We start from the raw sequence: 72,089 nt of genomic DNA, 5'->3' as shown, positions 1-72,089 counted from the left end.
TAATTCAGGGAAGTTTTCCTTGGGTGCATTTGGGAGTTGTAGGCATCTCTGAATGTGACCTTATCAGTTAAGAACCTCCTGGGCCCATTCTCTCCAGTCACGGATTCAAACAGCACCGAGCATGACCATGAATGAAAATTATGAAGAAGCAATGCTTTTGTGGTTTCTATCTATCAATCAGCCAAATAAGTTGGTCTTCAAAGCATTCTAACTCACTTTACTTATAAGGCAGTTTCTGCAGCTCAGCTAGGCTTGATGCTATCTACGTGCAGACCCTCACAGAGCCCAGGGGCAGCCATGGCCACTTCCGTCTTTTGAGGCCCGTACCCATAATAAACCCCTTCATGGATCACTGCCTTGCCGTGGCGAAGGGGTTTGAATAACTCAGAGAAGCTATGAGCTATGCTGTGAAGGGCCACCCAAGATGGACAGGTCATAGTGGAGAGTTTTGACCAAACGTGATCCACCTGGAGCAGGAACCGGCAAGCCACTCCAGTATCCCTGCCAAGAAAACTCCATGGACAAAGACAACAGGCATATAAAAGTTATGACGCTGGAAGATGAGCCCCTCAGGTCGGAAGGCGTCCAACATGCTACTGCTGACCAAACTGCGGGAGGCAGTGGAAGACAGAAGTGCCTGGCGTGCTCTGGTCCATGGGGTCACGAAGAGTCGGACACGACTAAACGACTAAACAACAACCCATAATAAATGCTGCCACGGAAAAATGATGCCACACAGAAAAAAAATAGGGCTCGAAGAAAGAACAAGAGTGAAACATAATTTGAATTTTTAAAAATTAATGAATGCTTTCCTAGCCTTTTTCTGTGCAAATGCACTCATTCTTAAGGGGGAAAATATACATTGCTTTCATGCAATGCCACAACTGATGTCAAGCATATGACAAAATCCACATCAGTTAACAAAAAAGTCATCCCAGAATAATGATGATGATGATGATGTCCCTATTTCCCCCACCAGCACTGCCACTGCTGAGCTCGGGGAGCAGGGTGAGTCAACACTTGCTCTGAGTGGTAGAGGCAGTGGCGGCTGCAAGGGATCATGTTGTTCCCCTCCATGACCGCCACTGCTGGCCTCCCCCCTTAGACAGCTCATAGCAGTTGCTGGAGAGCAGCTGTGGAGAACAGGAGGCTGCCGCCACCAAGGTCCGGTGCCACAGGATCCGCCAGCTCTGAGGGGCAGGCAGAGAGCAGGGCCACCCTGGGGGGGGGGGGGGGAGAGAAAGCCAGAGTGGAATGGAGTGCAAGCAGCCTTGATTTTTATTTTATTTTTGGGCATCCATGTCTAATCTTGCCCCTTTCTAAAATTTATTTGTCAGTGTGTGTTTTTCTCTTTGCAAATCTACCAAAGAATAGAATAGAATAGAATAGAATAGAATAGAATAGAATAGAATAGAATAGAATAGAATAGAATAGAATAGAATAGAATAGAAGAATAGAATAGAACAGAACAGAACAGAACAGAATAGAATAGAATAGAATAGAATAGAATAGAATAGAATAGAATAGAATAATAAAATAAGGATTAAGATTAATTCCTGGGAAAGTGGAGGGTGTGTGTGCTGTCCCCCGTTGGTGTAATGGTGGTGGCACTTAATAATAGTAATAATAATTTATTATTTATACCCTGCCCATCTGGCTGGATTTTCCCAGCCACTTGCCCTTCATCTGATTGGAAAAGCTCTGTGTGTGGGGTGGGGGAAAGCAAAAATGGGGGGGGGGCAGAGAAGGGTCAATGGGGGGGTGAGAAATCTCCCTATTTTCATCTGAGGAATGTTGGAGGGTATGATTCGGATGTGGGGTTGTGTTAGTTTTCCTGATTATAATGCTTGGGCTTCTGTCCTGATTTCTAATGCTCCTTTTACATGGCCGTACCTGTTCCATTATGGAACAGTGACTACTTAAAATCAATATACCAGTATGACATGCTAAATTTTAAATGGCAGGAAATAAATGCATGCTATTATACAGCCCAAAATTCTGTCAGGGCAAAACTCTCATGATTTCCTTCAGTTAATGGAGTTGCAAAAGGATTTTGTTTTCTCGGAAACAATTAACATGGAAATGAGTGCTAAACTTCCACTAGGTTCCAGTAGATTTCTAGAAGTGGCTTTTATGTCATATGAAAGATCACATTAAATGTGAAGGAAACGTTGTGACGATAGAATAAAGTACCATTTGAACGCCGTCTCATATTTCAAGCCTGGAAGGATAAACACCCACCATCTATTGTGCAGAGGCCTGAGGTCCTTGTTGCCCTTGCTACATTTGAACACATTTATTATACTTTTGTATGGACATTTGGATGGCTTATATCGATTTATACATCAAGATTATGATGGATGTATTGATGGTTATTGTATTCTTAATGTGAGAGGCTGGTTTTTTCTTTTTTCTTTCTCTGTTTTTCTCCATTCCTTTGTTAAATTTGCTATAAAAATAATAATTAAAAGAGCTGATTTTAAAAACTCACAATTGGGACACAAATGCAATAGTTCTCCCTTGCTGCTGTCTATATCTTGGATCCAGGCCAGGGGCATATAGCCTCTGAACATGAATGTTCCATGTAGCTATTGATAAGATTTACCCTCAGCGCATTCTTCCTATCCTTTCCTTGAAACCATGACATCTCACCAAACCTCCTGGCAGTGTTTTCCATACTTTAATTCTCCTTGTGAAGAAGAATTTTTGATTGTCTGTCCTGAATCTACTATCATTCAAATTCATCAGATGATGAGAGGACAGGAATGCTCTGTATCCATTCTCTCCCTATCTCCACACAGCTCAAGCAAATGGAGAGCTTTTCTTTTTTAAAAATAACAATGACTGGATTTTTTTTTTTAATGTATTCTTAGAAGAGGCCAGTAAAAATTCTGGTAGGCTACAATGCATATAAGAACATAAGGAGTGTCTTGCTGGATCAGACCAAAGGACTATCTAGTCCCAGCATCCTGTTTTCCATAGTAGGCAACTAAATGTTTCTGGGAAGCCCAAAAGCAGCTAATCTTCAGAGTCCTGTTGCCTATGATTATAGGAGCCAACTCCTAGGGGCTGGGGTCCCTTCACCCACCCAATAAAAAATTTGAGGCCCCATCCCCTCAGGGGCAGAGGAAGGGGTGTGTGGTGGGGGCGGAGCGCCTCGGGTGTCTTCGCTGAGGGGGGTGACATTTGGTGCACCGCCTGCCTGCGACTCCCAAGCCTACCCTGAGCCGTCGGGGGAAGGGGGGAGCTGCACTGCTTTGCCAGTGGCATTCCACCCTTCCCCTTTCGTTTTGACAGCTGGGGGAGTCTTGGGAGTCACGGACGGACAGCATGCTGAATGTCCGCCATAGGCGGCTCACTCCGCCCCTGGCTGCAGGGTGCATGCGCAGCTCCATGCAGCCGAGGGCACCCTCTGCGCCCCTCGGCAGCATGCCCACCTTGGGCAGCATGGGCATATGCTCCCCTGATGCCTTCCCCCCCCAATAAATTAATGGGCATTGCCATTCAAATGGTGTTCATGCACGTGTCTTCTGATCAATTATGTGGAGAAGGGACTTTCCTGGGCTCCCCAATATTTTATTCAGGTTGGCATCCCTGCCTTTGATCCTGCAGGTTCGATAGCCACCATGACTAATAGCCATGGCAAGCATTTATCTCAAGGAATCATGTTTCCTATTTTGAAGCCACCTAATTTTCCATCTCCATATCTTGGGGCTGAAAATTCTATCGTTTGGTTATGCAATGTCTTTCCTTCTGTCCGTCTCGAATCTCCCACTGGTCCTCTTTATTTGATGAACCTGGGTGTCTAGGATTATGAGGCAAGCAGTTCTTTCTAGTCATTTTCTGTCCACCATGCATAATTTTACACACCTCAGTCATGTCCCATCTTCCTTGAATTTTCCCCGCTAAACTAGAAAGCCCCAAATTTTGTAGCCTGTATACATTATAAGTAGCATTCTCTGCAAAGCTAATTCTGGATTCTTCAGGAGGTGAAAAGCTGATGGCAAGAAGAGTGAGCTATGACAAATCTGCATATAAAAAGTAGTGAGAGAAAGGAACCTTTAGTTTCTGATCATTACTTTTTTCTGTAGAGCTGTAAAATGCAGCTTGCCTCTATTGCAACACACACACAGAGTCATTGATAGTTCTTGTTAGTTTTATGGGCTAAGCACAAGGGCCATTTGATCTTATCTTTGCACTCATTTCCTTAAGACAGTTATTTTCTTAAAGGCAGCTTAGACTTTGTTTTTTTTTGGGGGGGGGGGGGTTTGCCAGCGACCACAAACATAAACACAAATTTAATTGATTATTTTAATTATTCCCCAAGTACTTAGAAGTGAGGACTGGTAACCATTCCATTAAGTTCCATTTTAATTAAGGCAGTGATTTACATGTTAATGACCAGGTGGAGTTCTGCAGACTTTTGGAATTGCTCTATTTTGCATTATTTCAGAGATAGGATACATTTTCAGCGTCAACCAAATACGAGACATTAACATGTGAGCATGGGTGTATGTATGTTTTCTTTTCAGTTGTAGCACAGCAAAAAGACCATTAAATTTTCTGCCTTTGGAAAATAGTTAACAACAATAGTAATTCTACAACTCTATGAGAGAGGCCTTTCGTAAATGATCATTATATTTCCTGGAGAATGCAGTTCATGCCTATGGAATGTTTTCAGTACCACACATTGATATTTCTTGGGCTTGGTTTCTGACAAGAATGCGATCTTTTCAGATCAGTTCAGTGATCTGTCTAACCCAGTATTCTGTTTCCAGCAAAAATGATAAAGATTGAATGCTCCACAGCAGAGGCAGTCAACTGTAGGTATGTTGTTCAGAATGTGATTTCCTAGAGCAGCTTTACATGGCCCCCTGTGGCCCAAGGAATATTGAAGGCATTCATGTGAAGCTCTCCATCTTTTTACCAGATTGTTATATTGTGCATATTCCAAAATGGGACTATCAAATGCAGATATCACCAACTCAGTCCCCAGGGGCACCAGGGCAACAATTTAGTGGTCCAATTTCTTATTTTTTATTTTAAACTGGCAGGCATCTTTTTAATCCATGAAGAGGCAGTTCTAAATATGTATGTGGGGTGCTCAAGTCTTCTGTAGATGGGTGTGGTATGTGTTTGCATATTCTTCTTGTTGCTGGGGAATGCTCCCTCATTAAGACAGCAGCAGTTTTGTTATGTGTGCAAAATCAATATTGTGCGCTCTCCACACAAATCAGGAACAGCACAACATAGGTAACTTCCCAAGGCAAGCATGCATGAGGTTGTCTGGAATGTGGTGTAAGGCTGATTGTATTGTGTTATGTCAAGCAACCCATGGCTGCCATTTTGTCACAGCATTTCCTCAAAATTTGAAATGTGCCCACCTGTTCAAAAAGTCTGGTAAACCCCTGATCCGAAATAATCCAGAACCTGGTTGCTTCAAATATGGGAAGGGAGAAGTATTCCAGACAGCTCTCACTTGCTGTTTTTGTGCATGAGTACACCCACCTGAACTTTTAAGAATATTAAGCACTGCCAGTATGATAGATTCGACATCCTCACTCGACAGTATGCATCAGTTCTAAAGGTGTATTTCTCATCTCTAAATATTAGATATGATTACATATCTTCCCGCATTTTGATGCATTTTCAAATAGCAGTTGGCTGGGTTTTCTTCAAAGGAGAAAATATACTTTTATATTTGCTTGATTTGGGGCCTTACATTTTATGTTAGATTAGATTATTTATAGGTTTCTAGCATGAGCCAACATGATGCATTGCCAAGCCCTTATAAATAATGCAAGCAAGTACTACATGGAATGATAAAAGCGAGTGATTTATTTCATGAAACCTTTACACAAACCTCATAAAAATCACACTGTAGAACTGACAAACTCCGTGGGTATTGGCCACAGTGATACACAGCTCCGGTGTGGCACCAGACAGGCGATAGCATCGACTGTGCAACGAGAAATAAATTTACACGTAGACAAGGAAAGCTAGCCAATTTGCTCCACTCCCTGCTTGGCGTAATGAGAAAGTGCACAGTGGACATGCTGAAATTTTCAAGGTAGAGCTGAGAAACCTGTAAGAGATCCAGTTTGTATTTTTTGTATTGGGAAGTCTTGAGACTGTCTTTCTGCAAGGCATCCTTTAAACCAGGTGAATTAGAATACTGATGTTCCAGAGAACTTGGCAAAACATTGTTTGGGGTACCTTTAAAGCACCATGGTACCACTTTAAAACAACAAATAATCTTGGGAGCTGTTGTTGTTAAGGGTACTGAGAGTTGTCAGCAGATCCCCTATTCCCCAGGGTTCCCCGTGGGGAGGGATTGATTGTTAAACCACTCTGAAAACTGTAGTTCTGTGAGGCAAATAGGGGGTCTTTTAAGAACTCCTACTGTCACGGTCCAGTTTGCGGGCAGTCAAAGTCCCGGCTGAGGACATCGGGACCGGGGGCAAGATGACGGGGTGGGAGCAGGAATGAGAGTCCAGAAGCCAGGGGTCCGAGGGTCAGGAAGCAGGGAGTCATGAAGTCCAGGGTCTGAGGGTTGAGAAACAAGGAGTCAAGAAGCCGAGGTCCGAGGATCAGGAAGCAAAGAGCCAAACGCAGCAAGGCAGGAAATGTATTGCTGTGGCAAAGAGCCGAAGGGAAATGCTGACCTTATATCCCTTCCCGGCTCTTGCCACCAGGTGTAGTGAGTTACCAAGCGGCCTCACCTGTGTGGCCTCGCCTCGCCTCTCCAGAACAAACTTAGGAAGGCCCTAGTCCTGCGAAGCCCTACTGGTCACAGGGCCTGGCTCCTGCACACACTCCTGACACCTACCAGATTTAACAAACTGCACTTCCTATAATTCTTTGGGGGAAGCCATGGTGGTTTAAAGTGGTTTGATAGCGCTTTAAATGTATGGTGCCAATGTGTCCTTAGTTGGTTCCATCTGGTGTTGGCTCTGGCACTTCCTAGTGTTGGGCTCCTTGGCTTTTGCCCTACCAGCCTTAATGGGCATCAGCCACCGCTGGCTAAATCCTCAACTTCCTAAGGCCAGCCTGCATTAAATGAGCTGATCCAGATCTTCTGTGGATAACATTAGTTGGACAATATCAACTTCCATAATGTCTAAAGAAAATTAACGGCCACTCTCTCAATCCTTTCAGGGATAGGATTCTTTTTCAGCACTGAGCCCAGACTATTTTCACAGCTAATAATAAATGCAATATAAGAGATTTTAACACATACGGAATGTTACTTGAAATAACGCCGACATAGGTTCCTGAGTTAAATTATAGCTCGCTATCTGACAAATAGTTCCTAAACCCCATTCCCAGTAATTTTTGCACCATTTGGTATCTCCATCACATCTAGGCAAACCCTGCAGGAAATGTAAAGCATTTCCAACATTTAGATTGGACTGTAGAGAACATCCCATCCAATCTTATGGTGGTTTCAGTATAAGCAAAAATGAGATCTTATATTGTGATTCCTTTGAAAAGTCCTTTAAAGATATATAGATTTAACAATGCAATTTACACATGTCTACTCAAAAGTAAGTCCCATTGATTTGAGTTAGGCTTACACCTAGGTAAGTATAGTATTCAGAGAGTGGCAGACTAAATTCCGTTTCTGCTATAGGCAACAATTGCATTTCTTTTCTACTAGCAAACTTTCCCTATCGCACCATATCCTTAAATTTAGAAATATTATGTACATTGAAGTGTGAAAAGTTCCCCCCTCCCTGCTCAGCTGACTATATGGATTGAACTGATAATTTGTTCCAAAAAAAGCAAAAGGTGACAACCTTGGGTTTAATTTCTTCCTGTTAATTATTGCTAACAACTGAAATGAATGTAAATATTGAAATTTTAAAAATAGGTATTTCTGGCATGGCAATGAAAATCTCATGGTACAGTTAGATATTGTGCATTATCTTTTTGTCCTATTGTAGCTAAACAGGATTATATGAAACAGAATAATGAAAGTAACCATGCAAATATTTAAGCGGCTGAACCTCCCATGGAAGGTGGGGTCTGATCTACACATTATTAAACATCTAGCACTTTCAAGACCCAGTAAATTAATAAACATTTTCTACATGATGGGAGTGTAAGACTTGAGAATGCTGGAGCAAAGGTTTTACAGAAGCTATTATTTGATCCCTGTTTATGTGCTCAAGATATTTCAACAGTGTTTACCACTGGATTAATTCATTGACTTAAGCATTCTTATGTGCTCCTCAACACTATCATGTTTGGATAACAGAACATAGGAGACTTTTTAATGATGATGATGGTATCATTTGACTTATAAAAACAACTGAAAGCAACTTATGAACACAATAGAAATACAGTGGTACCTCAGGTTAAGTACTTAATTCGTTCCGGAGGTCCGTTCTTAACCTGAAACTGTTCTTAACCTGAAGCACCACTTTAGCTAATGGGGCCTCCTGCTGCTGCCACGCTGCTGGAGCACGATTTCTGTTCTCATCCTGAAGCAAAGTTCTTAACCTGAAGCACTATTTCTGGGTTAGTGGAGTCTGTAACCTGAAGCGTATGTAACCTGAGGTACCACTGTACTAAAACTAATTAAAGTAATCACATTCAAGCCAAATCTAAAAATACACACAAACATGAACTTCTATACAAATAAAATAATATCCTGCCCCACCCAAAGAGGCCACAAATACCCCCCAAACCCTTCAAATTAAGGACCAAAAGCCCTGGTAAAAAGGAAAGGTTTTGCCTAGCACCCAAAACTAAACCAATGGCTGAAAACAGCAATTCTTGTGTTGCCACCCTCCTATGGAAGGGGCACAAAGAGAGGAGTCTCCTATGACAATCACAGGGTCTGGGTCAGTTCACATGTTTTTATAATATTTGCTTCCTTTAGAACAATACAAGCAGAGTGCAAGTGGCGTCAAACAGCATGCACTCCTACCGGGCAGGAGAACAGCAAGTCCACATCAGTCTACTCATAGCTCCTGCTGTTGCCAAATCCGGGGGGGGGGGGGGGGAACATGCAGATGTGGTCAGAGTGCATAGACAACATGATTTGGACACAAATATTCCATGCAATGTGCAGACTAGCTTGGGAAGTGACATATACTCAGAGTCGAGAGTGGATTTCATGCTCTTTATTCAGCTCATAGTGGTGAGGAGGAAATGAAAATTTCCCCAAAGTATCTGCTTTATATACATTGTTTACACAATGGGCTGCACATGATTGGCTAATTCCGGAATTCTCCTGTAGGCCAATCAGGTTGTGGATTCACTTCCATCTGGAGCTGGATTGGGTGGCTCCTGCAGACCAATCATGCTGCTGCATTGTTCTAGGACCAATCAGACTGCTGCATTCTGAATCCTATTGTTCTAGGACCAATCAGACTGCTGCATTTTGGATCCTATTCAACTCAGTACATAACAGGAAGTTTTGTAATGACTTTCCTAAGGCTTGGAAACTGTGGGTTGCCTGTGCTTGTTCTTTCTCTCTGGTTCATGAGGAGCCACTCCGTGTGTCTCAGAGGGATCCCATGCATATTGGTAGTATTAAATATCACTAAAATAAGGCTGCACAGCAAGTGTATAACCAACATGAATTTCGACAGTAATAGGAGGCTTACAGGGGGAAAGCCATGCAGCAGATAGCTGCAGGTAATGTAGAGCAGAAACTCAAGGCACAGCGCCTGAGAGCTGACACAGGCACTTCCTGGTATGGCAAGCCAGGAAAGCCAAAACACTACAGGGGAACAGGGTGAAATCTAAGTCCCTCTGCCACCATCATGGTCAAAGTCCAGATACTCCCCACAGCGGCTACTTCTTAAACAAAAATAACCACACAACTACCATATGTTTTATTTGGCCCTCGGACTCTACTCTTACGGATGAATTGCCCATTCAGGAAACATCCACCAGCATTAAGAAATATTAGCATCCTTTTATCAGTTCCTGGCTCTAATCAGGCACCACTATAGGCAAAACTAAACCCATTTACTGGCAACCCCCCCAAGACCATTAATAAAGGATACATTTCCAGGCGGTTGCTAACCTAATACAAACTGTCCATTTCAAAGTCACATTTTGCTCCAAGACAGGAGTTTGTAAAGTTCCCAGAAATTCATATTCTCTGGGGAAATCAGTCTGTCTGGGAAGCAAAGTACCATTTCCTTCTCTGTATTATTTTTCAAGAGCTTACTATATTAGCTGGGATTTCTGTGGGATTGGTTTTAATTATCTCCAGAGGTAATGATTAGGCAAAGGTTAATGACTTGCCTTATGCAGGAAAAATAGTAATTTAGTTCTAAATAAAAGTGTTGATTCCCCCCCCCTCCTCTTCTTCCTGTAGGAAAAGTGGTGTGGGCTCACATTTGCTTATGGGACTCATAGGGGAAATGCAAATGCTAGGCAAATGGGCAAACCGTATCTCATTTGCTCTTACGGGTTAGGAAGTGCTGGGTTAAAAGCAACAACACTGCCAACTTTTCCAAAATTAAATGTAAGGCTAGATGGTTGTTTGTGCTGCAGTCAGTGGTGTGTGGTCATTGAACTAAGGCAGGGGTCAGCAAGCTTTTTCAGCAGGGGGCTGGTCCACTGTCCCTTAGACCTTGTGGGGGGGGCAGACTATATTTTGAAAAAAACAGAAGAACAAATTCCTATGCCCCACAAATAACCCAAAAAAGCATTTTAAATAAAAGGACATGTTCTACTCATGTAAAAATACGCTGAGTCCCAGACCATCCTCAGGCTGGATTTAGAAGGGGATTGGGCCTTAGTTTCCCTACCCGTGGGCTAGATGGTTGTTTGTGCTGCAGTCAGTGGTGTGTGGTCATTGGAATATGGGGACTAGGCTAGTTCCCTAAATGCTTCTCTGATGCCTCCTTCCCAAAGCCTGGGAAGCTTCTGCCTGGCTTAGGGAGGAAGGTGCGAGGCTCTGATAGGTCCAAGATCCATCCTGCTATCTTCCCAAAGCCTATTTGGCTTTTGGAAGGAGGCAGGAGGGCTCCAGCATCCTGTCAGAGCCTTGGCACCTCCTTCACAAAGTCCGGGAAGCTTATGTCCAGCTTAGGGAGGGAGGATGCTCACATGTGCAACATCAGGATGTCACAATGTCACATGCATGACATTGCCCTCCCCATCCCTCTCACACTCTGGCGCCTCTGGCCCTAACTGTTCCCCTATGAAAAATTTCACCACACATCACTGGCTGCAGTCCTTCAGCCAGTTGTGGCTAAATTGTCCCACTAATTTGAAAAAGATGTAAGCATAACTAATTTTACCTGGTTTGGAACCACAATGTAGCTCAGAGGTCAGCAACCTTATCCCAGGATGGGCTGGTCGACGCTCTGTCCATTAGAGGATGGGCAGGAGCGTGTGTGCATGCGCACTCTTCTGGGTCGGAGGAGCACCCATGCAAGTGCGCACACACTATTTCCGGCACACATCTGGGTCAGAGGAGCACCAAAAGAGCAACCTTACACATGCATAGTGTGGATATTGTGAAAGACTCTTCAGAAGCCACAAACAAAATCTCACAAATGGAAGTAGAAGTTTGTTGAAACAAGTGCATCAAAGACATTTGAACTGGCTATGGGCTATTGTTAAAAGCCACCTAGAAACGTGCTGAGCTCAATAGCAGTCGATTAGCCATTGCAGAAACATGTATTAATAATGTATTAATTCTCTGTACATTATTTATAAATGTATCCTTAATTGGAAGTGCGACCCTGAAGTCGCAAATGAGGCAAAGGGAGTAACATAACACACCAAAATGTATTGACATTTTCACAAGCAATTTCACAGGCTCTTCTTCTGTTCTTTCATTTGCTTAGTGTAAGCTGTGGACACATTACATCTTTAAAGTACATTTTAGGACCATTTCTGCCTCAAAGATTTTCAGGCACTGTCGTTTGTTGAAGCCTTCTGCGCATGGTACCTCTGTGAGGGGTAACCTACAGTACCCAGAATTCTTTGAGGGAAAGAATAGTCTTTGAATGTGCTTTAAATGCATGGTGTGTATGCAGTCTTAGTGATACATGAAATGGAGTGGGAAGTGTGGGCCATAGCGCAGTGGTAAAACCCATATTTTGCATGCACAAGGTCCCAGGTTCAATTCCTGGCATCAATTCCTGGGAAAAAACCAAGTCTGAAATCCTGGAGAGCTTGTGTGCTCGGATCCTGCTCGAATCCAGGCATCTGGTTGGCTACTGTGAGAACTGGATGCTGAGCTAGATGGGCCATTGGCCTGATCCAGCAGGCTCTTCTTATGTTCTTATGTAGAGCTGCTACCAATCAGAATAAGTAATTCTGACCTAAATGGTCCAATACTGATTTGGTATAAGGCACCTTCCTATGTTCTGAGGTAAAATTTTAAAACTCAGATACACTGCCCAATACTTCCTTGTGTACATTCCTTCCTATGTACAGAATAACAAATAGAATAGTTCCAGTTGAGGGAATTATGTGCCCTGATGCCCTCACAGAGCCTCCCTCCTTGTGAATTGCCCTCTCAGATATGGTCTCAAGTCTGATATGGTCAACTGTCAGCAGCTGGGATGGATAAAATGGTGTCTCAGTTGAGACTAGTGCCTGCTCCTCCCTCACCTTAGCACATCAGTTGGGCTGCGAGCACACAACTCAGGATATCCCCACCCCTGCTCATACAACACCCTTTTGTATAGGTAGGATGAGAGATTCATAAGCAAAAACAACAAACTGTTGCTACTTGCAGATATTTCTCAATGATTTGAGATGAATTGCTTTGCTTTAGGGTTACCATTGCCAGTTGTGCACAGGGCTCTTTCCCCTGCTATCACTGACAGTATAAGAAAAACCCTTCCCTTGGGTCAACATTATTATGAAATTGCAGCCAATATTTACATGGCCCTTTGCTCTACTGTCCAATTCTAGGAAAACAAATGCCATCTGGGAGGGGGGTGGTAAGTGCCAAAGTTTAATTAACATCTATTGACAAAAATAACCCAACTTCCTTTCATCGCTGTTAAACTTTCTCCACTCAATTATGTGACATCTGTCTCACTTTTTATTAATAGAAGCTTCCTCGTTCTCGTTAGTTTCGAGTATTGAATGAGGGTTAAATCAGCCAAGCGGCCCACTGACTCATCCTTTTCATAGTAACTGAAGCTGTGATGTTTCTGTTCTGTTTCCCTCACAACAGCTAATTTAGGCATTCATTTGACTAGGCATTCATTATACCATGCTCAAAAAGGTGGCTTCTGCCAACTTGGTGCCTCTATTAGGAGTGGCTCACCCCGTGTGGCATAGCTGCAACACTACCTTCCTGCCAGTGGGGTCACTACACTGCCCCTTACTGGGAGGGAGAAGGGCGGGGCAGAGGGGAGGTTGGTGCAGGGCAGATGCGGTGGCTGAACCAATCCAGTGTTCCTGCCAGGGCATCCACACCTCACCAACTTCCCCCACTGCTTTGTCCCTCTCCTTGCTGGTAAGCAACAGCAGCGAACTGCTGGGAAGGTAGGACTGTGCTTTCTCCACACCAGGAAAGCCACTTCTGCCATACAGATGTTTTGGACTACAATTCTCATCAGTTCCAGCCAGTACACCTGGCTTCAGCTGATGGGAGTTGTAGTCCAAAACATCTAGAAGGTACCAAGTTGTGGAAGGCTGGAATTAGGGAAATTATTGTGTATGTAGTTGTGATTCCTGCGTTGCAGGAGTTTAGACTAGATGACTTCTGTGGGGAGTTGTGGATTCTCCTTCATTGGAGGTTCTTAAGTAGAAGTTGGATGGTCATCTGTCATGGATGCTTTAGCTGAGATTCCTGCATTGCAGGGGGTTGATTCTATGACCCTTGGGGCCTCCCAACTCTATGATTCTATAATACATAAGTTTTCAATATAATTAAAATAATGATGAAAAGAAAGCTGAGCTCTCCCGGCTCTGTTACTCTGCATCTCGTGTCCCTCCACCATTGTCCTTGTTATTGATTATCTGTATACCTCTCTTGTCATTGTATCCCTATGGGGAGAAAAGGCCAGCAAGGTACGCCTGCTTTGTCCTCAGTGTTAATAGCAGTTTAACATATATTACCCTATACCAAATGCATCCAGAGGTCAAATCAGTATTTTAAAAGACATTCTAAATGGAGATGAGCTTGAAATAATTTATGCATGCTGTCCTCATTCCAGCACCCATCCTATCAATAACCAGAGTGAAGAAGGGGTGTGAAAATGAAATCTATAAATAGTGAGTTGTGCAGCCACTGGAAAGCCAGGTGGGGGGAAGGGAGACAGGCTAACTGAGGTTGTTTCTCATCTTTCTTGCGGGCTATGCAAGTCTCTCTCTTTTTGTCCATATGGAACAGATGAAGAGACCTTCTGGATCAGATCAAAGGCTGTAACCCGGCATCCTGTTCTCACAGTGGCCAAACAGATGTCTGTGAGAAACCTGCAAGTAGTAGAACCCAAGCACAAGAGCCCCCTCTGCCCCCCACCCTCCAGAAAAATATAATGTAAAAGCATGACTTGGCTCTAATCATGAAGACAGAACATAGCCATCATGGCCAATTGCCATTGATTGTATGGATTATAACTGGACTTTCCAACCATTCTGTTTCATATTTCTTGAATGACATAGGACACAATTCTGTGTGCATGGCCATGTGCTGGTGGTGCTCTCATTAAATGCCTTTCCTGTTGCAGCTCCATCCAGGCAGCAAGCCAGTCATGTGAAGCAGACTGCCAAGGAGATCAAGGGGTTTCTCCTCTATCTGCCATTATAGGAGTGTGAAGTGCTCCATCTCCATGGTGAACTACTTCCTACTAAGAGCTGGCTCCATACAGGCATGAGCCACAGACATCCATGTAAAACAGCTTCTGTGTCAGGGATGGGGAACCTCTGGTCCTCCATATGTTCACAGAATCATAGAATCATGGAATTGTAAAGTTGGAAGGGACCCCAAGTGTCATCTAGTCAAACTCCCTGCAACACAGGGGACTACAGTTCCCATTTATAGGGCTTTAGGCAAAAAAAACAGTATATAAACAAACCATATCATACCACCAACTCTTACCATTGGTCATGCTGCTTGGGACTAATGTTGGAGCTGCAGATCAAAAGCATCTGGAGAGCCACAGCATCCTCATCCCCTTTCTACATAGCTTTGTCCATCTGCTATTTACAACCGATTCAGAATTCCATATTTACTAAATATTAGGAAATCCCTTGGTTGGGAAATGTGATTAATGGGTTTTAGACCAGTGTAGGATGTGGATAATGTGGATTTAGGAATGAATTGTCCTTGCATTTAGATGGGGTGGAGATCTTAGGACAGGGATAGACAATAATAATAATAATAATAATAATAATAATAATAATAATAATAAATTATTTATACCCCGCCCATCTGGCTGAGTTTCCCCAGCCACTCTGGGCGGCTTCCAATCAGTGTTTAAAACAGTACAGCATTACATATTAAAAACTTCCCTGAACAAGGGCTGCCTTAAGATGTCTTCTGAATGTCAGGTAATTATTTATCTCTTTGACATCTGATGGGAGGGCGTTCCACAGGGCGGGTGCCACTACCGAGAAGGCCCTCTGTCTGGTTCCCTGTAGCCTCACTTCTCGCAATGAGGGAACCGCCAGAAGGCCCTCGGCGCTGGATCTCAGTGTCCGGGCTGAATGATGGGGGTGGAGACGCTCCTTCAGGTATACAGGACCGAGGCCGTTTAGGGCTTTAAAGGTCAGCACTAACACTTTGAATCGTGCTCGGAAACGTAACATTAACAACAACAACTACTCAGAAGATAATTTCTGCCATCCCAAATCAAAAGGATAGAATTATTCAGGTTTGAAACTTGATCTCTGTTCTGCCTGAAATGAGGAACATAGGGGGCTGTGTTATACCATTGATCCATCTAGTTCAGTATTCCATACAGAGGTCTTTCCCAGCCCTATATAGCAATAGAAGGGATTGAATCAGAGACCTCAGGTGGCGCAATGGGTCAGTGTGTCTGGCTTTGAACCAGAAGGTTGGTGGTTCAAGCCACCCAGGGATGGCTGTGGGCAAGATTCTTGCATTGTGGTGTGTGTGTGTGTGTGTGTGTGTGTGTGTGTGTGTGTGTGTGTGTTCGACTAAATGACCTTTGGAGTCCCTTCCAACTCTACTCTTTTGTGATTCTGCAGCCAAAGTAGAAGCTCTACTCCTGAGCTGTGATACTTCAGCATATAGACATATTGAAATCTGGATTGTCTTCTGGTGCTTAGACAGCTCTCTAGACTTTTTGCAGAGTACTCTAGGCACTAATGCTTATATACCATGAAGGTATCACCAATGCATTTAAGAGTGCTACTCAAACCCTCCTTTCCCATGTCAAGTCAGCCCCATATAAACTTGCATTTCTCAGCTTCTTCACTCCCAGCATATAAAACCGAGAGATCAATTTCTAATTTGCTTGCCAGGACTTTTCTGTTGTCAGTACACATTTCTGATGCTCTGCTCTGCTCTTCCTGCTGACAGATGTTGTGGTGACAGGCACATTAGCCTCCTTTTCCTATGTTACTGACAAATCCACTTCAGGTCAGCGATGCAAAGTGATGGTTTCCATTGAACTCCTCTCTTCTCCCATAGGGAGATTTTACAGGAAAAGATAATAGCCAACAACTCTTAATGCTAGATTTATTGAGATTTCATGGGATAAAAGCGCCATCAGCAAGCAAAGGTATATGGGGGCAAGATTAAATTAGCTGTTCTGTGACTAAGAAGCCTAAGAAAAATTAAAGATAAGATGCTTTCAGTTCTCTTTCTCCAGTCCTCTGTCGCTTAATTAGATTTCCAGGATCCACTTCATAGTGGTCTCCTAAGTTAAAATATAATGCAGCACCATATTAATATCAGTACTGTTAATCTGCGGGTCTCTCCAGATTTTTCTTTTCTTTTGCAGATGTATTCTGCAACATGCCATTGACATAATAATGGTTTATTAGTGGTGGATTCAGACTGGACCATTCACACATCATTTTGCTTTACTAGTTGTTCTGCAACACTTCTCCTATGTAATCAAAGGTTATCAAAATTCGTTTTTGAGTGTTTTGAGAAAATACATTTTGAAATGAAGACTTTAAGAGAAAATGCATTTGGATATAGTCAGCGGTCCCAATTAACTTATTACTGAGGATCCCCTATTTTTTCAAAATCCAAGCCATGGACCCCCTACTTTTAAAATTTTTGATGACTCTGTGGTAGTTACCTCTGCAAAGCAATTTTTTGAACAAAATGTGGGGTAGTCTGTAATAAGCAGCGTATTTTAGGTATACTAAAAAAAACAGCAAAAAATTGTGATTTGTTGTTGTTGTTTAGTCGTTTAGTCGTGTCTGACTCTTCGTGACTCCATGGACCAGAGCACGCCAGGCACCCCGTCTTCAAAAAATTGTGATATGACCATGTAAAAATGACAAAAATTTAGTAGGTAGGGAGGCAAGGGATTGGGCCACAGACCCCCTGAGAGCGTTTCGTGGACCCCCAAGGTCAAATTATTATTGTGTGTGGAGGGGTATAGTTAACATCTCACGTGATTGGTAATTGGGGGGGATGGACAAAAACAAACCTTAAACCAAATCAAAAACATGATGTGATTGCTGGGTCTGTTAGACACCAACTTATATCTGCCCAGTTCACTTTAATGGCCATTAATACTCATTTACTGTTAAATGTTCTCTACCCTGTATATTGCCTTTAAGCTATGCAATTTAATAACCCCACACTTCTTATTATAATATTTTTAATTATATTATATCTCATTGGAGATCCAACTTGGGTGGCTAACCCATGGTTTGGGCTGAACTTGACTTCCCAAAATGTTTTTTGTGGTCCCTAAAAAACCCAAATGTCTCATTTTACTGACTATTCCTGAAAGTCCCCTGTTGTGATACTCTGATGCCAAAATCTTTTCATGATTCCTCACTGCCCACAGAATCGCTGATGGAAAACCCTTTTGAAACAGTCCCACTTTTACACTTCGACCACAGCCACTTTTGCCTTACTATGCCCAGTTTGGTTGGAGGGTTGACCATGGGGTCAGTGCAGCCTTTGTTGGCCAACTCTTATCTAATCACAATGCACAGAGTGGATGCTCAAGTACATTTTATGTTTATGTCAGGATTTATCAGTCCTCTGATGCAATGGAGCCCCCTCCAATATACACCACCAGCTGCACCTCCCTTTTGTACTGTTTGGATTCTCCCCAGGATGCCCTTGAAAAATCATATAGCAGGTTCTGTGACTGTGGATTATTAGCACACTACATACATATACTGGAACTGGCCTAATCAGTACAAACAAACTCCCTTTATTCAACAAGCTGTTCATCTTTGTGATTCTTATCTATCTGATGATGATGATGATATGCTCAGGCTATCTAGGATTTGCAATCTTGAGGTTTACTCAGTTCAATGTCCTTTATCCAATGGGTGCTTTGCCAATTATTTTGTACACAGAGAGTTATTGACTGTCTTTTTTTTAATGTCAAATTATTATTGTGTGTGGAGGGGTATAGTTAACATCCCATGTGATTGCTAATGGGGGGAGGGACGGACAAAAACAAACCTTAAACCAAATAAAAAACCAAATACCTACCCACTGAGACTGCTAATCAGGCTACATTCTAAGAAATGGAGGTTCAGATCTAGTATTATGAAGATATCACAGATAATTTTTCTAATTCCTGTCTTAGTCATCTTCAATGTAGAGATGAAGGAGAAATTTGGTTCATTTGGTATTTTAATGTAAACCTACCTAATTCACACTTCCCAAAACAAAGACAAAACCTATCTCTCACAACACATCCAATGAAGCTGCGTATCCACAAACTAGAAAGTACTTATTTATGCAGCACATACTTAAAAATATGGAACTCGCTTCCACAGGAAGCAGCGATAGCCACCAATTTGGGCAAATTCATGGGGGATAAGGCTTTCAGTGGCTACCAGCTATGATGGCTATGCTCTGCCTCTATGAACAGAGACAGTGATGCTTCTGAATGCCAGTTGCTGGAGACTGCTGGAGGGGAGAGGGCTCTTGTGTTCGGATCTTACTTGTGGTTTTCCTACAGGCATCTGGCTGGTGACTGTGAGAACAGGATGTTGGTCTTGATGGTTCATTAGCCTGATCCAGCAGGCTCCTCTTATGTTCTTATCCTTCGCAATTTGAACTGTTCTAAAATTTTCAACCCAGTTCTCTTACCAAAAATAAAATAAAAAATAAAATAAAAAGTGTACAAAAATGTCCCAGATTGGCTCTGCCAGTGCATTTGCATCATGTCAGCCCCGCTTCTACCTCCACTCCACATTAGACTCTTTTGGACCTTCTGCTAAACGTGCAAAAGTCAGAGGTGGAGCAAATGAGCATGCCAACATCAGGTGCAGCACCAGAAGATGTGGTCTGCTCTCACTTCTGTGTGTAGTGGGAGTGAACGTGTAGTGGAACATCTTCAGGAGAAGGAAAGGCTAAGGCAGACATAGGCAAAATCAGCCCTCCAGATGTTTTGAGTCTATAATTCCCATCATCCCTGACCACTGTTAGCTAGGGATGATGGGAGTTGTAGTCCCAAAACATCTGGAAGGCCGAGTTTGCCTATGCCTGGGCTAAGGAGTAAACCCTACAGAAATCCAGAGTGGAGTCTCTAAGGCGGTTGGATGGCGTCTTGTTCTCCTCCTTTGGCAACTCCTGCAGTCAAGCTGGCGCCAAATGAATGGCTCTGCTTTCCTTTGGACCACATCAGCAAGGCTGAGAGTGGGGTCTTGTTGTCTGGAAAGCCCAGGACCTCCATCCACACACACTGCCAAGGCTTGCATCTTGAAGAGGTCACTTTGGTGCTGCCAGTGCAGCAAAAGCTACGTGGGAGACAGCAGTTACGAGCTACCAATCTCTGCAGCCACAGCAGATGCTGTGATTCTCCAGTGGTTTGACTTCACCCCCAGAAGCACACTCCAATATCTCTTGAGATAGATGGATGCCAACAAGTGGGAGTGGTGGTGGGGAAACCTCTGAAGAGGTTTTGATGATTGGCTAGCAACAAAAAGACCAAGGTGGAATCTACACACATATAAAAAACGCTGTGAAAATGCTTTTTAAAAAAACATTTTGAAAAATACAATGAAATTGCCATAGCTCACTGTTGCCATCTAGCGTCACATTTGTATATTTCACTTAAAATGTTTTATTTGCAGCTATATAGCCGAGTCCCAAAACAGTGACACTATTTTCTCCATTTATAGCTGTGTTTGTACATGAAGTTATCTGCTATATGGATCTAGTTTTATGCTATGTAACAATAAAAACAAATTCTATATACCAAGTAACTGCTGATGAATACATTTATTTCACTGTGCCTAAGGTATAATCTCCAGTGCAAGTGCTCAGCCTCTACCCAAAAGACTAAATTGCTATGTTATGACACATCATTTTTAGTTTCTTTATTCCACCCCATTGCCTGCTTACTAATTTTACCCAGTATGATCATTATCAGTAGACCATTAGTACAAATTGGCCCTCTTGTACAGGGCATATTATTTTCCCCCAGTTGTTCAAAGCTGATAAGCCCTCCCCTGCATATCAGGAAAAATGGGAACAGTACCATGTGGCAGCGGGTGCTTGAAGGCAGACTTACTACATTCATCAAACCTTGCCCAATTTATTATCATGCTTTTAGGTAATTCTACCATTCCACCTCTTGTTTGCCAGAAAAAGATACCTTTGCAAATGGGGATTGGGAAGCCGGAGGTGGAGAGATAATTTCAGAGACAGGTACCTAGCTGACTTTAGGCCGAATGCTCAGGTGTATCATTTTCAGGTTAGAGGCAGGCATCAATCTCCCAAGTCAGGGATGGGAAACCTGTGGCCTCCAGAAGTTGCGAGACTACAGTTCCCATTATCCCTGATCATTAGCCATGCTGACTGGACCTGGTGAGAGTTGGAGCCCAACATCCAGAAGGTCACACTGGCCACGGGTTTCCTTCCACTCCACTAAGCCTTCACCTCCAGCTGGCAACCGCTTCTGCCTTTGCAAAAACAAGCTTCTTTCTTTCTTTCTTTCTTTCTTTCTTTCATTCTTTCTTTCTTTCTTTCTTTCTTTCTTTCTTTCTTTCTTTCTTTCTTTCTTTCTTTCTTTCTTCGCGGGTGGATAAAACTGGCTGGGGAGGCAGGCTGCACAAAAATACCATTTGGGTTTTTGCTTCTTACTTTTCAGTCCTTGAAAAAGCCCTTACAGTTTTTGAGCAGTGCAAGTGAGCACTCAAAACCCCCAAATGATTTTTCAAGTGTGATGAAGATTCACACACCACAATCCTCCTTTTCCACTTGGACAGCAGCATAGATGGGCTAGTGTTTTCGCAAACTTCTGTTTTGGGGTTGTACATACATGGCTGCATGTGGCTACATTTGGATCAAGGCCTAGCTATTCTATTCCCTGCCTTTAAATCAGAACAAAGTGTAGTATGAAAAAACAAACAAACCCCGACAGATGGCTTGTATCTTAAAGGTCATTTCACACATTGTGAATTTCTGTTCCTGGGACTCAAGCAACAGATCTGCAGAAAAGGTTAGATATTGATGTAAAATGCAGTGTGTTTCCTCCCAAATCCCATGGCAGGAATCCTAATACAGGATGGGCTGATGTGCATATACTCATGCAGCACAACTCCAACTGGTGGAGGAAATGAGATGCACTTGCTCTACAAAAAGTGAACAAAGCCTTTGTGGTGTTGTGACAAGCCAGCGACATGATGCTCCCAAGGGATTTGTTGCCGTGGCCTGCCAATCTCATTCTGAAATATGAGTTTCAAAAAATATATATGCATTTCCCAAGATTCAGAAAGTAAATACAGGTTGACATTAACAGGTCATAAATTAGCACATTGCCTCACAACATCTCACTTTTCGGAATGTCACAATTCAGGACATGCTAGTAAAATTGTCAAATCCAGGTTTCAAGAATAGCAAACACCAATATGCCAGCTAAAATGGATAAAGGCAGCAAATAAGTCCCCTTATCTGATAAAGCTTAGTACAGTGGTGCCTCGCAAGACGAAATCAATTCGTTCCGCGAGTTTTGTCATCTTGCGATTTTTTTCGTCTTGCGAAGCACGGTGTCGGGAAAGTTTTGGAAAAGCTTCAAAAATCACCAAAGTCTTTAAAAACCTCAAAAAAAGGCTACTACACAGCGTTCTATGAGATGCTCCTCGAAGTCAAGTCGCAACTGTATTAACGGTGTTAAGAAAAAGGAAACAAACTTGCAAGACGTTTCCGTCTTGTGAAGCAAGCCCATAGGGAAAATCGTCTTGCAAAGCAGCTCAAAAAACAAAAAACCCTTTCGTCTTGCGAGTTTTCCGTCTTGCGAGGCATTCGTCTTGCGAGGTACCACTGTACATATCAACAACCTGTACACTGGGGGTGGGGAACTTGTGTCCTTCCATATAATGATGGATTCCAATGCACATCAGTGCCAGCTGGCATGGCCAGTGTTCAGGAATGGTGGGAGATGTAGTCCAATGACACTACAGGTTCCCCATCCTGCTGCACATTGTAAACAGACATTGCATTTTTGTTAAATAGTTCCAGATGAAAGGGTGGAATCCTAGACTAGTAGACACATGTATGTTTGTAAATCTGCACTAGGAAGGCATCATCCAGGTCTTAAGTCTGGCTTGGAGGTCTATAGCAGATACCGACAGTAAGGTCATTGTTGTTTCCCTTCCCTACAATTTTTACCCATATACTCTCAATCTGCCTTCTTTGCTCCAGGCCATGGATCTCTTCACAAGTGAACACATTCTTTACATATAATGCTACTCCACCTCCCTTCCTGTTTGGTCTGTTCCTTTTGAATAGGTTATATTGCTCAATAGCCACATTCCAGTCATCCTTGTTCCTCTGCCCCAGAATTGGAGTCTGAGGCAGTGGCGTAGCGTGGGGGGTGCAGGGGGGGCCGGTCGCACCAGGCGCAACACCAGGGGGTTAGGGTTAGGGGGTGCAAATCCACGGGTTAGGGGGCGCAAATCCACGGGTTAGGGGGCGCAAATCCACGGGTTAGGGGGCACAAATTACTTGCCTTGCCCCGGGTGCTGACAACCCGCGCTATGCCACTGGTCTGAGGTGAGGGCATGGAATTGATTTTGCAGCTCCATTGACACAGCATGGCTCCTGATAGTCCCACTTCTGTGTGCTATGCTCCTCTAGGGGTTCATCTCCTGCAATGGGCAGTCTTCCTTCTCCGTAGGCACACTTCCCTATGTTGTTGTTCCAGGACAGTCTAGTGAGAAATTCCTTGTCTTTCCCAATAGCTAGGCAGGCCTCAAGTTGCTGTACCTTCTCTTCCAGCAACACTTGCTGCAGGTGTAGTTTTGCACATTTTCAAGGAGGAAGACAAACATGGCGCAGGTGCTGCAAGTCACTGCAGCAGCTCCATCACCATCCATGTCTTTTGGTCCTATGCAAGGCAGCACTCTGGGCCTCTCTCTCACACACCCCTGCTAAATGCCCCTGTTTACATAAACTGGTCATGAGCTCCCAGAGACTGTGACCAGCTAAGCATAACTGCTGCTTGCTGCTAACCACTCCTGCTTGAATTAACATGTGAATCAATTGAATTTGTCCCCCATCCCAAGGCAGGTAGCATGTGCTTGAGAGCAAGAAAGTGCATTGCTACTAATGCATTAGAAAGTCTGCTCATACAGGCCTGCTCTATCACATGAGGCAATGTGAGGCAGAAAATGCTGGGGGGCAGACAGTGGGCAGAGCTGTGTGCCATGCAACCTGCCCTCTTTAAGCTAGCTTGCTGCTCTAGAGCCATGCCCTTGAGTGCAGTGGACGGCTTTGTGCCCTCGCCAGTGTTGAAATATGATGCAGGTATCAGCCCAGACAGCTTTTGTACATGGAGCGAGGGAGGCAGCATCTTTTCCTTTGCCTCAGGTAGCAAACCGCCTTGGGCCAGCCCCGTGCTAATGATAAAATGACTATCAGATGTGTGCTTCCTTTCATGTAGGTTTAAAAGTGGAAGAAACGCCTAAGTGTTTTATGTTGAAAAGGTACAGATACAGCTTCAAGAGAAACCCAGCAGAGATAAATAGCTAGTCTCCTTTGAGGGAGAAAACAGGAGGGCTGTGATGTATATACATGGTTAATGAACAGGCTGATTATGCGGAGACCTGTTTACCTCACTCTGAGAAGCCTACATTTGGGTAAGGCACAGCTTCTGAAAAACACCTCCAGATTTATATTTCTTTAGTGTGTCTTCACCCACCTGTCACCATGGAGCTGAGAATCTTGAAGTCACGATTTCAAGGGGACTTCCTAATGAGCAAATCTACCGTCGAGGTCTTCGTTTAGTTTCACAGAGCTTTGTGAGAAGTGGTGCGGTGGAAAGGCATGCAGGTTTGAGGTCTTGAACATTTAACACGAGCACTTCACAGGACTTGTTCTCAGAAGGAGCAAGAACTGCACAACTCAGGACCCATGGCACGGATCACTGTGTCTCATGTAGCATGCCAGGTACTTACAAACCCCCAGTTTCTTTCTTCTTTTCTGCAATTACAAGCAAGCCACATAAATAAGAGGCTGTCACATCTGGCTGATCATCTACAGTTGTGCAGGCCCAGCGCATATTAATATCTTGAATCACATACCTTGCTACTTTACGAGTTTAGTAACTCCAGGACCTATTACCAACCTTTGTATCATGTTGATGTGTAGATTAGCAAGGCTGGCCCATGCCAGCTCCCAGAAAACACTTGGCTGGTAGAAAATCCAACCTTTTTGAATTTCTACTACATCAAACAAGTTTGCTAATTTGCAAAACTGATACTTGCAAAACATTGTAGAAAGGAGGAAAATCTACTTCTTCAGACCACCCACTTCTTCCCCTTGGCTGGATCTAGACACATTAAAAAAAAACACTACATTTCAGGAAAACACATTGTAAGCCTCATAATGGGAAATCACATTGCTGAAAGGCTGAACTCTAAAGCACCATCTGGTGTCACAGTGTTATTATGCATTTAAAATACTCCCCCCCCCCTTTATTAATGTAGCTGAGTCCCTTGTCTCTCCTGTAAGATCCTTAAGTGCATATTATGAACCTGATATACTGGCTGGGAGAAGAGGCTGGGGAAGAAATATCCCTTTTAAAATATGTTTGCTGTTCTCTGCTGAGAGGCATGGAGAAGGCATGGTCAGTGGCAGCAGATGCCTCCAAAACAAGTCCCACCCAACCTTTCAATCCATTCCCACTGGAGCTGCCCTTGACTTTTAAGCTTCACCACCTATGGACACCTTGCCTATCAAGCAGTATGATGAAGTGGTCAAAGTGTTGGACTGAGACCTGAGATCCTGGGGTTCTGGTCCCCACTCAGACATGAAGCTCCCTTGGTAACATTGAGCCATTCACTGTCTCCCAGTCTAACCGACCTCACAGGGTTCTGAGGATGAAATAGGGAGAGGAAGAACCACACATGCCACTTTGAGCTCTTTGTAGGAAATGGGGAAAATAAACATAATAATAACAAAATAATGCTGTGGTCTAAACCACAGAGCCTAGGGCTTGCTGATCAGAAAGTCGGCGGTTCGAATCCCCGCGATGGGGTGAGCTCCCATTGTTCAGTCCCAGCTCCTGCCAACCTAGCAGTTTGAAAGCACGTCAAAGTGCAAGTAGATAAATAGGTACTACTCCGGTGGGAAGGTAAATGGTGTTTCCGTGCGCAACTCTGGTTTTGCCAGAAGCTGCTTAGTCATACTGGCCACATGACCCAGAAAAACTGTCTGCGGACAAATGTCGGCTCCCTCAGCCAGTACAACAAGATGAGCAGCACAACCCCAGAGTCGTTTGTGACTCGACTTAACGGTCAGGGGTCCCTTTACCTTTTTAGGAAATGGGGGAAATAAACATAATAAAAGCAAAATAATGGAAATAGGAGATTGAGGTGGCAATATCAAGGGAATGTCCCTGTAAACAGGTGCATTTTCAAAAGCCAGCAGAATCGTCAGGACTTTTTTCCAGCTGGAACTTGCCGGAACTCAGTTCCGGCACCTCTCAGGCGGGTACCATTGCCTTTCTAAGAAAACGAGGGAGGTGTTCAGGGTGAGTTCTGGCATCTCTTTTTCTAGAAAAATAGTACTGAGAATGGCAACACAGATTTGGCCTCTTGCACTTCAGGAGTGTTGAAAGTACAAGTCGTCCCATCTGAATTTATTCATTTATTTCTTTTCTCTCCCCCAATGAGTTTGAGGAGTTGTCTCCCAGTTTTATCCTCACAACAGTCCTGTGAGGTAAGTCAGGCTAAGAGATAGTAACTGGCCCAAGATCACCCACAGAGCTCTACTCCTTGTTGGATCTATTTAGAAGTTTTTCTGAACAAAGGGTGGGCAACTGGATGCTTTGGCCCTCAAGGTTGCTCCGTCTATCTTAGGTGGTGCAGTACTCTTGGCAAACCACTAGTTGGGGAATTAGAGGAGGTTCAGAACTCCTTCCCAAAGAAAATGCTGGCTTTTCCAGTCATATCTCACATCTCCCTATTCCTTTCATTACGTGGCCCACAGATGCACATGAAATGTATATATGGATGAACATTACCCTCTCCCGAGGCTCATTCTCAGAGGAAAAGCATAAATTGAGCCATTAGCAAGAGAAATGGCACCCAAATACGCAACAGCAACCGCTTTTTAATGAGCCTATTTGTACTGGGCCAGCGGGCAGCCCTGACATTGAGTCAAGCCCAAGACAGACCAGCTTTGGCAGCCAGCCAGCGTTCAGCCGAGCTGCAGCTAAATTATGCATCTTATTTAGTACATTTATTAAAAGATTTTCTAATGTTCTCAGGCAGATGCCCCTAAACAAATGCTAATCTTTATTAGGAGCTTTGCATCCCCACGTCCTATTTAGTGCCTTAGACAATCTCTTTGTAATAGCTTCTTCTTTCTTGGTGTTTGCTGAAGTTCAATTGTTAATGAGTGTTATATGGGTTGTGGACGGGCATTCCAAGGAGATTTATTTCCCCTTTCTTGTACGGAAAGGAATATTGTGCAAGGCTCCTCAGAGGCCTGTTTCACAAGCCTGCTGTTTTTGACTCAGGGTATCCTCAAAAGGTGCCTATGCATTTTCAGCCTAGCCTGCTTTGTTTCTAGCTTAAGGCTCCAAGACTGCAGAGATGTCTGCCATTTGGGTGCCTGTGCACAAATAGCACCACTTCTATGAACATGCTTTGGACAGTAAACATGGAGATTGTACTGAAACCTACAGGAAAACAGTATTCCTGGACAGTCCACTACGGAAAAATAATACTTAAACGAACACATATCCATCTTAGTAGCATGAGAGAGGGAACTGTGGAATGGATTCAACGGCTTTGTTCTCAGAGTCAACTGGTGGAATGACTCCACCTAGCACAATGGGGCTTCCACTATCTCCTGCTTCCCCTTACCTCTCTCAAATTTATTCATGAGGCTTGGGAGAACCCCCAGAAAGGTGGGCGGGGGGGAGAGGAGGAGAGGCAAGATCACAGCCCAAAGGATTATTGGTCATCCTCTCCCATCTTTGGAAGAACTGTACGGTTCCCGTTGTCTTAGGAAAGCAAACAACATCCTGCAGGATTCATCTCACCCGGGACACAGTCTGTTTGCACTACTGCCTTCTGGCAGGAGATATAGAAACATCAAGTCAAGGACAAATAGACTGAAAAACAGTTTCTATCCAAGAGCTGTGGCCTTTTTGAATGCTGTAACTCGATAGTGTGACCTGGGAGTTTGATGGGTGTTGGTGTGGGTGTGGCTGGAATGTGGTTTGTTTGGTTGTTGTTGTTGTTTTGCTTTTGTTGTTTTTAAGGGATGGCATCCAATTTCGTTGCACTTGTGCAATGTTGCACTTGTGTAATGACAATAAAGAATCTATTCTATTCTATTCTATTCTATTCTATTCATCGGGCTATCAGGAATATTGTGCTGACAGGACAATCTCCTTGCAATTGTAGGTGTTCTCTAAAAATGTCTTAGGTGTTTAGCTAAAAATGAAATGTGGGAATTGGCTCTCCCAGAGGCAAAAGAAAGTATTTCTTTGCAAAACACATATTTAATTTAAGGAACATACTACTGGGGCTTCCTGTCATTGGGTTTTTAGAGATTGGGAAACACGGGCAGCTAAGAAATACATTTATTTATTATAATTTTATCCTACCTTTCCGCCAAGGAGCTCAAGGTGGCATATATGGATCTCCTTCAGCCTGTTTTATCATTATAACAACCCTGTGAGGTACGTTAGGCTGAGAAACAGTGGACAGTTCAAGCTCACCCAGTGAGTTTCATGGCTGAGTGGGGACTAGAACCTCAGTCCCCCGAGTCTTAGTCCAACACTCTAATCACTACACCCCACTAGATCCCACAGACTACATTGTATAACATGAAAGTAAGCTAAATCCCACACCTACCAAAATTTGAAAGCAATTCTAAAGAAATCCAAAAGTATATAAGGCAGAGAAACAGATGCCTCTTTCGTGGCAGAAGACAACTTTCAAAAAAGTGGAGGACAGGTTTCAGCACAGCACTAATCTGCATGGAAAAATTCATGACACACTGAAAGCTTCTTGCAGCTGTTCCCATTTGGTTCAGACCCCCAGACTGAAAACATAAGTTGGGGAGGGGAAACCCCCAAACACACTCATGCCCAAGAACTGACGAATGGGATACAAACTGTGTGGATGGATCTCTTCTGCACAGTCCTCAGAAGCGCGACCTGTATCTAAGAGCTCTTGACAAGCTGTGCCATCCTTAGGGAGCGATTCTCAGGCAATCTTACACGGAAATCAAAGTAATCTTTGAATCTTTCCTGTTGGAAATCATAATGATATCTTTAAGCCCCAGCTGTGAACTTAGCAACATACAAGCTGCGGAACATAATCCCCTGCTTGAAAGATGCTGCATTTTCATTTCACACAAGGAACCCCAGAGACACAGGTAAAGGTAATACTAGTTTATATAGTTTTCATTGTCTTTTTGTGTGTCTCCCCCTACCCCAGTCAAGGAATCATTTATGTTGCTCTCTTTCAGTCAGTATAGATTAGACTCTACTTCAAGTTCTAGCTGTTCTGCAAAGGAAAAATGGGGCATATGGCATCATGGTGACATCAGGAGGTTGACAGGTGGGCCTGCCCACCTGTCAAAGTGGTCCAATGGAGGTGGAGGACTATAGGATGCAGCCCGCTGGGCTGAAAAGATTCCCCATCCCTGCAGTAGAGATAGCCCTCCTGGTGGCCCGGGGCCCTGTTCTAGTTGCCAAATCTTAGGCAGTACCAATGGGAAAGAAAAGGAGCAGTAACCCTCACTCTTAACAAGCAGGAGTAAGTTCATACTGGATGATCTCCCCCCACCCCCCGTTCCATGCCAACCCAATTTATTTTTCTTGGTGGCACTGTTGTGCCAGAGGGTGCCTGTCAGCCCTGCAGCATGCCTCCTGATCTAATAACTCTTGTCCTTACTATTAGGCATGTTAGACCCATTTCTCCTAAGCTAAGGGGCAAACGAGATGTGATGCTAAATGCCTACCGTATTGGCCCGAAAATAAGATGCAGCAGCAAATAAGCCACACATTTAAAACTCAAGGCTTATTTGCAGGTGTGGCCTGCCTCCCGGCATTACTGCTCTGAACGGGGGGCAGTCGGCGCTCGGTGCCCCACTCCCCAAGCAGGTGCCGGTGGCCGGTTTTGAGCGTTTTGTGCGCCCTCCTCCTCGCACTAACACCTCCAGGCAATCCCAGCACTCCCTCCCCAAGGCGGCACCAGGAGAGGCTTGGAAATGGCAGGCAGACCCCTGGGCTGCTTCCTGGGGGGGGGGGGGAGAAATCGTAAGGTCACGAATGTAAGCCGCACTTTAACTTTTCATGGCCCAATTTTTTTTTTTTTGGAAAAGTGTGGCTTATATTCAGGCCAATACGGTAATTAGGGTGTGCATTGGCTTTTAAAAATAATTATTAGCAAGTGATAAGGTGCTGGATTTTCATCAGAACTGCAGCTTGCAGGGAGGGGCTGTTAACCTATCATTTCCCAGCTACAGTCCCAGTGAGAATACCTCTTTCATTGTGCTCCGTGGTCCTGATGAGAATCTTGTCCCCAATGCTTGCTAATAATTGTTAACCACTGAAATTGATCAGGTTTCCGGTCGGTGCCAGCGCTTAATGGCGGTCCTACCTCCGAGCTCCGGAGAAGGACTGCTCCGCAAGTTCGGGTCTTACCCGCTACGGCGAGTGGGGGACCCCTAAAATCCCAGGCGCGGAAGCCTGAGAGCAAGGAGACTCGGTGGGCACCTTTGCGCCCCCCGGTACTGCGAAAGAGCCTTTTTAAAGGCTTCGGAGCGGCATCGGGAGTGAGCGCGGTGCTGAGAGTCGCTACCCAGCCTGCGGAGTGAAGCCGCGTCGCCATTAGCGGAGAGCGCCGATTCCTTCCTGAAAAGAAAATCTGGACTGGATTCCCGTGAGTAAGAAGGGAAAAAAATTAGGAACCTTTAAAATTAGAAAATTTGGCTGAAAACGGGAGGGCAAAAAATAAGGAAGTCTGCCCCCCCCCGGACTGCAGGAATTTAAAGCAACGAAAGACCTCGCTGCAGTTATAAGAAACTTAGTTGCGAACTGTCAACCCTGAGCTGTCAAAAGTATCTCTTCCCTCCAGATCGGTAGGAGAAGGGGGAAAAAAAGACAGTCTTGTGAAGATACTTTTAATTTAAAGGGAAACAAAGTTTTTCACTGCTCTGATCCCCGGAGACGATCTGCCAGGACTTAACACCGGGAAAACTGTTCTTTAAAATAACTTTGAAGTGGATATAAACTATACCCTAAATGGTGGAAAAGTTTTAAGACTCTTAAGATTTGAATGGGACTTTGTTACTGATATTGGACTATCTAAATTTAAACTGGAGAAAAAGTTTTACAACTTTAATGGCGGACTTGAGATTTCTTACATCCGGCTTTCTGTCTCTTTGTTGTCTCTAACTTGGAAACTCTTAACTGCTCCCTCTTGAGGGCTAAGAGGGAAAAAATTGCAAAGTAACTGACTATAGTGGGATTTTCCATTGCAAGTTTTTCCTGTGAGAACGGCCTTGGGATATGAGTGGCACGGCAGAGGAGATAAGAACCAGATCTAAAGCTAAACTAACACAAAAGAAAAGAGGTTCAATCTCTGGCAACACAGTGCCTGCACCGGATAGTGTGACAGCAGCATCAATGGAATCTATGACACAGGCACTGCTTAAAATAAATCAATCCCTAGAGGCCTTAACAAAGCAATCTACAGAAAACTCAAAGAAATTGACAGAACTTACAGCAAGATTGGATTTAAACACTACATCAGTGGCAACAAATACAGAATCTATAAATAGACTGATCCAGGAATCTTCAGAAACAAGGAAAATTGCAGAGAGTGCGAAATCTGTTGCAGGTGAGACACAGGAAAGACTTGTGCCGATTGAGAAAAAGGTGAATGAGCATGAAGCGGCCCTCTCCTTACTGGAATTACAACGGAAAGAACGGAATCTGAAATTTAGACAGGTTCCAGAGAAAGAAGAGGACAATCTGGCGGAATTTCTCACAGAGGCAATTCTGGAAAATTGGCAAGGAGATCTGGAGGAAGACGAAGTGGAGATAACAACTGCTTTCAGACTTGGTAGAAAGCAAAGCAAGAAGTCAAGGGATTGTCTGATTACCTTTAGAACCAAAGAGGAAAGAGACAAGATACTGAACCTTCACTATCAAAAAGCTTTGGTGATTGGAAACATTCAAGTCCAAATCTTTAAGGACATCCCTAAATACATCTTGGAAGTGAGGACTTTTTACAGAGACCTTGCCAATTTGTTGAGGAAGAACTTTATACCCTTCAGGTGGGAATTTCCACAGGGGCTGTCCTTTAACTACAAAGGGAAGAAAGTAAGAATAAGAACAGTACAGGAGAAAGAGTACTTTTTGGAGAGAAACCTAGAGGACCTACAGAAAGGTACGGTGGACCCGGCAAAAGAAGGACAAGGATTAACACCAGAAGGAGGAGGGCTAACGGACATTGCAAATCTATCATTTGGACTACCACAACCGCCAACTGAAGAGGAAGAAAAGCTTGGAGCAGTCGGAGGATCAAACATCTAACAAACAAAATGTCTCTGCAACTTCTAAGCTGGAATTGCAATGGTTTGAACCATCCCAGAAAAAAACGACAAGTTTTTCACATTTTGAAAAGGGAACAACTGGATCTGATATGTCTACAGGAAACTCATATAACCAGAGCACACAGGAAACTGTTGGTGAACAAAAGATTAGGACAAGAATTTATATCTTCCGATAAAGTAAAAAAGAGAGGAGTAGTGATTTATGCAAAAGAAAAATTGGACCCAAAATTAAAATTTAAGGATGAAGAAGGAAGATATCTGGCAATTGAAGTACAGATCCAGGGGGAAAAATATTTGATAATTGGAATATATGCACCAAATGATGGGAAGGCAGAATTTTTTAAGAAGCTGCATGAGACTTTATTAGACTATCTCGACTGCAAAATAATAATGATGGGGGACATGAACGGAGTGGTTTCTACAAATATGGATAAGGCACAAAGACAGACAATATCTAAAGAAGGAAGACTACCAAAGACTTTTTTCGAGATGACGGAAAATATGGACCTGATTGACATTTGGAGAACAAAGAATCCTCTCGAGAGAGAGGGAACTTTTTTCTCGGAATCTAAAATGACATGGACAAGAATTGATCAAATCTGGGTATCTAGTGTGATGGCTACAAAGATTAAAAAAGTAGAAATCTGCCCAAAAACCTGCTCCGACCATAATGCTGTAAAGATGGAAATGAAAATGACAACGACTGGATCCTTTAGATGGAGAATGAATGACTCCTTATTTAGAGATGAACAATTCTGTAAAAAGGCCCTAAAGACATTGAAAGATTACTTTGAGATAAATTTGAGAACAGATGTTGAAAAAAGAACAATTTGGGACGCGAGTAAAGCCGTGATGAGAGGCTTCCTGATACAACAGAATTCAATCAAGAGGAAAAAGCAAAATGAAAGGAAAGAAAGAATTTTAGAAAAAATGAAGGAAGGAGAAAAGAAACTGAGGTCAAAACCAAAGTCTCAAGAAATTTTGAGAGAGATAAAGTATTACCAGACGCAATACATGGAATTGACAAATCAAGAGATAGAATGGAAAATTAAACAAATGAGACAAAGGACTTTCGAGTCAGCAGACAAATGTGGGAAGCTCCTTGCATGGCAACTGAAAAAGAGGCAAAAACTGAATACAGTTACCTGTTTGGAGATAGAGGGAAAAAATATTCATAAGCCAAATGAGATAAGTAATTGTTTCCAAAGCTTTTTTAGGAAATTATACACACAAGGGCCAGTGAACGAACAAGAAATAGATGAATTTCTTAAAAATTATGGACTACCTAAAATTTCAGAACAGAGCAAGTTGACTTTGAATGAGAAAATAACAGAACAAGAAATAGAGGAGGCCATTCAGAAGGCACAACTGGGAAAGTCTCCAGGACCAGATGGCTTGACGGCCAGATATTATAAAGCTTTGAAAGAATGTTTAGTGCAACCATTGAAAGAAGTTTGCAATGAAATACTGGAGGGGAAAAAGGCACCTGAAACGTGGAAAGAGGCTTTTATCTCACTTATACCAAAGACTGAGACTGAAAAGAACCAGGTTAAGAACTACCGCCCGATATCATTACTAAATGTGGATTACAAAATTTTTGCAGAAATTTTAGCAAAAAGATTGAAGAAAATATTGATAGGTGAGATTCATAAGGACCAAACTGGCTTTCTCCCGGGAAGACACATGTCTGACAATGTGAGGAATATAATAGACATTGTGGAACTGCTGGAAATGAACATTAACAGAAAAGCGGTTTTGATTTTTGTGGACGCGGAGAAAGCCTTTGACAACATTTGCTGGAGTTTTATGAAGAAGAATCTCCAAGGGATGGGGGTAGGCCAAGGTTTTGAAAATGGTATAGGTGCAATATACTCTGAGCAGAAGGCAAAGCTAATTGTGAATAATGTGGTAACGGAAGAGATAGCTATAGAGAAAGGAACACGACAGGGATGCCCTATTTCCCCTCTACTTTTCATACTGGTCCTGGAGGTTTTGTTAAATATGATTAGAAAGGACCAGTTGGTCAAAGGAATTCAGGTCGGAGTGAGAGAGTATAAACTAAGGGCATTTGCAGATGACCTAGTTCTGACTTTGCAGCAGCCAAACACTAGCACAAAAAGAGTTTTAGAACTGATTGAGATATTTGGTCAAGTTGCAGGATTTAAATTGAACAAACAAAAAACTAAAGTCTTAGAGAAAAATCTAACAAATGAAGAAAAAGAGACATTCCAGAATGAAACAGGTTTGGAGATAGCAAAAAAAGTGAAGTACTTGGGGGTGAATTTGACAGCGAAAAATGTGAATTTATTTAAAGACAATTATGATAAATGTTGGACAGAAGTTAAGAAAGATTTAGACATATGGTCAAGGCTGAAACTTTCCTTGTTAGGCAGAATTGCTGTTATCAAAATGAATGTATTGCCTAGAATGTTATTTTTGTTTCAGACATTACAAATAATAGACAAGATGGACTGTTTCAAGAGGTGGCAGAAAGACATATCGAAATTTGTCTGGCAGGGCAAAAAGCCAAGAATAAAATTTAAGACATTAACAGATGCAAAAGATAGAGGGGGTTTTGCCCTGCCGGACTTAAGGCTTTACTATGAATCAGCAGCGTTTTGCTGGTTGAAAGATTGGCTGCTCCTCGAGAATACAGACATTTTGGATCTTGAAGGATTTGATAACAGATTTGGTTGGCATGCATATATATGGTATGACAAGGTAAAATTGCACAAAGGTTTTAAGAACCATATGGTGAGGAAAGCCCTGTATAATGTTTGGATAAGGTATAAAGATCTGTTTGAAAGTAGAACCCCCAGGTGGCTGTCACCAATGGAAGCAAAAGAGGTGAAAAAATTGAATATGGGTTCTAATTGGCCTAAATATTTTGAAATTATAGAACAAGATGGTGAAAATGTAAAATTGCAGAGTTTTGAGAAACTGAAATTTAAGGTGAGAGATTGGTTACATTATCGACAGATAAATGAAGTATTCAAACAGGACAGAAAGAAAGGCTTCCAAGTGGAGAAGTCAAAACTAGAAACAGAACTGTTAGAACCCAATACTAAAAACTTGTCAAGAATGTACAACTTGCTGTTGAAATGGAATACTCAAGATGAAATGGTGAAATCTAGTATGATCAAATGGGCACAGGATATTGGGCATGACATTGAGCTTGCCGACTGGGAGCAGTTATGGACCACTGGTGTTAAATTTACGGCATGTAATGCCTTAAGAGAAAACATTATGAAAATGATCTACAGGTGGTACATGACTCCTGCTAAGTTAGCAAAGATCTATCATTTGCCCAATAACAAGTGTTGGAAGTGTAATGAAACGGAGGGAACTTTCTATCACCTTTGGTGGACCTGCCCGAAGATTAAGGCTTTCTGGGAAATGATCTATAATGAAATAAAAAAAGTTCTGAAGAGAACCTTTGTTAAAAAACCAGAGGCCTTTCTCTTGGGCATGGTGGGCCAAATGGTGCTAAAGAAGGATAGGACATTTTTTATGTATGCCACGACAGCAGCAAGAATTCTTCTAGCAAAGTATTGGAAGACGCAAGATCTACCCACGTTGGAAGAATGGCAGACGAAGGTGATTGATTATATGGGACTGGCAGAGATGACTGGCAGAATTCGAGATCGGGGGAAAGAGGCGGTGGATGAAGATTGGAACAAATTTAAAGTTTATCTTAAAAACTGTTGTAATTTGGAAAATTAGGGGCTCAGAGTTATAAGAGACAAAGAACTACAGTTGTATTAATAATTAACAGAAGTTAAATGTATGAAATATAATCAAGTTTATTATCAGAGGGTTGCTGAAAAATCTTGAAACAAGAATGCAGAAAAGGGGTGGTATGGGGAAGTCGATTTTGTGTTTGTCTATGTTTATGTTTTTGCTTTGTTTTTTCTTTATTTACGGAAAACTAATAAAAATTTATTACAGAAACGCCAAAAAAAAAAAAAAAAAAAAGAAATTGATCAGGTTTCCTTTAGTGCCACATCTAACTCAAGAGTTCTTTGAACTTGCATATACTAGTGTGAGCAGAACAAAGGATTTCTGTTGGTTTTCAAATGCACATCTCATGCTCACTCCCATGAATGAGCAAAGGCACAAAATGGGAGTAAACAGCTGGTGTTCAAGGAGAGGGGGGAAGGAGGAGCATGAAAGCCTGACCATGGTTTATGAAGCCAGGAAAGATAATCCAAACTGACTCAATGTGTAGCGTCATCCTCTAATTCAGTTGCGGGTGATTTGTGCAGATTAACATTTCATCACAATAGGTTTGTAGCTCTCCCTGCAAGTAGATCTACTGATTATTGGCATCTATGTTCCTGCTCTCTTAAGGCCTCATAATCCTCCTTGAAAGATAAGTAAAAATAAAATTTTGGGTGCCCTGTTTTTGACCATTAGTGATCCACTAGCGGAGCTGCAAAAATAATGCTGGACTCCAACTTACATAGGTTGACATGATTAGTATTCATTCCACTTTGCACTCAGAATGATGAGGATTTTCCTAAGCCTTAGTCCATGACCTCTATTTAATTCTGTCTGAGAAAGCATCATGCTTCTTCTGTAGAAGACAGCTAAAGCCCTGCCTCCAACCCAAGAAGGCAGGTGAGGTATCCTGGCATTCAGGAGAGGATAAAAAAACAAAAGCCTGCAAGACAGTCCCCCCCCCCGCTAAAGCCTTGACCCAAGCAAGCCAAAGAATGTATTGTGCATTTAAATGAAATTCATTTTGCTGTCACATTAGTTCCACTCGAGGATTTTATATTCAGCAGAGAGGACTGGGAGGCATACAGTTTCCACAACAAGTCTTCACGTGAACCCAGGGACGATGTTTAACTCACATGGGGCAGGAGTGGATTGAAAAAAATCACCTCTGGTTGAAGTGAGGGCAGAAACAGAATCTTCTTGCTAAAATCAGAAAGGTGAAACTGACTTCATTTGGTCTAGCTTGGTGATGAATGACTATTAACTGATTCACATGTTATGTAAATGTGTGGAGGCTTGAAATGGAATCATTCCAGTTGTCCCTGATCATGTTTATATGGATTCTAATTATACAGACAGTTCTTACTTCTCTGAGTTTTGTCCTTTAAGACTAGACTTAAGGTTTGTTCACACATTACAATGAACGCAGGCAGAAGCCATTCTACACATGTACAAATGTGAGAGAGTGCACACTTGTTGACTTATGGCACTCAACTATTTGTATACACAACTACACAGACTGTGTAGCCATTGAGCATTGCATGTGAGCACACATTAGTGGCCTTTTCAAAATTATATTCGCTGTTTGGGAGCTGCTTTTCTGTGAGTGGCACCCCAAATCATTTTTACTGATTTTCCAAATCATTACTAAATCAGCCACGTTAAAACAAATTTAATACATTTCCCCCCCAAAATTGGTTTCCCGCACTCCGTTCTTGATGAGTCCAAATGTTTTTCTTGTGGCCACATTATTTCCCTGGTTATTTCTAATTCACATTCCATTCCTTATAATTAACCTTATACTAAACCACTGAGCCTCATGGGCTTGCTGATCAGAAGGGCGGCGGTTTGAATCCCCGCAATGGGGTGAGCTCCCATTGCTCTGTCCCAGCTCCTCCCAACCTAGCAGTTCGAAAGCACACCAGTGCAAGGAGATAAATAGGTACCGCTGCAGTGGGAAGGTAAACGTAAATGGCGTTTCCGTGTGCTCTGCCTTCCATCATGGTGTTCCGTTGTGCCAGTAGCAGTTTAGTCATGCTAGCCACATGACCCAAAAAGCTGTCTGTAGACAAACGCCCGCTCCCGTGGCCTGAAAGCGAGATGAGCACCACAACCCCATAGTCACCTTTGACTGGACTTAACCATTCAGGGGTCCTTTACTTTTTTACCTTTACCTTATATTACAATAGCTTTTTGTTGTTTTTAAACCATCAGCCATACACTTGCCAATTTGTGTGTGAGTGGGGTAACTTTTAACTTGCCCAACCACATGAATGAGGGCCAATAGTTTGGGTCTTTCCCAGGGAAATCACACTAAAGAGGAATGACAATTTCAGGATAGGTATTAAGAACACAGAAAAAAAGTCTTGTTCAACTCCATCCTTCCCAGCGTGAACACTAGTGGAAGTTTTTGCTTTTGCCCAACTTCTCTTCTCTTCTCTCCTTTCCCCCAACCCCCACCCCTGTGCCCATGCAGCAAAGCAAACACTGGAATGTGTTGCTTCTGCTTAGAACAGCTAATTTTTCAATTTACATACATAAACATACATAAATAACCTGCCAAAACTAATTACCTCTCTTCAAACCCTAAATATATTCTTCCACCCTTCCCCACTCAACTCTGTCTTGGTTTAATTATTTTTGCATCAGTTGTCATTATAGAAGCTAGTTTGGACTAAAAGAGGATAATCAGAAGTGTCTTGCTGATTTAATTTGATTAATTAAGATGGTTGCTTTTGTCTAGGTATACCCATGCAGAAATGGAGGGTCTGTTCATATTTTCATATTGGTGGTTTCTGAACAATGAAGAGGTGGCTGAGATCGAATATCAATCAGGCAATCAAGAAAGTGCCATATAAAGGATTTCCAAAATTACCAACTGGAATTACAAATTATTCTTTGAAATAGTAGGTACTGGCTTGGGTCTGTTCATACCTCAGATGCAGAACCTGTGGCTCTCCAAGTGCTGTTCACCTGTACTCCTCCCTATGCTTGAAAGCAGGTTATTGTTAGGCACATAAGCAAATCTTTAATTGTCAGAACTTGGGCGGAAATGGCACTGGGCAGCATCTAATCATGAGTGGACTGCCCAGGGGACTTGAGGAGGAGCACCAGCTCCTGTTACAAACTTGCGGTGTCCCAAAACCAGGACACACACCTGCCCGTCCATTCTCCCACGTGAGCCATGAGGGATCATAGAACCCAAAAGATGGGCATGTGTTCTCATGGCACTCCAAAATTTGTGTTTTGGGGCACCGTGCAAGATCATGCTCCCCCCAAGTGTTTATGTGCTGGTCCCGGGGGGAAGGTTACTGTTACCGTAGTCAAAGTTCAGTCCTGAGTCACTAGCCTGGAAATAGTCCACAAGGTGCGAGGCGAGGTCCGAAGCAGGGAGCCGGGCGGGGACAGGAACACTCGAAGATCAGAAGCAGGAAGCCGGGCGGGGAACAGGAACACTGGAGGAACAGGACTGGATGCTGGCCGAAACAGCTCTTCAATGACGACGTTGCTCCCGCAACCTGGGACCGGGCTGACTGGCCTTTATCTTCTCTGAGGCCAGGGGCGGTCCCGGCCCCCAGGAGCCCCGCCTCTCCTGGCCTTAAGGCGAGCGCTCCTCCTGGGAGAAACCAGTTCCCTTCGCCTCTCTGCCCTTCGCCTCTGCAGTTCAGGAGAGGCTGAAGGGTTACTGGGCCCAGGGGGAGACTCACCTGCAGGCACTGAGTCCTCAACCACCTCTGGGGCCAGAATGGATTCACCTGGTGCCTGCTCCTGAGGATCCGGCACAGGTGCAGGCTCCTCAGAATCAAGGCCCTGCCCCAGTTCAGCCGGCCCTGGAGGCGGGGACTCTTGTGCTGGCTGGGATTCCTCCGGTTCACTCTCAGAATCGGAATCCCAGGCCATCACAGTTTATTTCGGGGTGAGATCACGGCACAAAATCATGTAAGATCACAGCACCCAAAATGGCCACCGTACTCCTGGTTCCTGATTATGCTTGTTAACTCCCCTGGGATTCCCCAGTGGATTATCAGGGGTGGTATATTTAGCTTCAGATGGAAAGTCCTATTGGCCAACAGATTCTTACCCCAACACCACGCGAACCCTGCTTACTTCACCTTGGTCAACAAAGATGTGGCCTGTTTCAACCCACATTCTTATTTCATCCACCCCGGCCCGAGGGTGCTGCCTACTGTACCAGACTTGCAATCAGTGCTTTCTTTTGAGGCGGTGTGTGCTAGTATGCCGTACCACCGCATCTCCGCCCGCCTCCCCCAGCATTACAAATTCACGTGACCCTTTTACGATTGGCAAAGTGCCTTCAGGAATGTGCCTGACATAGCAGCCCACTCCTAGGGGCCATGGGGGCTTTGGCCCCCACAATTAAATATTTGAGGGGGCTGGTGTTCCCCCAAAGTTGATGGACATTCCCATTCAAAGTGTGTGTGTGCACTGCACCATGTGTGGCAGGGCTTACCTGGGCCTCCACAATATTTTATTTAAGTTGGCACCCTGGTGCCTGACGATCGTAAAAAGGTTGCGCCAGAACAGAGGAGCTTTGGTGCGACCCTTTTACAATCATCTGGCAAGTTACTGGAAGGCATGTTGCCAGTTGTAAAAGTGTCTTGCTAAAGAGTGTCCGGGAGGCCGTGGCTGCTGCTGCGGGAAGCAGCAGAGGTGCAGATGATAGGGAAGGGTGTGAGGGGGTGGGAGCGAGTGGGTGTGCAGGCAAGCGGTGGCCGTATGGTAGTGGGGAAGGGGTGTGAGCAGGCAAATGACAGTGGGGTGGTGGTGGTTGGATGCAGGGGGCATGGTGCATGGTGTGTACTGGCTTCTTTATTCCTAGAAATAAAGCACTGCTTACAATCCACTTTTGCTCAGAAGTCTACATGGGAGATTTCCAATAAAGTGCTGTACATGATTTTGCAGCTTTATACAATTGCTTTGAAAGGTCTCCATGCAGGAGCTCAAGGCCATTACGTTCAAAATGATGAAGCATATATTTAGTTACCTGCAGTCTAATGTGGAGAAATTCCTAGTATTTGCCCTCTGTAAGATCTGCCTATCCGTAAAAAGGAACTTATCTTACACATTTGTTTTCAGACTGAAAGAAAGCTGTGGTGTATATTAACAGTGCCCTCTAAATGATTATTTATCTATTGGAAGTATAAATTCATTATGTGTGCACTGAGCCTGGGTTTAACTCTTTAATTTATCATAGGACTGTTTTATTTGCTATGTAACCTCAAAAACTCCATCAACTGGAGCTCTCATCACCTTTAACTTGTATTCCACACACTTCCTCTGGTACTTCTTGATATTTATTCTTTATGTGGTTTGTATTTGAACAGTGCTGATTTTATGTGTGTTTGAGGGCTTTTTGTTTTTGAAGAAAAACAACAAGCTTGTCAGCTTGCCTCCTTTTTTTACAATGCAGATTTATTTTGACTCTCCTGTGTACATGAACCATAACTAACTTATTCTTCATCTATACAAGGCAAGTCAACACATCAATAACCCTTCTTGGATCTTCTGGTATCTCGCAGAGACAGAACTGATCAATTCCGATTGCACACATAAACAATAATGATCTTAAAGTCATAAATATTTAAAGTAGACATTTCTTTATCTAATACTCTTCTAGTAAAAAGATGGGGGAGCATTAAACATTTAATGTGTTCTTCAGTGACGTATAACTTTCACTGTGGCGACATGTTTATATTGTTATTAAAGCCTCACAACTTCCCTGAGCAAAAAGAAAGGTTCCGAAGCAATGTTTCTGGATTTGGCTTCCTTTGGAGGAAGAGTTACTAGAGATGTAAGGTGTTTCTGTAATATTTGGGTTTATCTAAAGTAGGAATATCGATTCATTTTCAGCCAGCCGCCGGGGCCTGACTACAGATAGGTGGGTGGGGCTACTCACCAGCCAATCACCTGAAGTCACTATGACACCAGGTGACCCATATTTCCTTTGTAGCATGACTTTTGTTCAAGCCACACTGCAAAGGAAGATCCAAGTGGGGGTCTGGAGTCACTTCAAGTAGTTGACTGTGCTATGGAGATCCCTAGGATTTAGAATCCTGATCTTTAATTAGTAGAGAAATATCCCTCTGCAGAAGGTCCCTTCCCAACACAAAGGGACAGGGACACAACAGGGCAAGGCCAGCAGCATGATCCTGAAATACCTGAGGAGGATTTACACATTCTCAGATCCCAGTTGTGCTGAGCATATCTGAGTGGGGCAGTGGGAAGAAGAGCAATACATCACCTACATGGTGCCGTTCAGATGCTGTGGGAATAGAACTCTTACAATCTCTGAGCACTGCAGCTGGTTGCAGCTGAGGCAAGTGTTAGGGTTGTCCTACTCACGTGTAGGACCCTGGCAGAGACACATGCCCGACTGGCATGCTCTCTCCCTCCTGGTAAGTCAGTCGGGAGCTTTAAAAGCTTTCTCCAGCCTGAACATCACAGCGACTGATACCAAAAGGCATTAGCATGCTTAAGGATCCTGCATAACAAGCTCAGCAGCACAGCATTTTGGCTAATCTACTTTTATTTACATATAATACACTCTGAGCATTCTGACTCAGCTCCTTCCTCTTTCTCATCAGACAGCAAAGAGTAAGAACAAAGGACAATAGTCCCACTTCACGGAACACAGTAATACCAAAACATCCTGTCTCTGTCACTTCCCACTCTGTGGAATGAAAACATACACCGTCATGTGATAGAAAATAATCCCATAATTGCAAACATGGAGCAGGAATCATATCTGAGTGGGACAGTGGGAAGAAGAGCAATACATTACCAACATGGTGCTGTTCAGATGCTGTGGGAATAGAACTCTTACAATCTCTGACCATTGGCCATGCTGGTTGCAGCTGAAGCAAGTAGCAGCCCAAAAGTTTCTGGAGAGGGGTACCAGATTGGCTATCCGTGGTCTACATCACTGTTCTTCCATTTGGGGTCCACATATGTTGTTGGACTACAAAACCCATCATCCTCTGCCAACTTCGACATCTAAGGTCAGGGAGGATGGGAGTTGTAGTCCAACAATATCTGAAGACCCAAGGTCAAAGAACACTGGTCTACGTCAAAAGGGACTTGGTTCTCACTCAGACTTGGGAAGTGATGCTCAGATGTAATCCGTTTTACAGCCCTCAGTCCATCTTCCCTATTTTGAAATTGGAGAGGACACTGATATGTCCAGAGCATAGGTATGGGGCTTTAGATATTTACTAAAGGCAAAGGCAAAGCTATGGGCTGAATCTTGTGTAAATACTGTTGTTGTCTCTATGTACTATATTTACATAAATGCTGTTAAAATGCCCGCATTCCCATATTATATGGTTGCTGGAGACCCATGGAACAGCAGATTGCCTGTAATCATAACAATCAACTCAGATGTGAAAGCTCCTTGTTATGCATAACAGAACGGTAGTAGCTGTTGCTGGTGTCAGCAGAAGCAGGTTGACAGACGCTAGAAGTGCTGAAGGTCAATGGAAAATGGAATTGTGGACCAGAGTGCCAGAAAAGATAAAACCACAAACAAACGAGGTATATCGGAGCTGAGAGAAGTTACGGCTTCTCTTATTAAATGTGCAGAATCGTTGCTTCTCTGCATTCCAACACTAGTGATTTCTATTCAAAGCTGTGTCTGTTGCCTTTAAGTGCCTGAGTAAAGGGAGGCGATTGAGGCCTCTGAGTTTGCAATTCCAGGGCTGAAATGGTCTTTTGTCATGCATGTCCAGCGAAGAAGAATGAGATGAAGAAAGATCAATCGCCACTCACATGCACAATGTGTTGGGAGGGAGGGGAGGGATTCAGCAACAGTCGCAAAATGGCTATTTCAAGAAATTTGCCGTGGTTTCAAGGACTTTCATTATTCTAATAGACCTCATTTCTACACACAAACACAACAACAGCAAATGCAAGCTATTGTTCAGTGTTTATAGAGTGCTGAATTCTGATACGTGAAACCCCAAGTGTTTAAAGAAGGGTCACATTAACACCATGCATTTTAAGTGCTATGATGCCACTCTAAAGAGTCATGGCTCGCCTAAAAGAATACTGGGAGCTGCCGTTTGTTAAAAGTGCTGAGAGTTGTTGCAGAGCTAAAATTCTCAAAGTGGTTTAACCATCTATCCCTCTTCGCAGAGACCTCTGAGAATCGTAGCTGTGAGGGGAAAGGGGGCTTCCTGACATCTCTCAGCACCTTTAGCAAACTGCAGCTCCCAGAATTTTGGGGGGGAAGCCATGACTGTTTAAAATGGTATCATAGTGTTTTAAATATATGGTGTGAATGTATACCTTCCAACATGCTGAGGCTGAAAACTGAGACCTGTGTCTTCCCAGGTGCACGCCTGCGCAAGTTACATGAGATGCATGAGAGCATGGAACCCAAAAATGTGTGTTTTTGGCTCCCCAATCTTGCACGTTTTTTGGTGCTGTGCTGAGAGCACTGTGCCCAAACATGGGGTGTCCCTTATTAATGAGGGCAATTGAGGGTTATGGTGAATGTAGCTTTGGTGTGCCCCCTTTTAATGTGTAAATTGCATCCTGGTAAATAGTTTGTGTTTGAGGTGATGTGAGCCTCTGAGGGCTGAGCAATTACGACCTCCCAAAATGTCCAGATTAGTGGGTGGCAAAATGAGGGCAGGGACTAAGGACACACTTCAGCAAATATTCTTGGGGGAAGAGCAGTATTCCTCAATAGTGTCGCTTATCACCAACGAGCAAGCAGAGGTTTATCTCCAGCCTTAGCACTTTCTATATGACAGAAGAAACATCTTCCTCAGACAAGGCATTGTTAATTTACATACTGCATTGTGAATTTACAAGGTTCACTGCCATGGTTCACAAACGGTGGTGATGGTCACCGTCTTAGATGGCATAGAGAATTAGGCCAATTCATGGAGGAACTGGATACCTATGGTTCTGCGCACAAGCTGGCCTGTTAAGGGCTACAGGCTGGTCTATTTCTCTGGCTAAGCAAGGGCCCCCAGGTACTGCAATGGCTGCACCCACTCAGGCTGCCCACTGACTCTCCCCAAGGAAACCTACAAAAGCCAGGAAGCATCTGATGAGGTAAACAAAAAGAGCGAGAAATGTTTTTCAGAGATTGTAGCTTATTAACACATAAACCCAACACATTTAGTCTTGAATGAGCCTTCTTCAGGGTCTTGTTTCTTTACAAACTGCTCAAAAACCACCTGTATTTAAGATCTTACAGGACAGAGCTAATTTTTGAGCAGCATATAAATAAGCTGGTCAGACACACACTTGAAGAAGGCTCTTTTGAGATGACATGTATTGGAATGACATGCATAACTGTCATTCTTTCCAGAAGCATTGACTCTCTCAAATAGGAAGTTCTATAATCGCTTCCTGTTTTCCCTGGGCATCTTCCAGGCTCTGTCCTCATCTTGTTGCTCCTGCCTGACAACTTGCTGGATTGAGAAATACTGATGAGGGATAGTGAAACGTCTAGAAACCAGCCTGATGCTCCTCCACTTGTCACCTAATTAAAAGAAGAAGAATCTGCTGAACAGCTAAAGGCATGTGAATCCCTAAACTTGAGGTGGTTTTCTTGGTCTTACTTTGACTTATTGTGAAATTCCTCAGGTGTTTCTGCCCCAAGCGGCACCCACAAGCTCACTTCACACCTGGCTTTGTGTGAAATTTCACTGGCAACTCTAATCAAGCCTGGGGCCTGTGGCTGACTGCAAATGGTGCAAACGGTGAAATGCTGCAACATCAAGTGGACTGGAAGGACACATATCCCACAGCCAATTCCCTTCCCCTTTGTCAAATAAAAGTCCTCTGTCATATTATTAAACAATTCATAATTCCACAGGGCTTGTCAGACTTCCAAGGTTGGACCTCTGCAACTGCCCGAGAATTATAACAGCCCTGTGATATTCTCACTACATTTCACAAGAGGTCTGATGTGTCTGAAACCTGACAGCTGTCAGGGTCTTATTGCACCAAGCAGGACAGATCATTAATAACTGCAGCTTTATTATTCTACCTCCTTCTCTCCAGGCTCATATTGCCTTTCATCTTTTTTATTGCTCCACTCAAGAGCATCAAGAAAATAAACAAAGCCGGAACAAATGAATCCAATAGAAACACATATTAAAATACATCCATACATTATTTTATAGACATGTACGGCAGTAATTTCACTTATGCTGTCCTTGGTTAAATGTTCATGCTATCCTTACAGGCTCTCTGGTTAGATTTAAGGAGCCATAACAACACCTTCTCCATTCTCCGTCTCTGACTAGCTCATCAGGGAATATGGGTCATGTCAATTACTTTCAGTCAGTTCGCTGTGACTATCCCTGAACGAAAACTCCTGGGATTTTGCCGGTATTCATAACGAATCTGGAGAGCCTGTTCAATGTGAAGAAAATGCATGGAAACATTAAAGACTGATCTCCGTTGTACTAGTGTTAGACTCCACCTATGACCTCTAAATTACTATAATTAAACACAGTACTTTCAAAGGACAATTAGAGTGGGTTCTCGCATTGTCAAATGTATTTATTTGTATTATTAATGGTAGTATCCAACTAAATAGATCCACTAGCACAAGAATTTCCACTTGTGCAATGGAACTTCCTCTCCTGCCCCCATTTGCCCTTGTTCCTTTCTGAAATCTGCTCCAGAAGATTTTGGGGAAATCCCAGAGCAGATGTAGGGGGTGGGAGCAGGGGGGCTCACAGGGAAAGGAGAGGGAGGGACATTCCCTTGTGCAGCTAAAAGTCCTTAGTGGCTAAATAGTTGGTTAGCTAAGTTTCCATCCCATCCTTTCTCCCAAAGGAGCCCAGGGCAGCAAACACTAAAATAGTAAAGCAATGGAATTAAGAAATAAAAACATATTAAAAACATCTAAAAACATTTTAAAACACAGTGGTACCTCAGGTTACAGATGCTTCAGGTTACAGACTCTGCTAACCCAGAAATAGTACCTCAGGTTAAGAACTTTGCTTCAGGATGAGAACAGAAATTGAGCGGCAGTGAGGAGGCCATATTAGCTAAAGTGGTACCTCAGGTTAAGAACAGTTTCAGGTTAAGAACGGACCTCCAGAACCAATTAAGTTCTTAACCCGAGGTACCACTGTAGTTGTAAGGATCAGTATCTGCTAGCTACCAGATGCCTAGGTAAACGAGAATGTTATTAAGTTCATCCTGAAAGTTAACAATAAGGGAGACAGATGCACTTTACCTTTCCACAAAAGGGACACTGCCACCAAGAAGGCCCTGTCATGGGTTAGCATCAAGTAGCCAGTGCTCAGTGGTGACACTACCAATAGGGTTTCTCCTGCTGATTGTAGGGCCTGAGGTCATTAATAACACTGATTGTGGTAGCATACCTTCCAACGTTTCTCCGATGAAAATAGGAACACCACATTCCATAAAGATAATTTTACTATTTATACCCCACACATCTTACTGGGTTGCCCCAACCACTCTGGGCAGCTTCCAACATATATAAAAACATAATAAAACATTAAACATTTTAAAAATTCCTATACAGGATTGCCTTCAGATGGCATGGTGGGTCAGATAACTCCATATCCTCCAAAACTGCTCCAATGAAAATAGGGACATCCTAAGGAAAAGTGGGACATTCTGGGATCAAATCAGAAACCAGGACAGCTTCTCTAAATCAGGGATGTCCCTGGAAAATAGGGATACTTGGAGGATCTGTGGTTTCCAGGACCGAAATGTTGATAAGAATCCACTCACAGCAATGAAGAGTAATTTGATGCCATGGCCTTTGGCTACTGCAATAAAGTTTATGATGGCGATGACAAAGAGTATTTCATCTCCCATTTTGCTGTGTCTTGTTTTCATGGTGCACTTTTTAGAAAGTACAGGAAGGATCATGCTCTACATCAGAGATGGGGAACAGGCAGGAAACATCAGGGGAACAGAAGTTGGACTTAAACTCCCATTAGCCTCAGTCAGCACATGCAGTGGTCAAGGATGATGGCTTTCGTAGTGTGTAACAACATCTGGAGGGCTACAAGTTCACTATGCTTGCTTTATACAGTATATTTAGAGATATAAGCTGTAGGGAGATGAGCAGTGCACTTCTCTGGAACTGGCTTGGGCATGATCACTAATAACGAAGCTCAAATCACACTGTGGCAGCCCTCTAGGCATGGATTTCATTCAATTTATTTCTGTAAATCTGAATATGGCTGAGATTACCAAGTAGCAGCACTGGGTGGATTGCAGATAGTTTGTTCAGACCTGTTTTAAGAAGCATGCATAGAGGCAACTCTCTGTGTTAAGTCACCTTGAACACAATAAAGCCTCATTCATCTAGATCTCTTCAATATGGGTCCATTTGAGGTGGGAAAGGCACATATTTTATGTTTTTCATTGCTCTATAGCTATATGCTTTATGTGTCTATCTATTTTGGAGGCCTTTCTGTTGCATACAAATTTTGTAGCATTCCTGGTGACTGGATGTGAATGAGGCTGTGCTCGATTTGAAAGGGAAAATAGAAGGGATTGGTAAGAGAAACCATTTTTTAAAAATGCTTTACGGTTCTTGTCACATTCATCTTCACAGGTACAGGCAGGGAGAAAGCAATTTGTCCAAGGACACAGGATGATCTTCATGGATGATGGGGAGAATGGGCTTCAGGTTGCCACGTGCAATTGTCATGTTCAAATGCAACATGCTATTGCTGGTGCCCTATTGCCCGCAAGCCATAAAATAAACTTGTTTGTTGTGCCAGAAGTTGCTGCTCCCTAGAGGACTTATATGTGGTCTAAGAAGCAGTGAATAAATACCTTCATGCCAGTTCTAGAACTCAATGAATTCTTTCTGCCCGCTCTGCCAAGTGTTGATATTACGGTTTGTTTATATGCCGCCTTTTGGCTAAAAAAGGTACCTGAGGCAGCTCACAAAGAACTGATGCACAAATACAAATATATGAACAATACAAATGCTAAACAAAGAAAACAAAACATTAATATTTCAAGAGTATTAAAGCCCAAATACAAAAAAATAATAATAGATGATTCCCCTCAAAACTGTTATACGAAAGCAAAAGTGAGGCAATGGATGCACCATGGAGGAGAAATTTGATCCAGTTCACAGTTAAAGCTGAATCTATCAAACTCACACTTTCAGAAACAAAACGAGAACACAGGCATCCTCCAAAATTCACACTTATCCAATTTTGTGATGCGGTTCTCCAGTGAAGTGGAGGGGAATGTGTGCCTAAAAATCAATATATTTCTGAAATTAACACAAAAATGTGTTATAGTAGGATAAAGGGTTGCACAAATGTGTGTGCTAGTCAAAACTACATACAAAAATGAGTTTATTAGGGGAATTCATACTAAAATGCTTTAGAATTTTCCGGGAGGGAGGGATTGCAGATTGCTGCAGAAATGTGGGGAACTGAATTGAAGATTGGGAAAATGAGACCATTCCATTCCTACTCATCCCTAGTATCAGCCCCATGGATTTAAGAAAGAAAGAAAGAAAGAAAGAAAGAAAGAGAAGAAGAGAGAAAAGTCACTTCACAACAAATTGATTTCCCAGCTGCTTCTCCTCCCCCCACCTCTGGTGCTCTAATTGTGAGTTTATTCTTACAAACGTATGTTTGGAACCCCACAGCGAAGGAAAGTGGTGTCAGGGTGAGGGGACAGTCCACGGTGGAGAAACAGTAGGCTCAGCAAAGGTTCAGTCATTCGTACACCCACCGCTTCTGTGTTATAAATCAGTCCATCCCGGAGGACCTTTTCTCTGAAAAATAAGAAAAAGAAACCATCAGGGTCATGTTAAACTCACAGGCACATTTAACTAATTCCTGAAAGGTAGCATCCATTGAAAAGCAGCCTCTAAAACAGATCTGGCACAGATTTGGCTGTGCTGTTCGAAAAGAGAATGGGAGAATAAATGGGCACTGCTTTTCTGATGTGCCCTCCTTACATTTTCTGCTCAGGATTAACTTGATGTATGGAGCCTTCTGTTTTCATCAAAACAAACCACCTCCCTGCCCCTAAATCTCAGAATCCCATGAAGGGTGACTGTTTGACTTTTCTATACTCTTCACAGTTACTTCACTTTGTCAGGACAAAATGCTTCTCCGTCTCTGTGATTTCCTTTTGCATTTCTGAGGCAATACCACCGTAGCCCATCCCTTTCCCTCCTTTTCTTTCTTCTCCTCTTCCTTTCGCTCCCTGAAATCTGATCTTTGAAGAGGATTGGACAAGGTGTGTTATCTTTGTGGACTTCAAACACCCGATGCTTCTTGGGAAGATCTGAGCTGTTTGATCTCACTCTACACCTCTCCCCCTCTCCCTCTTTGTCTTGTTCATTTCCTTTTCCAATAGTGCTCACACCATCCCTTTCCCCAGACCTTTTGTTCTTCTCATAATCCTATTCTTTCATTTCTCTCATAAACTTATTTCACCTCACAGATGCCTCCCACTATGCAGCCCTCCCCCCCCTTAATAGTGATGCCTGCTACTATGATACTGAGCTGCAGTTTTTCCCATTGACTCAATTCTCTGAATTGTGTTCAAGAGCCTAGAAATGAAATTAGGAAACCTTTACCTTTCCGTTTAGCAGGTTGCGCATGATAAATTAAATTATTTGTATATATTAGCAAGCTTGTTGTTAAGTTGTGGGTGAACATATCAGACGACACAGCGATTCTACAAACAGCTCTTGTTTATTCACAGGCCAGAACAGATCTGAACTGAAGAGCTCAGTCAGCCTGCTTATATAGAGCTCCAGTACAATGTAACTGTAACAATTTTCTAAAACTATCCAATCACTGAATGCCACTTTCGATTCCTTATTTCCATAACTATCTACAGTATCCCCCTGCTGGCCCAGAGTGAGAACTTCAGTACATAACACATATATTTCAATGGATGACCTATAAAACTTCTGTAAGCAACTTGTGTGTGATGTCCTCAGGCAGGGGTGGTGTGGGGGGTTGAGAGGTGACTGTGTCAGTTATGCAGCTAAGTTCCCTGTGGGGAACTGAATCATACAGCTAAACCCTCCAGAAAGCAGGGTTGAAGTCACCGCTCATAAGCTGAATGATGTCGTAATTAAGTTCCATGAATGACAGGTGGGTTGTCCCTCTTACCCATCAGACCTGGTCCATGGGTCTGGCAACCATTGTGGGGAGCTGTTAGGCCAAAAAACTTCTCTACCCTGATCTACAGGATACCTCAACCAGACGATTCCTGTTTCCCCATCTGACTTTATGCAGCATCTACCTACAGTACTTACCCCAATACTTTTCACCACACTACTATTAATGCAGGAGCAATATTATAACTCTCCAATTGAATTATTAGGCCTTGCTTCAGGTTTCCTTTGTGTGTGATGTTCAGCTTTGTGGGGCCCATAGCAAGCAACCCAGTAATGCATGCCAGGCAACTTCCATGTAGGACTTCAGATACGGAATTAAATTCTATTTGTTCTCTCAGACTTTTTTTAATTTAAAAAGTTAAACTTTTAAATTGCCTCTTTCATTTTATTTTTTTTGTAGATCGCTACTGCCATTAGTTAAGGGACACAGGTGGCGCTTTGGGTTAAACCACAGAGCCTAGGGCTTGCCAATCAGAAGGTCGGCGGTTCGAATCCCCGCGATGGGGTGAGTTCCCGTTGCTCAGTCCCTGCTCCTGTCAACCTAGCAGTTCGAAAGCACGTCAAAGTGCAAGTAGATAAATAGGTACTGCTCTGGCGGGAAGGTAAACGGTGTTTCCGTGTGCTGCTCTGGTTTGCCAGAAGCGGCTTAGTCATGCTGGCCACATGACCCAGAAGCTGTACGCCGGCTCCCTTGGTCAATAAAGCAAGATGAGCGCTGCAACCCCAGTGTTGTCCACGATTGGCCCTAATGGTCAGGGGTCCCTTTACCTTTACTGCCATTATTTCAGCTGTCATATACTTGTGTGGAACTTTTCTGTTTCTTAATTGTACATCTCATTAAATGCCTTTTTAGGAAGCAAAGTGATACATAATTTTAAGAACGTATAATGTAGCATGCAAGTGTGGAGTACTGCCTTAGGATACTAAACCAATTCCCTACTCAGTCATGAAGTCCACTGGATGACCTTGGCCAGCCACCATCTCTCAGTCTAACCTACCTCACAGGGATGGTGTTTGAGGGAAGCGAACCATGTGCACTGCCTTGAGTCCCAGGATATTCGTGAAATAAAATGAATATATAATTGTGACATGGAACTACTATATCTTTCTATCTATCTTTCTATCTCTTCTCAGTTTTATGATTCCCTTTCCCTGAAATGTCAAGAGGTAGGAAGCATGAGCAGTCTTGCTTCTCAGATTATTTTATTGGTACTCCCTTCACCCGCACCTGCAGTAGCCATTACAGACCCTCATCCATCCATCCAGTCACCCAAACCCAACTTCAGAGAATGCTACGAATTGCAAGCCAATTGAATTTGATATACTTGCCCCCAAAGAAATGTATTTAAAGTCTGAGATTGCCTTCAACTCACAGAATTTAAAAAATAACCTTGTTTTCCCCAGCCTTCCGGTTCATTATGAAGTAGCAGGGGGCAGGCAGCTCAGTCAATCCTCAGGCCCGATGTGTCATCTTCACCTGGAACAGAATCAGTGTCCTAGCCTTCAGAGGCTCTGGGCTACAACAGTCATATGGACAGCAACAACCCTCTGGACACGGCAAACATATTTTGCTTGTGTCCATATTTCTCTTGCCCTTGTTACATGAAATGTCTTTCTCGACCGTTGACCAATCACAAAGGGGGGGGGAAAAGCCAGTTGTTTCCAAACGATGCTATTAAAAAACAAAATGACCCGTCTTGTACCAATGGCACACTCCCCAAAGTGATAAGTAAACTTGCATTTTCTTGAGCACTCTGTTTGAGCTAATAATTTACAAGAGCATGAAAATAGCTGCCCTGACAAAGTCTCTGGCTGGTCAAAATACAAACCCAGCCTAATGTCTGGGCTGTCACGCTCCAGAATAATGTACATTTCTCCTCTAACAAATCAAACTGCTCTGTTCTCTCCCTTAGGCAACCTTTTCTTTATTACCGTCTACAGCTGTCTGCTGAGCCAACTTTTCAGTTTGGTACAATGACCCAGTGGTATTCTACTGTAAATTCCCAAAGCTTATTCACTCTGTCTTCTGAGCTGCGAGTGTTGGTGGAGAAAGGGGCTTTATTTTTATTGTGACAATAAATTCTCCTTGTGAGAGAACCAAGCCCTTTGCTAGTAGCACCGTAGGACAGAATGAGGGCCCAGAAACTGTGGAAAACAAAATGTTCACAATAGAAGCAACCGACTGGTAGGGAAGACAAGAGATTTGTTATTCTGACTGGACAATATTGGCAAGGGAGATCACGAGCACCTGCTTACAATACATTCTTGGAAATCCACGATCGATGGTACAGAATGTGAGCCTCTCCCAGGAGGCAAAGTGGTAAATGCTAAATCAGAAGTGAGGGAAGTTTTCTAACCTGAGGGCCACATCTCAGGCAACCTTTCAGGGTCCACATTCTAGAAGGATGTGAATCTTACACAGCAATCCTGGAAATTTGCTAAGGCTGAAAGAGAACGTGATTGGCCCATTGGCTTAGCAGGAATTTGAACTTGGGTCTCTCCACTCTGCCCAACGTTGTAGTCCAGGTAGCTAGTTCAGGGTCCTCAAGATGTTATTGATCCCCAACACATCTCAGCCTCAATCAGCATGGTCAATAGTTGGGGTGATGTGGTTCCAAAACATCTGGAGGGCACCATTTTGGCCACGCCTGCTCTAGCCACTTTACTAAAGGTAAAGGTAAAGGGACCCTTGACCATTAGGTCCAGTCGTTACCGACTCTGGGGTTGCGGCGCTCATCTCACTTTATTGGCTGAGGGAGCCGGTGTACAGCTTCCGGGTCATGTGGCCAGCATGACTAAGCCGCTTCTGACGAACCAGAGCAGTGCATGGAAACACCGTTTACCTTCCTGCTGGAGCAGTACCTATTTATCTTTTTGCACTTGACGTGCTTTTGAACTGCTAGGTTGGCAGGAGCAGGGACCGAGCAACGGGAGTTCACCCCGTCGTGGGGATTCAAACTGCCAACCTTCTGATCGGCAAGTCCTAGGCTCTGTGGTTTAACCCACAGCGCCACCCACGTCAGGCCACTTTACTACTTAGCCACCAAAACTGAATGGGTCAAAACTTTTGGGGAATGGCTGAAAGTTGCACGGGATGAGATCAATTCCAGTTATCGCATTTGTGGATCACCGAGTCCATTCTTGTGTTCCACATGGTTTAACAGGAATGCAGATCATTCAGAAAATTCAGCTTACATGCTGGTGAGCCTGCTGCTCATAACAGTAATATTAATTCTTCTTTTTTGCAGGTCAACCAGACACCAGGCGGAGACTCTGAAGCTGCTTCTGGACTTAGGAACACCCCTTTACAACAACTGAAAATATACTTTATTGATATTCTGCTAGCAAAGCATTCTAATAATAGTGTTCTAGATGAATGTAAAGGTCTGGCTACTGAAGTGAAATAAATGTAGCATCTGTCGATGTGCTCATATTTGAATTATTTCATATCACCACGGAAAGCAGTGAGTTAAAATTGATGCATAAAGTCATGATGCTGAATATTTGATTTTGTAAAAAAATGTGGTAATGGTTGTAGTAACTAGTATAGGGAGTGTATAGGGAGGTATATAAATTCAAATAATAATAATAATAATAATAATAATAATAATAATAATAATAGTAGTAGTAGTAGTAGTAGTAGTAGTAGTAGTAGTAGTTTTTGGATCACTGTTGAGGAGGGGAAGCACATACCTTGAATGAATGCACACAGTGGGTGGTAATAGACTAGGGTCTCTCCTCATATCCCATACCCTGCTTTTTGGGGACTGAAAGGTGAGGTACAAATGCTTTTGTATGTAAAATGAATATAAAACAACATTTTCCATTCCTGTGAATTGGACATACAGTGGTACCTCGGGTTACATACGCTTCAGGTTACATACACTTCAGGTTACAAACTCCACTAACCCAGAAATCGTACCTCGGGTTAAGAACTTTGCTTCAGGATGAGAACAGAAATCGTGCTCCGGTGGCGCAGTGACAGCAGGAAACCCCATTAGCGAAAGTGGTGCTTCAGGTTAAGAACAGTTTCAGGTTAAGAACGGACCTCCAGAACGAATTAAGTACTTAGCCCGAGGTACCACTGTAAAACATGAGCTTTTAGAAGAGCATAGCCCTACAGATTTGGAGAACTGCATCTCATGCAATCCACCTTTCTCTGCTGTTACATGGAAGTATATGTAGGAAGTGACCCACAAACCTTCCGTTCCAATACTTGGCATGTTCACAAATGCATTATGCTGAGGTTCAGGAGTGGAAAGTTTCTCATTTTTTATTTGCCAGTGTAAAATAGTTTTGCCAGCCAGTTAGCTGAATATTTTTATTAAAATACCCTGCTGAAACTTCCAGCTTCATATTTGGTCATTAGCTGAGTAACCTGCCAAGGTAATACTCTGTAGTTAATGACCTTATTTTATGTCCTTTAATATTCTTTGTTCCTACAGGGTTGTTTACGGCAATGAATAAAATTATATGATCCATGCATAAGATCAAGGAATAGAAAACAGAGCAGTGAAATTAATGTATATTTATCTATACCACAGCTGAAGAAATATGGATGGACGTTTTGATGGGCAACAAAATGAATTAAGCCAAAATTAATCACATGGTAACTATGTCTGATATAATAAACAATTTTTTCAGGAGGATCTCATAGATACAGCACCATAACCACACAGTCACTTGATGCTGGGCACTCCATTCACTTTGAGGATGTTGCCAAGGTTGGCCACATGAATTATTTGGAACAATTCCAGCCAAAGAGTCCTTGAAGTTCTACCACAGTTGCTCGAATGAGTGGCTCAATGAGAAAGCCGGCTTTATTTATTTCCTTAATTTTTAAAGGCAGTTTTCACCTGCTCTTCATTAAAGTAAATACAAAATTGTAATAATAAAGCCATTTTAAAAGCAAATAAGAACAGTAAATATTAATCAAATCCCAAAACGGTTCAGCAAAGGTGAAAAAAAAATCATTTTCGGTTTTCTCCTGCTTTCCAACTCAGGCATGTGGGTGTCCACAGCAGAAATATCAGAGTGGAGGTGTGCATTCAACTTTATAGTCAATGGTTGTGCAATCTGTGTACCTGTGTACACAAACATTTAGGTTGCACACTTGCAAATAATATGCATATTGCATTCAATGGATGTACAGTCCATGCACCTATTTGCAAAACATGGGTAGTACAAATCAACAAGTGTACACTCTTTTACTCAAACACATGTTCAGTGTAATGTGTGAATAAGCCTGAACCTCTTTTTGTACATATAGTTTTATTATGGGTATATACATTCTAGATCTAGGATTCTAAGGTCCTAGCCTAGGATCCTTTCTTTTCATTTTATCAGATATTAAACTTGTGTGTGACCCACGGAAGACATCCCCGATCTTGTAGGCCAATTCTCTGAGATTGATATATTCAATGTGGAACTTGAATCTTGAGTTTTTGTTAACAAACAGTTTGAAATACCTTGGTCTCTGATAATTTTTTTCATCATCTCTAGAATATTGCATTCTCTTAAATCACAATGATCAACATGCCTACACAGAAGTCAGACCCTGTGAGTTCATTGGGGCTTACTCCCACGTTAATGGTTAGCCTTAGAATGCAAGCCAGAGTTTTTCAGGATTGGGAGGTATATATAGAAAGTGAAGTTCTCAGTACTTTAAAAGTCCTCAGTTCTCCTAAAAGTCAATTGGCCAATAGATACACAGACAAAGGCACTATAGGTTCCAAAAAATAGAATTAGCTCACTGGCATTTAAAAAAATCAGACATTGAAAGTGACAACATTATCCTTAGTTTTATGTTAATTCCTCTTCTGCTGTGCATAACAGCCAACCCATTTTTATTTAAGCTTTTAGTGATGTCAAAGAACCCCCAAATGCAAATCTTGGTTTATACTTACAATGAATAATATCCTCATCTGTTGCTTACATAAGCTTCACATTGGCACAGATTTCCCATTAAAGGGAGGGTACCCTTGGAGGATGTTACTACAGCTGAGAGCTGTAACTTAAGAGGAAATGGAAGGTTTTCTACAGATAAATCTATGACCACAGGTGGGAGGAATCCTTTTCTTGATCCCAATGAGTTACAAATAAGGAAACAGTTTATCCCATGAAATGAAAACTTACCTCTATGGAAAATAAATGTGAAGTTTTAATACTTATATTTATGACTTTTGCCCAACTTGACCAGTTACAAGGGTGTTCATTAAAATCTATTATTATTATTATTATTATTATTATTATTATTATTATTATTATTATTTGTATACCACCCTATACCTGCAGGTCTCAGGGTGGTTCACTTATTAAATGAATGGCAGGTGCCTGAACCCTTGGAAAAGGCAGGCGTTGTGAGATCTGTATGGAAAATAACCCCCCCCCCTTACATTTCATAGCATTTATACACCTCTTGATTTAAGAAAAACCCTCAAACCAGTTTACAAAAGAAAAAACAGGAAAATCAAGCAAAACTCAGAACCATATTTTAAAACATACAAAACTTAAAATATTAAAAGACAATAAAATTACTTCATGGTCATTTTCTAAGCTGAAAAATCACAGGATGGCACTCTCAAATATTTCATTTCCAGATGGGAGTGAGTTATGGCACATTATCTTTCAGCTCTGTTGGAAGCAGTAAATTTTTCTGGACCTATTTCAATCTGGCTTGGCCCGAATGGACTTTAGGCTCCGTTTAGTGTACAGTGCTCTACAGAGAGATTTACGAAACCTGATCATCAGGTTTTGTGAAGTCCCTTGCAAAGGGAAACATCACTCTGGGTGATAGTACAGCTGTGTGACTTCCTTTGCAGAATTAGTAATCATAATGTACCAAGGTGATTTCAAGATTAGAACACTGCCATGTGCTATACATGTGCTATACAGTGGTACCTTGGGTTACATACACTTCAGGTTACATACGCTTCTGCTAACCCAGAAATAGTGCTTCAGGTTAAGAACTTTGCTTCAGGATGAGAACAGAAATCGTGCTCTGGCGGCGCGGCGGCAGCGGGAGGCCCCATTAGCTAAAGTGGTGCTTCAGGTTAAGAACAGTTTCAGGTTAAGAACGGACCTCCGGAACGAATTAAATACTTAACCCGAGGTACCACTGTATATGTATGGGGTTATGGAAATTACAACAGATGCAAAATGCAGAATAGTGGGAATGCAGTAGCTAGATCTCTTCTATTGAGAAAACTTCAGCCTCCACCCTCATCAATCAGCCTACTCCAAGAGAGGAGTAGGAAACATTTGGCTCTCTAGATGTTGTTAGGTTCCAGCTCCCATTGGCCCATCCAAAATGGTCAATAGTTAAAGATGAGGGGAGTTGTACTCTCTAAGAATGCCTGGAGGGCCACAGATTCCCATCGCTCCTTGGCATTTTCACTCATCAGTGAGCCAGGATTAGCTGAAACTTCCTGTTAAATGTTCACTTTGCCATTGCCAGCTTGGGTGCCTCATACTGTGCAGAGCAACCCTCAGAACTACCTGTTCTTGATTTGCTTAAGTACCAGAAGTGCCATGTAGATGGAATCAATTTACACCCTGATGTCTCAGCATTGATGAGCTACAGAGCCAATTTAGGTTCTATTTAAATGCATGAATAAGATGAAAGCTTTTGAAATTAAGTGGTTTAGTTGTTTGTAAAGTAGCACAGGATTTCATTTTTTTATTTTTTTTAAAAAAGAAAAATATATGAGTATATTATCTTGGAATGCTTCCTGTTCCTTATATATTTGAACCAGGGCTATACAGCTGAAGTTTCTCTTATGTATGTGTGACTACCTGGAATACAATTGCTATTTTAAAATAATTTTGAGCAACTTCCCCTGTGTGTACTTTAGTATAACGCTTGGAATCATGTTTTCATCTTGATACAATGAGATGAAACCAGCCAGCCATGCCCCTCAGCCCGTGCTTTAAAAACAGTAATCTTGCAAGCTTTCATTCCTCAACCATTAATCCTGTTTCCTGTTTTTCTTGTTAGTCTGTTTCCTCAAACCCCTATTCATCCTCCTCATCTAGAGTAGCTCAAATATATTCAGTTTTGCAACCTATTTTTGTGTGTATGAATGTGTATGATCTTTCCAAGCCCTCAGCAAGGCATCCGTAATGTTGTGTAATGACAGGATTAAGAAAGTAAAAATACCAAACTCATTGCTTTAGACTAACAATTTATTAGGCATTCATTACTGCCAAACTCAATGTGAGCCTATAAATTTGCATGCATTTTATTTTTTTTACTGATGTGACCCAATTAGAGAGAGAATTGAATTTCATTAAAACGTATATATACACTGCCTTTCATTCCAATAAAGAGCTTCTTTCCTCTGTGCCTTTCATGTCTTACTGAGGGTCTTCTTTCAAGAAAAGCTGCAGGCTGATGCATTGTGTATTTAGACTCAGATCTTTACCTTTCACTTCTGTCAATTCATCCCCCCCCTCCCATTTTCTAGCGAGCCAGATGTGTCACTTTCAAGTATGAAGGATAATCCCTCTCGCTTCCACAGACATTATTGTTAGGTTCTTTGAAGTGTGATCAGCAAGAACATGCATGGATGAGTGTGTGTTCCTGCACTCACTCCAAAGCTTTGCAACTTCCACAATGCCCACCTTCTCCCTTATCTTCAATATGAGAGCATACAATGCGTATTGGGTCTTCTGCATTGTTCATAAATCTCCAGGGCATAGTCTCCTTTTTTTCTTTTTCTTTCTTTTTTTAAAGGCCTTTTTGTGTGACATTTACCTTGTGAAAGAGAAAGAATCATCTGGGGACTGCACTTCCAGATAGCTATAATTCTGTCCTAAGGGGGCATTTTAGCTAGTCCTGGTTACTGCCAGTCCATTTTGGATGTGTGTGTGTAATGTACAACCAATCAGTAGTGCTGGGCATTTGTGCCAAGGTGGGTGAGCTGGCATCACTGATGCCTGCAGACTGCCAAGATTGAGCCCACGAATAGCGTCGGATTGTTCTGGATCACATTAGGCATGACTGAAGGGCAATCTGTCCAGAAGCCCATCAGAATTCTGGCCCACAGTGTATTGGCTCCTAAATTTGAGCCTGAGGGATATTTGGCAGGGATTTAGCCAGCATCATTCATTGGCCAAGGAAGGGAAATATGTTGGAACAGCCAGACCAGCGATGAAACCTCTTTGACAATAGGCCGAACCAGGTCATTAGATAAAGCCTAGCTTCTGGGACAGGCCTGCTTCCTTGTCTAAATAACAAGGCAATGCGGTTTCTTGTTCATTGCCTGTGTCTCACTTCCCCAAATATGGCCCTGTTGATGGCAGAAGCCAGGTCTCACAACGCCTCTCCCTTTCCATTGAGTTTGTTCATTGTTGCAGTCTGGCATTTCATCTCCACACCTAGTGAGTCTTAGTGTCTGTTTGAGAATTATTAATTTGGAACTTGTATGACATAAGCACGACCTAAAGAGATCATAATGGGATGGAACACAAATGGAAGGACATCCTATCTGTAGAATGCTGAAAGAAGGGACCATTTAGAAGAAGGTTGTGTAAGAAAAACACTCAGTTAAGCGAGCATGTGGCGTTTGCATGTTCGTTTGAAAATGTCTGTACAGGGGGAGAGAAAGGGTTAATATGTAGACCAATAGGAAATCCGGAGGCGGAGCCTACCTGTTTATAAAAGGGCTTAGCCTGAGGTTTGGGAGGTGGGTAGTTGGTTGGTTTTAGTGGATTGGTTGGTTGGGAAAGGCAGTTGGAAAAGCAGTTGGCAGACAGTTGGAATTAGACAGTACAGTTGGTTCTTGTGTGAGGGGAGGTAGAAGAGTTAGAGACAGGATAAAATAAGACTAAGAAGGTAAAGAGTAACAACGTTTTGAATGCAGTTAAAGTTTATTTGTGTCTGCAATAAACTACACTCTTTGTTAAATTAAGAACCTGAGTGAGACTAAGTGATTTACTGGGGAGGACCTGGTTGGTGGCAGTGGATTAGTGGTGTACGGGTCAATAGTCTGTGAGATGATCAGGGGCTCCGTACAAATGCCACAGAAACCAAATGCCTCTTCTTGTTTTTTGCCTCAGACTTGCCTCGTGTTGTTGTATTTAGTTTCTCTCATTATCTTATTTTGTTACAGTTTTCTTTACTATAAGAGGGAAGTGGGGCAGATTGATGCAGAAAAATTCAGTCTCATATTTTATGTACCAAAATGAGTCAAATAATAAAAAAATTTGCTTTATGCATGGCATAACTAATCAATATTATAATAGCAATCAAAAGAACCATTGAAGTTAGAGGACAGTGAGAATATAATGACTTGAGTAAAAAATGGATTTTGTATCATTCTGCCCCACCTATGGGGCACTTTGATACAGTGGATGGGGGACTTTGATACAAAGTGTAAATTGTATGAGAATGGTAATTATTTACAAAAATTTACTTACAAAAAACAATTTTTATTGTGAGAGATCATAATTAGCTTTACAATTTGTTACTTAAAATCTAAATTACTATCAAAACTAACAGTGTTTCACATATATCATAGACTTTATGGCAGGTTTTTTTTAACAAAACATCAAAACTTATATTACTCTTTCCTCAAACACCTATCCATTAAAAAAAAACTTTGGAAAAACTTTAAAAAGTATAAGAACTCACATTAGGTAGTCAAAAAATAGTAATTCAAACAAAATGCTTATAAAAAAAAGAAGATAATTAATGTTTAGCTTCTATTGCACATTATATCCACTGAAGTCAAAATAAATAGTATAAAGAGATGATGTTCGATATGTGCCCTTTGAGAAACTTGGTTTTGGCAACTGCAAAACAACATCCTTGAAATCAACGCTTGCCTTATCTTCTACAATGGGGAAGACAAACATACAAGATCCTGTTTTTTTCCTGAGATATGACACTTGATAATCGGTCATATTATATTTAGAAATGACTTTGGCCACGTAGTAAACAACATATTTGTTTTTTTCCTCCCAAATTTCATGAGTAGGAAATCAGTTTAGAGATGCAAACTTGTATATTGGGGCACTATTGTACACTAGCGGGTCACTTTGATACACTAAGACACAGGGCACATTGATATGTATAAAAGTGCCCCAACGGACATTTTCAGAAAACTAACAATTATTAATAAAACCACTGAACTTATTTAAAAATCACATGTAATCCTGATTACTGAATGGGATAACTTACCTTTGGTATTTTTAAATCTTAACTAAATGACGTAAAATAGCATTGGAACACTTTTACATTTCACGTAATTTTTTAGTTGGCCAAGCTAAAAACACACCTACTATTGTCAAACGCCAATGGCAAACTGGTGGTTGGCGCGGTTGCAGCTGTCATACTGACACATTTATAGACACATTTTAGTGATGTCACAACACGAATAACGTTTCTCGATATTGAAATATTCTTGGTGTATCAATGTGCCGCTTGCATCAATGTGCCCCGCCTCCCCCTAAAGCTTAGTTTACATTTACGTGAGCCACTTATTCTTCTCAAAGAAAAAGTAACTCTGCTGAAGTCTAAGTGCTGTCTTATGTAGGAGGGTCTTGGGGGTGAAGGCAGAAAGGGAGCTAATGGCTTGCTTAGTAGTGCACTTAGCTTTTCACTTCCTCACACTTATTTTTGAATAGTTCTTGGTTTTTGAGGTCAACAAGAGACTGCTCTGCAAATTTTGATCTGCATATATTTTTTTGCGGGGGGTGGGGTGGGTGGGATACAGAGAGTTCATTAACTTGTTTCTTCCAAATATTTTCTTTATAGTGCCTTCTTTTTGAAATTTATGGGAGTCACTTAAGTGTCAGATAAGCTAAGTGGTGCATTTCATTAATGGGATTTAATAGAGAAGACCTTAAGATGGTTTGCCGTACTTGTTTACAATACATATAATTCATAAGAAGGACATCAGTCAAGCGAGAATTGCTGTGTGATTGTAGCAAGGTTATAAATGGGATTTTATTCTCTCTTTTTCGAGTTAATGGTAGCCTGACTGGGAAAACTACACATAAAAGAGATTTAATGAGTCTTTAGAAAAGTGTTAAAAAATACAATACACAACTCATAAATTACAGTTATAATCTTGAATCCAATCATGTTGGCTAGAATATTATTTGCTCCAGCAGCCATTTTTGTTAGGCTATGAACAGGCTGTTCCTATGTTGTAGCTACTCATAAGGTTCTGCTGTAGACCCCCTGACTTTTGCTTTATAAAATAAGCAACTCCACTGGATTGAATACACCTGACAGGAAACATAAGAGTGCAAGCTCAAGTTCACGCTAAATTAATTCGTGTACTAAAGAAGGCCTCAGTTATGGTTTGCATTAAAGAATCTTGAGAATAAGCAAACTTATTCCATTGAGTCTAACCACTGTTGTGCCTTTCCAGGCATTTCATCAGCAGTGGATTAATAATGTAAAGTATTCTATGAGATGAGTTATTTGTTTTTGCTAGGAGATTAAAAGGAATCACTCGGAAAACCATGCGGGTTTATTACAATAATAACTTTCATAAAGCGATAACAAATACGAGTGCCATATTATCATCCAGATCAGTCATTAATAGTCACAATTGCTACTTAAGGTTCCTAAATCAGTTACACAGACCAGCTCAGAAGATCATTTCATTTAATAATACTAATAAACGAAATGAGTTGCTGATTACATTGATCGTAAGCAGGAAGAAAAGACGCTATAATTAAAGAAGATACACGGGCAGAAATAAGCCAGTGCTCATCAAGCTTCTTTAACAACAACAAAAAACCCGGCTGCTTTTAATCAGCTTTAGGAACAAACTCTTCCCACCTGAGCCACAGGTGTCAAAATATGCATGGATTAGGCTTTTGTAAACCTCTGCAATTCTGGAGGATTGCTGAATTTTTAATGTACATGGTCAGCTGCCTTAAAAGCATGGGCCTAAAGGGAGAAGGGGGAGTTTTAAAATAAATAAATTAATAATGTTCCATAACATAACAGCTTAAGGTAGGGTTACCAGATGTCCCCATTTCCCGGGGACAGTAATTCCATACCTGGAATGTCCCCGGATTTCATCTAATGTCCCCAGGAAATGTGGCAGCAGCGGCAGTCTCAGCAGCCTGGAGCCAGCCTGGTAGCGTAGTTGGCTCTGGCTGGCTTCTGGAGCTGCCCACTGCCCTGGTGTCTAATATTTTGCTTCGCTGGAAGTCCCCATATCATGTGTTGCGCACAAGACACATCATATGGGGACTCGTGTAGGGGCTGAAGATGTGGTGCTGGGCACTGCTGCTGGGCAAGAGCTGCGCGGGGTCATTGAGCTCGGTGCGCCGCTGCAACTTGGCACTCAGCTTGCCGTCAGCGTCGTTGCCTCAGGCTGTCGGATCGGGCTCCGGCTCAGCCTCTGGGTGGTGCTTGGGTGGCTGCGGCTGCTGCTTGGCTTTACCATTGTGCTCCTCGACTTGCAAGCGGTGGCTCAGCGTGTTGGCCAGCTCGTCGTTGGCCATCACGGATGAGAGGCGAGCAGGAGACAAGCTGATCCGGCCCAAGTGAGCCTCCTCCTGCTTGCTCGCTGCCGGCTCTACCCGGACCCACTGACTGGGTGCGCCATGCAGCACATGGGCAACCACCGGATGATGCCTGTGCAGGAGACGCCCAGACAGGTGGGCAGGGCAGCAGCAGGAGGAGGGGGTTCCTGCTAATGCTTACTCCTGAGTAAGCCCGTAGGGAATCGCAATGCAAGGAGGGAGAGGGAGGGAAGGAGGGGGGGAAGCACAGCTAGCTCTCCAAGAAAGGCTGGGACCCAGAGGAAGGCCACGCAACAGAGGAGACCACAGAGGAGAAGATATTACTTCTTTCTTTTTTAAAATAACTTTTCCCCTCTCTTTTTTAAAATATTGATTGATTGATTGATTGATTGATAGTGCCCCGGATTCATTGAAAAGATCTGGTAACCTTAAGGTAAGCTGTAGTGATGCCAGCCTCAGGAGAGCAGCTCCATGCTCCGCCCCACCACACCAGCAGTTGCTGGGTATGACTCAAATGCACCACATATTTTCTCAATTTTGAGATTCACATTTTTGCACTTTCAAATGGAAGTTGCACTTGGAGCCTCTTTTATAAATGTGTTTACGTTCATTTCATGGGTGAATTTAACTGGAAAGATTACACTGCCTTTGATTTCCGAAGTTGCTATGTATTTTTGATCAGTGGAAAAGACCTTAGTGTTAACTTGAAAGAGCCTGACTTTCCCCATCATGTACTTTCTATCAATCCGGCCTATTATTGCAGCAGTGAATTTACATGAAGAACAGGATTTTGAGCTGTCACTCAGACAGGAAGCCTTAGGACTATCAGGCCATGGACCCTGAAGTTGTTTTTAGATAATCATACTGTTAGCAGAGAGAACTGACCACACACTGTCTAAAGCTTTCAGCGCCATCCTGTGTATGTCGTTACTTTTCCAGAAGCAAGGCCCACTGGGTTCAATGCTATTTACTCCCTAAAAGTGTTTAGAATTGCTGCTTTGGAGTTGAGCTGCATTTGATCTTTTCTGCCTTATGAAATTAACAATCTTATTGGTGGGGGAGGGGAGATCTATACCTGCTGGCCTTTCCCTGCATTCTCAGTGGCCCCACCCCTACTGCCCACATGTTGGGGGCATGCCTACAGAGAGGAACCCTCTCTGTAGAATTTACAGTGGCCAGTATTCAACTAAATCATTGCTCACTGGTAAGGGTTACTGCAGGGACGCAGGTGGCTCTGTGGTCTAAACCATTGAGCCTTGGGCTTGCCGATCAAAAGGTCAGCGGTTCAAATCCCCACAACAGGGTGAGCTCCTGTTGCTCAGTCCCAGCTCCTGCCAACTTAGGAGTTCGAAAGCACACCAAAAAAAATGCAAGTAGATAAATACGTACTGCTCCATGGGGGGGGGGGGGACGGCATTTCTGTGTGCTGCTCTGGTGTTGGTTCCATTGCACCAGAAGCGGCTTAGTCATTATGGCCACATGACCCAGAAAAACTGTCTGCGGAGTGGACAAACGCCGGCTCCCTCGGCCTGTAACGTGAGATGAGCGCTGCAACCCCAGAGTCGTTCGCGACTGGACTTAACTGTCGGGGTCCCTTTACCCTTTACCTTTAAGGGTTACTGCTAGCACAATGGGACTTTCTCCCCTCTACCCCATGTACACCCTGTGCTGTCCCCAAATCTGCTCTGGAATGTTGGGGGACCCCCCCCAGAACACATTTAGGGGATGAGGGTGGAGGATGTTCCATTGCACAAGGAGAAACCCCTGCTCGGATGGAATGTTTGCCTTAGTGCGAGATCAAATGCAACCCAACACTGTGCATCGCAGTGCATCGCAGGTGTGAATGGGAACTAAGAGGAGTGTAGCCAAAGGCACTGTGGTACTATGGGAGCTACATTTCTTCCAAACTGCAGGTGAACACAGAATCTTTGTAAGAAACTCTCTCATCTGCATCCCAGATTGCACCCTGTTTTAGTAAAGGTAAAGGTAAAGGTAAAGGGGCCCCTGACCATTAGGTCCAGTCACAGACGACTCTATTTGTTCCCGAAGAGTAAATGGGAGCCACTAGAAACTGACTCAGCCCTTATCTTTATATAACCTTGCTAACACTTTTGTTTGGGGGTCATGCAAAAGAATGTGATGGGAACTGTCGTGTATGTATGTGTGTGAGAGAGATTGCTGCTATATTGTATTATCATGATATATCCAGTTTTTTTGAAGTGGTACATGCCGATATGCAGTACCACCTCTTCTCCCACCACCACCATCCCAGGCAGGCAAAGGTGCGAAGGGCGTGTGAGTGAGCAGGTTAGGTAAGCGGTGGAGGCGGTGGGATGGGAGGGTGTGAGCAGGCAAACAGCAGCGGGATGGTGAGGCGTGGTATATACCAGTACCATTTTTCATAGAAATAAAACATTGGATATATCATATCTAATGTATTATGATATATTATTGTTGTAATTTGGTTTTGGCTCCAACTGTATAGCGTATAACTATTTCTATCCGCTAGAGCATTTTTTAGATATGGAACTCAAACACTCCCTGGAAAACCCCAACATATTTCTGTTTTGCTAGGTGAAAAAACCACAGAGTCTAATGGTTATTCTCACTCTCTTGTGATTTTTATTTGTTTGCTCCTCTGCATGTTTAAAGAAACTCTATAATAGCAATAACCTTGGCACAGTACTTTTCCAAGGGAATTGGCTTAATGATTGCTCAATTTTGCCTTAAGCCATCATGTTTCCGCTTGGCCATTAATCCTCAGCTGGTGCCAAAGGCCTTTGATTGTTGCGGTGTTTAATTCATGGAGGTTATCCAGGCTGCTTCCCGCGAAGATCTGCTAATGCAAACTTAGCAATAGGGGTTTGCTTAATTTCATTCTTTCCAGGAACTCTGTGATTTCTCATATGCAAGTCCAGGAAGAGGAAATGCAAGGGATAGAAAAACAAACAAACAAACAAACAAACAAACAAACAAACAAACAAATATTGGTATTGGATGCTCCCCTCTTGCCATGAAGACCATTTCTTTGGGATCCATCTTCACCTGCATTACCTCCTTTTTTATGACTGACGTGTCTCATGCTTCTGTGAAAACTCTGGACCCTCTTCTAGAGACAACCTGAGCAAATCTGAAGTTTTTCTTCCTCATCAGACTAGAACTTGGGAACACCCAATGAGGCTGAATATCGAAAGATTCAAGATAGATGACTAAAACTGATCCCGAAATCTAGACACCTCCATGGAAATGGCACCAACTGTGGCATTGAGTCTACACACATAAAGATACTCGGCTTGTGTGATTTTAATGAAGAGTGAGTTATATATGACCTAAACAAACAAGTACTAGGCTCTCACTTGTCATATCTGGTCAAGAATGCGGGAAACTGCCTTGTGCTGATTCTGATTAGTGGTCCATTTAGCTCAGTATTATCTACACCAGGGCTTCTCAAACTTGGGTCTCCAGATGTTTTTGGACTACAATTCCCACCATCACTGACCACTGGCCCTGCTAGCTAGGGATGATGGGAGTTGTAGTCCAAAACCAACTGGAGAACCCAAGTTTGGGAAACCCAGGTCTGCACTGCCAGGCAGTGGCTCTTCAAGGTTTCAGATGGGATCTTTCCCAGCTCTGCCTAGACATGGAACCAGGAACTTTCTGCATGCAAAGTAAGTGTTCTGCTACTGAGCCACAGCCCTAAAGGTAAAAGTACCCCTGCCCGTACGGGCCAGTCTTGACAGACTCTAGGGTTGTGCGCCCATCTCACTCAAGAGGCCGGGGGCCAGCGCTGTCCGGAGACACTTCCGGGTCACGTGGCCAGCGTGACATCGCTGCTCTGGTGAGCCAGAGCCGCACACGGAAACGCTGTTTACCTTCCCGCTAGTAAGCGGTCCCTATTTATCTACTTGCACCCGGGAGTGCTTTCGAACTGCTAGGTTGGCAGGCGCTGGGACCAAACAACGGGAGCGCACCCCGCCACGGGGATTTGAACCGCCAACCTTTCGATCGGCAAGCCCTAGGCGCTGAGGCTTTTACCCACAGTGCCACCCGCGTCCTACTCTGAAATAAAAATATGTTTTAGGCAGCAGGAGGATAATCAACAGGGTGTTGGTTGCTGAACAGTAGGCATAAGGAGGTTCAGATGATATTTGTTTAAGGGCATGTCCCGACTCTGGCTGATTGAATGTTGAACTGCCGCCATTACTTCCCAAACCTAAGCATGTCTCCTAAAGTATTCAGACTCTTCTTTTCTCTACACTTACAGTGTAGATCTTACTTTGTCCCCGAATGGCCTTTCCAGTGCCAAGGCCAATATGATGACAAACTGAATGTGTGAGCTTAAAATCCTGCTATCTGGCTATGCACTCCTAACTGAATGACAGAACCAGCCTTTGCTCTTATCCAAGGCATACCCTTGGTTTTACAAAACTTTCTCCTACTAACTTCATTCTCTTCTTTACTGGAGTCCTGCGCTCTCTGGCAATCAATCATGAAATGCTTAGACAGTTACTTCCATGTCCCCTTAGGGAAGAGAGCTGCAGTGACAAGGTGATGAAGCAACAATTCTTGGCATTGCACGTTCTGTGTGGAAACACAGAGGGCATGAATGGGACTGAGAACAGTCAATCTGATTTGTCTCAGTGTTCCAAAATGAAAGCCACACTCATATCAGGCAGATGCTAAGAGTCAAATAAGAAAAAAACCTGGCAGCGGCCAGTTACTTTAGACTGTACTGCGGATATCTTTGCAAGCATTGAGCACATAGATAATATTTTTGTTCTAATGAGAGCTGAAATCCACAAGTAGTGTTTCGAAAATGTGTGTGTCTAAAAGCTGGCTTGTCAGGAACATAGGCTTGACGGGGATTACTAAGAACAGTGAACATATTTAGTCCCAATAACAGCGCTGTACCCAAGTGCAAGTACTCTGCACCATTTCTCTTATAAGAAATTGGTTTATTGGTGTCCCTGTGACATTATTATCACTGCTTACCCTATGGGCAAGTGCAAAGTGCTACACATGGAAACATGGTAGTGCTTAGGGCAAAGAAAACCAGCAACTGCCCAGCCTTCAGTGATAAGCCTTCATCAATCCCTTCCTTTGCCTATAAGCTGCCCATCAAAATGGCAGGAATGTGAGATGGTTGTATCACTTCACTCTGCACTCTGAGTAGAAGGGTGGCTTACAGAAAGAATAAAACAATGACAATGTAAATACAAAGCCATAAATAAGCTAAAATGCTACAGAAAGATAAAAACAGCATAGGCAAAGCCTCTGACTTGCTTACATGGGAAGCAGGAAGCTGAAGTTGATGGACCTGGTGTGAGGGTGTGTGTTCATTTCCAAAGTGAAGGGGAAATGAAACTGAATACACACCATTCATTTTCAATACTTTTCTACGAGAAGCAAAGGAAAGTAAAAAACAACAAAGGAGGACAAAAAAGGGAAATCCTTTCACTCTGTTTTTCCCATTTTCTTCTCATTGCGGGGGTCGGGGATTCCTGAAACTGGAAAGTTTAGCAAATATTCCATCCCTCAAGAGTGCCCCCAAGGCACATCCAAATAAGTAAATATTTTTAATTATTAAAAGCATTGAAGAGCCTTAAAACAAGCCAAGAGAACCAATATTCACCAGGTAGGAATAAAATATAACATATGTGGAACAAAGGGGATTTCATCACTCAACTAAAAACCATTAATGAGGAAGTCATTAATAAGCTCTCTGAGGAGGATATTCTACATTCATTTCAATGAAACACCTTGATCTCCTCTATGATGTGGACCACGAAACCAAGGACCACAGCCTTGTGAATCCAGCCAATCCCAAGAAGACACACCCCTTGTAGGATCATGAACCCAGAAAGTGGCGATAGGGGTAGATATAGTCTCAAATGCATACAAATAGTGCAAGGCAGTAAGTGTTAACCTGAAATATTTGGCATTCTGAAAACTGAGTGAAGATTCAGTTTCCCTGTCTTTGGGCTGTGGGTCCACACCATAATGGAACACTGATGCAGACCCCAACAGTGTGAAGATTCGAGGGAGGTTTCGGTAAATTAGTATAATTAGTCATTGGCATAAGTTACTTCCATATGTTTCACAATAAAGTTGGATCCAAATAGGATAGGGACTAGAAGTGGAGCAGTATGAGATGCTACCCTCCCTCAACCAAGCAAGAGGCAAAAATGATAAATGAATGGGGCACAATCATAGCCACACTAGTTATCACAGTGGCACCAGCTGACTGTATCAGTTGTAGTCACACCAGTGACATATTTCCTTCTCTGTCGGAAGCACTATGCCTCTGAATGCCAGGGGCTGGGAATCACTAGTGCTGTTGCACTCTGATTGAGGCTTCTTATATGTATCTGGTCTTGATCCAGTAGAGCCCCCCTTATGTTCTTAAGATTCTTTGAGAAATAGTTGGTATGTGTTGATCAATTAACCTTCCTTCTGCCCTACAATTTTCCCACTAGAAAAAACAAAACGAAATAAGACTGATGCCATTGGAAGGTTGTAGCAGTAGTGTGTGTGTGGTGTTATTAATTATTAGCCTTTTTATAACACAGCAAGCTCACATTGCTCTTTTTCCTTCTTGTTGTAATGATTTGATGGCTCCTTTGAAGCTTCATAGATAATTTATTATTATTCCCAGGTATGTTTAATTGCACGCCTGCCCCATCACAACCTATTTGTAAGACAATTTTGCTCTGGTTTGTTTGCCTCGAGGCTTTCTTGTGATTTCAGATTGGTGTTTTTTTAAATGAACATGAGTTGTTCCGACTGGGGTTGGTTTTAGGGCATGCACTCAGCTGGCTAGGAATTGTAGTCCATGGAAAAATAAAAGTACTGAAAGTGTCATGGGTTTGCTTTCTTGATTTCACCTCTACTTTTGAAAGAGGAAGTGAAGGACTCCTAGCCAGTTCTAGTTGAGAAAATTGAGGGCACTGCTGTGGCTTTTCTGTTCTCCGTAATGCAGGCATCCAGAGTATTTGGATAGGAATTTCTTGCCGCCATGGCAAGAAACATGTTTTTGGCAAGCCTAAAGGAATTCTGGATCTCTTCATATGACTCATTTTCACATACAAAAATGTTGTGAGACTGGAAAACAAGTAATCTGAATTCAGTGTAAGACAGTGCAAATAACTTATTCCTTGGGGCCAAAAGCATTCCTAGCTGTAACATCTAGTGCTAGTTACTGCATAACTCTTCCAGATGTACAGTGGTACCTCAGGTTACATACACTTCAGGTTACATACGCTTCAGGTTACAGACTTCGCTAACCCAGAAATATTACCTCGGGTTAAGAACTTTGCTTCAAGATGAGAACAGAAATCGCGCTCTGGCGGTGTGGCAGCAGCAGCAGGAGGAGGCCCCATTAGCTAAAGTGGTGCTTCAGGTTAAGAACAGTTTCAGGTTAAGAATGGACCTCCGGAACGAATTAAGTACTTAACCCGAAGTACCACTGTATAATATTTGTGGGGATTATCCCTATCAGCCCCTTCATTGTATATACAGTGGTACCTTGGGTTAAGTACTTAATTCATTCTGGAGGGCTGTTCTTAACCTGAAACTGTTCTTAACCTGAAG

The sequence above is a fragment of the Podarcis muralis genome, chromosome 1 (assembly GCF_964188315.1).
Source record: "Podarcis muralis chromosome 1, rPodMur119.hap1.1, whole genome shotgun sequence".
Classification (NCBI taxonomy): Eukaryota; Metazoa; Chordata; class Lepidosauria; order Squamata; family Lacertidae; genus Podarcis; species Podarcis muralis.
The sequence above is the reverse complement of the archived record's forward strand: the minus strand, read 5'-3'. Positions refer to the sequence as shown.